The sequence below is a fragment of the Capsicum annuum genome, chromosome 7 (genome assembly GCF_002878395.1).
Source record: "Capsicum annuum cultivar UCD-10X-F1 chromosome 7, UCD10Xv1.1, whole genome shotgun sequence".
NCBI classification, from domain to species: Eukaryota; Viridiplantae; Streptophyta; class Magnoliopsida; order Solanales; family Solanaceae; genus Capsicum; species Capsicum annuum.
Genome location: NC_061117.1, coordinates 202,975,703 through 203,047,791, shown reverse-complemented (window position 1 = coordinate 203,047,791; position 72,089 = coordinate 202,975,703). Strand labels below are relative to the sequence as shown.

Here is a 72,089-nt window from a genome sequence, read left to right as displayed (position 1 = left end):
TAGTGATCCATAGAAACTTTCACAATAAGAATCGGGTCTGTAAAACAAATCTAAATTGCCGTATTTTCGAGTGTGTATTGTGAAATGGAAGAGAGCAGAAAAGCTCCCTCGATTTTCTGTCAAGGCTCGCGACAGCGGTCTCCTCACTGCTGTAGCGATCAATCGGCCGCCGTGGTGGTCGACGAGTATTAGTCAGGGACCGCTGTAGCAGGCCACTACTCGCTGCGTCGGGATCGTTGCAGTGGCTAGACTCTCACTGCAGCGATCAACGACAGTTAAATACTTGGACTTCGAGTTTTGACGTATTTTTTTTCCCTAAAAGAGTCAAATTTTGATCCAAGGCTTGAGAGTGATGATTTCCTTCATACTTGAGCAATTTCTAGCATTGAGGTAAGTCTAATTCAGCTTTAAAATAATACCCAATTACCCCTAAACTATATCCTACAAGGCTATGACACACCTCAACTTAAAGGAGTCCTATTGTCCCTGAACTAATTAAAAGTGTAATTTTAACACCCTTAGTACCTACGTGGTACATACATGACACAACATACTGTATTGTCTACGTAGGCACATGTGTGTGCCACATATGTTCCACATAGGCACTAAGAGTGTCAAAATTACACTTTTAATTAGTTCAGGCGTTATAAGACCCCTTTAAGTTGAGGTGTCTCGTAGCCTTTTTGAGTATAGTTCAGGGGATAATTGGATATTTTCTCCTCACCTTTCTAACATAGATTAGTTCCTTTTAATCCGTAGAATCATTAGAATAAGGATATATGACGAAAATCATGGAGTTATGCCCTACGTTGACGATTTTGGTGGGATTTGCTTATGAATAGTTCTAAAATCACTTGGTAATGATCTTAGGTTGTTAGATTGGACTTACTAGCCTAAAAATCTTTCCCGTTTACATGAATTATGGAAAACCTGAGAAATTTTATAGGTGAAACCATAAGTGATGTTTAGACTACGCATTGGGGTGAAATCAGTGGAGTTTGGTCCTCATTAATTACTATTTTTAGGTCAACAACGAATCAAAGCTGCAATGAAAGACAACTTCAGCAGATTAGTTGCATTTGGGATGGTGTTGAGTAGATTATGATTTTTATTGTAGTTGTAGACTTGATTTAGATTACATGTCTACTCATAATCGAATATTTGTGGATTGGTCTTCAAACATATTTACGATAAGTGATTTGATTGAGTCTTTTATGAGGTAAAATGTGACTTGAATTATTGGTGCACTATGATACATTTTTGGTGACATTAATTGCATACTAGTATTTGTACCCGTGCGATGCGCTGTCATTATTAAAAAGAAATCATTGGAAATTATATATAGCTTTCAAAGGAGCACTTATCCTTAATCCAAGAAAATAATAAATGTATTTTCATTCTGGTGACAGACAAAAGTCTCATTTAAGATTGACAATTCTAGAATAGGATAATATGATTGATATATAGTATGCTTTGAAAACTCTTTTATATAAAAGAGTTGTGAATAAAAGCAGGTCAAATAAATTTATCTTTGAAAGGATAATTAAAATGATATTTTGTGGAAGAAAGCATATTATCTTTCTTGTGCTAACTTTTTTCTTTATATTCAATCGACTAAACATATCAGTTACTGCGCTACATGTTAGCAGCTTTGTCAGTGAAATTACTTATTCTATAATCATGTTGAACTAAAATAGCTTAAATGTTTAAGCTATCTAGATTGAATTATATATAGTGTTTTTAAGTTAAAATATATTTTATGCACTTCTGTAGTACTTAAAGCACATATTTTTAAATCAAAACAACAAAAATATGCCATAAGTTATAAGCACATCCAAACAGACTCTTAATCTCCACCTAGTTTAAGGTAGGGAACAATTAGGGTGTGATCATATCGTATCTTCTGTAACCTTAGTGGAATCTCTTCCTTTGAAGTTAAAAGAGTTTTAGAACTCTGTGTTTAATAAAATTAATGCAGGTACATGTCATCCATCCGAAATTGTCTTTCTTTTATTTTTGTAGTTTCAAACAAATGTGATAGAGACCCGTGAAAATGAAAGTACAGAACTATTCTTTGCCTGCAAATATAAATTACAAAATCAAATTAAAAGACAATATAAGCTTGGTTGTTTGAAAAGATGCAGTGAAAAAAAAGTTGAAGCATTAGAGAAATATAGACTTTATACTAACTAACATAGACTTATACTAACACGATGACAAAGTAAATTATACTAACTAGAGAAAATTGAAGGACATGTGTCTTTTAAGTCTTGAATGAAGGATTGGTGACATTGACCAACAGATAGGGTCAAACATCATTAGAATACTTGATTAAGTTAATTGTGAACTTGATTAATATTTTCAAAACTTTCTAATCTTTTTAAAAATACAAATCAACCCAACTCACACCCCTCTTCAATCCAAATCAACCACTCTCTCCTCTCTCTCCAGCTTCTCTCAACTCTCTTCCAACCAACAGTTCTGCAAAATTTCTCCTTTCAACCTCTGGCAACAAATAGTCGGGCAAGTTCCTTTTCAACTTTCAACTATCAATCGACGTGAATACTTCTCCGGCGACAACAACTTCAAGTTTTTCGTCCTCCCATTTCTTTTTTTACAGGTAAAAAATTATGAAGAAACAGAGGAACTTGAGCCAACTACTCTTCTGGTATTGAAATATGGACTGAATAAAATTTTAATTTCTAGAATTTCTATATTTCTTCTTCTTGTTATCGTACAGTTGATTCAAATTTATTGGTGATTTTTGGTCACAGTTGATGTTCTTAGTGTGTGTGTATGTGTGTGTGTGATGTGTTGGTGTTGCTGGGTTGATTTGTTGTTTGTCTTGGTAGAAATGGTATTGCAACAGTTGAAACATCTAGTGTAATAGATGAAACATATGATGCAACAGATGAAAAATCTGATGCAACTATGAAAATCTGATGCAACAGGTGAACAATCTAACAGATCATTCATCTATTGCGACAGACGACTCTTCTGTTTGGAAGAAATCTAAAAAATATTGATCCAACAGATAACTGATTAGTGATCTATTTTTATTTTTTTCAACGTTTTACTCTTCATTTTGCAGCAGATTAGGATTGTTTTTATTCTTTCCAACGACTTAATCATCCGTTGCAACAGGTCGATTAGCTGTTGCAATAGATAACATACCTGGTGCAACAAATTAGTTATCTGTTGGAACTGTTATATTACTGTTATGCATTAATCAATTATAATCTATGTTATGTTCCTGTTAATTTAAGATAACATGGCTCCCAAAATAAAAGAAATCGAATCAAGTCCAAGTAAAGAAACAAATGCAGCAGCTCAGCTACATCCACCACTCTATGAGCTTGCTTTACAAGCGTTATCTCAATCAGGAGCAGAAGATAATGAACACGAGGAGGAGGAATCTTTCAAAAGAGATGATCCAAATGCTAATATCTCTTTCGCCGAAGAGTTGGTCAAAACCTTCAGCATTGATCGTTATCCTGTAAGAATGCAGTGCGATGGTGCGACAGATCTAACGGGTGATCTCGTGGTTAAGTCAGTCATGGGAAGATCTTTCGACGCCTTCAGAAAAATACTTCGAGAACAAAAATTAGATTCTTATTTTAGGGAAAGCTGCTTTGGGCAATATCTTGATTTGTCGGAGGACAACAATGCTCGTTTCTAGATGAAAATGGTATATGATCTTCTCAAGCGCAGGTTTATGTATGAAAACAAAGATAAGATGGATTAGGTGTGGATAAATTACTGTGGTATGCCTGTTTGTTTTGGTTGGGAGGAGTTTACCATAGTTACCAGACTAAAATGTTATCCTCCTTCTCCTTCTCAAGTTATACCTACTCTGACCCAAAAAAAAAAGCACCTCGCATACCCAAAAAAGGAAAAGGCAAGTCGAGTGATCATGATGAATTGGTGTCCATTGTTGGTCCAAGCTTCAAAAATAAAAATCTGATTGAAGCGTTGAAAGGTAAAGGACTTTCAAAGAAGCACAAGCAATCATTGTTCTTGGTTTGGTTTGTACATAATGTTCTTTGGGCGAGAGACGTTAACAATAACATAAGGATCGGTTTAATAAATCTCTCTGAGGATCTTGAGGCATTTAACAGCTATCCTTGGGGTTATGAAAGATTCAAAATAACTGTCGAATATTTGTTGACTCCGCTAACGCCAAAAATAGTCAACTTATATGGTTTTCCATGGGCCTTCATGGTAAATATTTCTTTTATCATGATATGATTCATCATTTTTTTATTCAATAATGCTTTTGATTTATTGGCGTTATGTTATAGGCTTGGGCATTTGAAGTCATTCCTTATTTGAGACAACAAGTGAACTACCAGGAAGAAGTTTCCTGTCCAAGAATTTTGAGATGGTTGTCGGCCAAAACCGATAAAATGCAAAATTTCTTGATCTTTTCAATCCCCACAAGGAAGCTGTAAGTCCAATTCTAATCAAGTTTTTGTTTTAATTAATGATTAAATGATTTCATCATCATTCTTAATATATGTACCAATTTATTTTAGATTGTCCATCCGTGGCTTGTTCCGACCAACCGAGAGTTGAAGATGCCATTTTTCTTACTTTACTGTCTATGCAAACTTTATCGGACCCTAAGGTCATTAATGGAATAAAAATGGAATTGTTTGGAGAAACAAACATCACAAGAAAAATGATTTTGGAGGGTGGGGCTAATGATGCTCCTCTTACAGTTTTTGAAACAAGAAGCCATTATGATTATGATTATAATGGTTGTACAGTTTTTTCTCCAGATTTGCCACATCTAGCGAATGTTCTTCATGCAAATGTCAAGATTGGAAGGCGAAACACGATAGAGTGATTAATGCTATCAATACACTAACTGCTTCTGTAAAGAAAATAACATCTAAGAGGGGTGTCATTCTATCAAAGAGGATTTCATATCCAGACACTCCACTAGAAGTCAAGTGGGCTAAGAGGAGAAGGAAAGAAACTTCCAAGGAATCATCAATCATAAAAAAAGCAAGATTACAACGCCTCTGTATTTGTCTTACACCGATGTTCAGTGTGCAAGGGCCACAGAAGAGCAGCATGAAATGAAGAAGGTGAATGTACATCATCTATTCCAAAAAACAAACAGGCATATATCTGTTTCAACAGATGATACATTTACTGAAGATTATCAAACAGATATATACATCTGTTGCAACTGTTGTCTAACCTGTTGCATCAGATTTGTTATCTATTTCAACAGATGAGTCTTATGTTGCAATAGATGGGTCATTTATTCAAAATTATCGTACTGCTCTGATTTACCTATTCGAATTTATCCCAACAGATAATCTATCTGATGCAACATAAGACTCATCTGTTGCAACAAATGGATCTGTTGTATATCTCTACTTAGCATTGACAATTCTGGCTTTCCAAGTGGATGTCACAGCTACTGTCGAAGCGCATAATATGACATTTGATAATCCATTAACTTCTTCCAAAGATGAAGAAAAAATGGAGCTTGTCAGTTTGGGAGAATGGAAGAATTACCCGTTTGAAGGGTTCAACATCTCAGACGAGATTCCAAAAAAACTAACACAGTTGATCAATGACTATTCAGAATGGATTGCCAATGGGCTGTTAAAGCATCATGTCGGTAGGTACATAAATCAATTTTATGGATATTGGTTTTTACAATTCTTGTTGTAAGAACCTGATATTAACACATAGAAATCATCATGTAGAAAATAAAATGACAGGCGCTACAAAGTGAATGAATCGAGTCTTGGTTTTGATATGTTTGACTTTGTTGTTGCACATTCCGGAATGAAGAATTGGTTCTATTTGATGTCACAACCCCAAACTTGCTGGAATGATGAGGTTTAAATGTCATACATATTACTATTAATTAATACTTTATTTAATTACATCTGCATATTGATTTTTTCATCACGTAATTCAAAATATTTGACAATATGTGTAGTACATCGATGTCATTTTTTACTACCTACGAAAGAAGGCCAAGTTGTAAACACAAGAACAATATAGATACACAACAGGTAATTATTTTTACAAAGTTTACATCAATAATGCCTATGATAGGTATTATCAACAACAACCGAAAGTTTCCCGAAACGAGGAATGCTTAATCAACATCACAAAGGTTTTAGCATTTTGGCCGGCTTACCTTGGCATTTGGTCAATGAAGTGTACATCCCAATCAATTGTGGTGATGAATTTCATTGGGTGTTGGCTGTCGTCGTTCTAAAATAGAGGTGCATCCGAGTTTATGACTCGTGTCGCGAAGGAGATGTTCTGGGCCGTCGTCTGAGATACAAAAGCTGGCCAAAATATTGCCTACGTACCTTGATATGAGTAGCTTTTTAGATCAAAAGGTTCGTACTGATTGGTCGACGATTGAAGCATACCAGGATAGGCTAATCCATTTGATGTACAATATGTTGACGGAATTGCTCAATAAACCATTGGTATCCTGTAAGTTTAAGTGTCATGATTTAGTTTTATTTCACAAATTTCACAATGCCTGTATAAACTGCAAGATATGGATTATCTATTTTTTATAACCCAGGGATTACGGTCCTTTTGTTGCTGCCTATGCCGAGTATTTGAGTGATGGATTACAAGTACCAAATGATGGAATTGATGCCGGATTACCCCACAAAAGATATGCTGCTCTTTTATGGAAATATGGAGAAGCAAAAGCTCAAAAGTCGTACGCAACCGACATTAAAGATCCACGACGACCAAAGCCGAATTTCATAGCATTGGATGAAGAACAACTTGTCCATATTGATTAGATCTTTATAGCTTGAGTCCGTCAATGTAATAACCTATCCTCCTTGGTTTAACTTGTTGATTTATTTGTAGAGTAGATCGTTTGTACCCATAATGATTTTTTTTACATTTCATTTATTTGTTGAGTTATTTCATGTAATTTTCGAAGGCTTCAATTTATTTTATTCTGTCTATGAATATAAGTAATTCTGAGTTTTGAACATATTAATTGAAATGGAGTACTAGATTCAAATATCGCAACAGATAATACATATGCTGCAACAGACGATATATCTTATCAGACAGATTTAGACATATGTTGCAACATGAAATGCAACACGTAGGTCATCTGCTAGAAATTATATAACAGGTCTTCCTACTGTTTTTATTTGCTCCAACAGATTACCGATCAGTTGCAACAGATCGTAAATCTGTTGTGACAGACAGACGGGGAACATCTGTATAACGCAACAGATGACCAACCTATTCCAACATATAATCAATCTATCACAACATGTACTATATCTGTTACGACAGATATAAAATATGTTGCATTATAAAAATTCAACTTTGCCAGACATAAAAATTATTGCCCCTACATGTATAGTGAATTAGCTTGAAATAAAAATTTGTTATCGTGTTCGTCTCTGTCTTTGTACATGTTCTTTTTTATACACGGGCTCCAATCATTTAGTTAGTACCCCATATGCCCAGACCTATTGCATCTTTCCCACAATGGTGTCGCACATACCAGTCATTTGTGTGCCGGTCAGCAAACACTCGATGTATGCAAGTGAGTACGGCCCACACGCTGCACCAGTTGTATTTTTTGGGAGCTGGATGTTCTTATTTCGGCCTTCAAAAACCCATGATTCCTTCACCAAGATTTCAGCCGGCAAATGATCCATCAGCTTACTCTGCGTCAACAACTTAGGTAACTACTTCAAGAGTGGCTGCATGTGGGTTGAAAACGTCTTCCCGCTGAACACAGGTAAGTTACAGTCATAAACCTTAATGTTTCCCTCATATAGTAGTATCTCAACAGTGAGAAAATAGGTGACATCCACGTTCATGACTGCAAGGATTCTCTTTTCCCTGGTCCAGCTCTTGTCGTACGAATATGACCTCTTTCCTCTAACATATTTAATCACTTCTTCATCCCATTAGAATGTAGAAATTAACTGATCAAATCCTGGGCCATCGGAATCAGCTATCTTACAGATTTTGGCGTACCTATCATTGAAATTATTGAAGAAGTTGAGGTCCATTATCCTATCGGCAGCATCATAAGTATCCGGGTACGCTAATTGCCTGCCCCTCATGAGGCATAGAATTTCATCAACATACCGTGGTATAAGAAGACAATTTTTAAATAGGTTAGTAATTGTAAAGAATAAAAACACAGTCGAAAGAATCCGATGCAGAGGGTTCTCTGAATCAGTTCACAGATTACCCAACCAACGCAACTTATGCAACAGATGTATATTATGTTGCAATAGAATAACAAGTTTTCCCAACAGATTACACATCTTCTGCGTAGATTCTTCTTCATGGAGTAGATTGGAAGGGCGGGTTAGCAAAAGTAAACTTACCTTGTCCTCGTACCACATGCACATATTTGTCATATTCGAGAAGTCTTTAGCAGCAAATGAATGCATAGTGTATTATTTTTGAACCTTCATCTTGATGAATTCTTCCAGTTCCTTCTTCTTCTCCTTGCCAAGCGCCGTGAATATGTCCACCTTCTTCGGCGGCCCCTGAACTTCAATAACTATTGGAGCAGGGGGAGTGGCAATTTTTGCTAATTTCAGAACAGAGAGAATTTGTCTAATTTTTCTTCTCTTCCTCCTAACCTCCACTGTAGAAGTGCATGGCTCTCTCACCTCATTGGATGGTATGACACCCCTTCTGGATTTCAACTCCTCGGCAGCTTCAACAATAGCCTCTAGCTTGTTGAGGAGTTTATCCTCTCTGTCCTTGCACACTTTGTATTTTCAATAAGAATATAAGGGTGAAGAGGGGTGAGAGGGACCATTGTAAGGGTAGGAAGAACCGGTGTAGGGGTGAGAGGGAGGACCTGTGCAAAGGGTGTTTTTAAACATATTTATTTTTTATTGATCACCAACATGATCATAATCACGACTGGCAGTAGAAGCAGCTGTAGGATGGCTGCCACCATCACAAACAACTCCACCAACAACACCCCCAGAAAAAGCACCCGGATCTGTTGCAGTTTGAGTTTGGTCGTGAGAGCTTCAACATTAGACTGACCTTGCCTAAATTCTCTTCTTATGGATGTTGCTCCATCCAATTCTTTCTTTATTAACTCCACCCTTGGATCTTATTTTGTATCAACAAGACCCAGAGTAAGAATAAAGTCATCCCCAGCTCATCAATGGTAGGCACGATCCAAGAATGCACAACCTATAAAAAACGATAGAGTAATTTAAATTATATAATAATAATTTTCAGTCATTTGGGTCACATGGGGCTCGGGTTATGTTAACATAACTAACTTATGCAACAGACGATCTAGCTACCACTACAGATGATCTGTATGTTGAAATAGATTGATAATATATTGCATCAAAATACCCATTTGTTGCATAATTTACAGTAGATGGGTAATCTGTTGAGTAGGGTTCAGAGAATAGAGCAACATATGGTTAATCTGTTGCAAAATATGGATCATCTATTGCAACAAATTACCCATCTGTTGTATCAGTTACAGTTGATGGGTAATCTGTTGCAACAGATGGAACATTATTTTCAATATCTTTCTTTGAGGCAAATTATTTTAGTTAAAAGAAAACGTACTGAATCATCTGGAGGGTTAAAGAGATTAGCCTCATTAATATTTTTTTTGCTGATCTCTACTGCAGCCAACCACTTAAGGATCCTTGGATGAGAAACCTTATCCGGATAATCCGTGAAATGCTTTTGGAGGGGAGGAATGGCTTCATATGCCCAAGCCTAAAAATTGTACACAGGAAGCAAGCAAAAAAAAAAAGTTACAAGTATATTCAATATAAATTAATGAATGAGTAAAAATAGTGATCAATTTTACCATGAAAGCCCAAGGAAAGCTGTTAATGTGGTCGTCTTTGGCTTTATCTCTTTCAGTAAATATTTGACAGTCAAGTAGTAGCTGTCGTAGCCCCAGGGATAATCGTTGAATTTTCCAAAATCATCAGCAAGCACCAAAAAATCACGTTCTATGACTTTCTTGACGTCTTTTGCCAATAAAACGAAATGGACAAACCAAACTAAACATAATTTCTCCCTGTAGTGCTTTGGTATGTCTTTATTAGTCTTTTTGGGAGGCATGTCTATAATAAAAGGAAAATTTGGATTATACAGAGAGTTTAACTTGAGCTAATGCTCACCCACATGATACGAACACTGAAAGAAGGGAAAACTTTTCCTAAAAATGCCTCATAGCCTCTTGTCCATAAGTATGGTACTCTACACACCCATGCGCAAGACTCTACTTAGCATGGCTTTCAGACTCCCTAGGGATCCTAGAACCTTAGGATCTGAAACTGAGTTTTTAATGCCCTGAGTCTACATACTGGATGTCACACGGTGCTTACAATCTCGTAGGACCACAAGTCAACCAATGACTGGAACCTGCTGTGAGCACTGAATAATAGTAATACTGAAAATATAATAGGAAGTTAGGCTAAAGATACCATAAGGTTTAGAAATTAAAAACAAATACTTAATACTGATAATAATATAGAAAAACTAAATGTCCGTCTGAAATGGTGTAGTCCAAAAGTCTCTAACTATCTGAATATGGAGTTGATGGGACAAGTCCCCGACTAACTCTGACAGCTAAACATACTGAACTAATGGAATGCTAAAATAAATAACTCTGTCCTCTAAATATAAGGACTCACCACTATAGGTCCAAAATGCCCAACAACCTATCTTTTTTTACCTTGCATTTGTTGGACCCTTTGTGGGGTGTTTTCTTGATGACAGGTTCTTCTGGACGATCGCATCTCAAGCCCATCACAATGGCAAACTCTTTCAATCCAAAACAAACCGACATACCACAGAAGTTGATCCAGACTTTATCCATCTTATTTTCTTCCTTCTTCGGACCTCTATCATCCCCCGCATACATGATCCTGCGCTTAAGAAGGCCATATACCATGATCATTGGGAAATAGAGAGTGCGAGGCCCAGACAGCTCAAGAAAGTGTGCAAAGCAGCTCTTCTTAAAAAGTCCATCTATGTTTTCCTTCTTCATAATACTCCTAAGTTCGTCAAAAGGTTTCCCCAACTAACATTTAAATACAAGATCACCAAATACTGCATTAAGGTTATTCATTGGTATCGCAACTTAAAACTTGTCAATACTAATGGTTTTGACAGAATCATGCTGGAATTTCGGTATTATTTCATGCCCCATTGGTGAGGAGGAGTTATCACTTTCCTCGGCTTCATTTTGCCCTGACTGAGATTGTTCTGGAAGTTCCTCCGAATCTATCTGTACTCTAGACTTTTTTGTTTGGTGATCGAAAGTTGATCCACTTTCTCCACTTTCAGTTTCTTTTCTTTTGGTAGACATCTTTAAACTACAAATAAAACAAAAAAAAAAATACATTGCATTTGATTTCTACATAATTTTTTAAAAAAAGGCGAGACAAATTTCAATAAATTATTCTTACCACATAACCAAAAATAACTCCAACGAACAACCCATCAGTTGGAACAGATGGGGAGCCTGAATTTATTTGAAGACCTATTTAATATCTCCCCACAGATATTCCACCTATTGTAACAGGTGGAGAAATTTCAATAAATTATTCTATGCCACATTACAAGAAAATAATCTAACGGATAACCCATCAGTTGGAATAGATGGGAAATCTGTTTGAAGACCTATTTAATATCTCCCAACAGATCTTTCACCCGTTGCAACAAATGGACCACCACTACCAAAACCAATGCTACCAAGACCACCACCAATGTCACCAATACCAACACCAAGACCACCGACACCACCGCCAAAAAACACAAATACCAACACCACTACCAACAGCCAACAACAACACCACAAACACCATCCAACAATACCATGATAGTCAACAAAACACTGAGAGAAAAACTAGGGTTTTCTCGGGTGCTTCCTATTTTTTTAGCATCAAAACTCAAAATTGTTTACCCATTCTCGAAGATAATACAACTAAAAGTCTTCTTTTTTATCATTAACTAAAAAGCCCTATTTTTTTAGAACAAAGAACAAATGTAGAACTCTTCTCAAACTCTATTACATGCGAAGATAGAGAAAACAATGGATACAAGTGGGAATGAAGTCAAAAAACAACAATAATATGTAGTCGTAAATGGGAAGAAAATTGACCTATTTTGAAGGGTTGAGCAATATGTTGAGTAGTTATTATTTGTATTATTGAGAGAGAGAGGACACCCCGAGAGAGAGAGAGAGAGAGAGAGAGAAGAGAGAGAACTTAAGATTTGAAATGAAAAGTTTTTCGTGCAAATGCATGATTTGTATGGGGTGATTTGTAATTTTGAAAAAGAATGATAAGTTTTGAAATTGCTAATTTGGTCTGAATTGATCTTAATTAATTTTAAAATTTTTAGAAGATATAGTTTTTAAAACATTGAGTTTATGAGAACTTATTTCAACTCAGAGTGATCGATCGATGACTCGGATCGGGATGAACGTAATACCAACGCCATGCAATTGCAAAGACTCGATTGGTTTTGTAGTTGACCCTACGGTTTCATTCATTCATCCCTCGTTCCACCTAAATAAACTTAGGTACTATCACTATCCTAACATTGATTTGATGAGAACTCATTTCAACTCAGTGTGATTGATCGACGACTCGAGTCGGGATGAACGCAATACTAGCGCCATGCAATTGCAAAGATTCGATTGGATTTGTAGCTGACCCTACGAGCTTATTCATTCATACCTAGTTTCACCTAAATCAACTTAGGTACTATCACTATCCTAACATTGAGTTGATGAGAATTCATTTTAAATCAGAGTGATCGATTGACGACTCTGGTCGGGATGAACGCAATACCAACGCCATGCAATTGCAAAGAATCGATTAGATTTATAGTTAACCCTACGAGCTCATTAATTCATCCCTAGTTCCACCTAAATCAATTCAGGTACTATCACTATCCTAACATTGAGTTAATGAGAACTCATTTCAACTCAGAGTGATCGATTGACGACTCGGGTCGGTATGAACGCAATACCAACACCATGCAATTGCAAAGACTCGATTGGATTTGTAGTTAACCCTGCAAGCTCATTCATTCATCCTTAGTTCCACCTAAATCAACTTAGGTACTATCACTATCCTAACATTGAGTTGATAAAAACTCATTTCAACTCAGAGTGATCGATCGACGACTCGGGTCGGGATGAACGTAATACCAACGCCATGCAATTGCAAAGAATCAATTGAATTTATAGTTGAACCTGCGAGCTCATTCATTCATCCCTAGTTCCACCTAAATCAATTATAATGAAATCTGTTGCAACAAACGACTAAGCTATTAAAAATTTTCAAATAGGTACATATATGTTGCAACAGATGACATATCTAATTTAATTATCAAATAGATAGTTGCATCTGTTATGACAGATGACTGAGCTATTGGAAATTTTCAAACATATATTTATATCTATTGTAACAGATGACATATCTGATTTTATTAATTATCAAATAAATATTTTCATCTGTTGTCACAGATGACTGAGCTGTTGGAATTTTTAAACAAATATTTATATCTGTTGTAACAGATGACTGAGCTGTTCGGATTTCTAAAAAGATATTTATATATGTTGCAACAGATGACATATCTATTTGAAAATCTTTTTTTCTCTTTTAATTTTAAAGCAAGAAGCTTCTAGTCTGAGTAGATAATATCAAGTAGTAGTACTTACTACTAAAGACGGTAAAAAATATTTCTTGGATATCTCAAAAGTGAGTTCATTGAGGAGTCTTGTCTTATCTTTTCAATGTCAGTAGTCTTAGTCTTCCTTGTGCCCATCAAATTATTAATGAATATTAATTAATAAATATTGAAAACCACCATGTCTACGTACACAATACATCTATAGAAATTATCTCATCCCTTCCTTCAGCTGCAGTTTATTTTATTCAACTCTCATTTTTTTCTCTCTCCTCTTTAGGGTCACAACCTTTTTTATCTCTTTTCTCTTCTCTTCTCATAAAGATCTTTTTGGATCTAAACCCATCCATATCTTTCCTCAACTTAAATTTCTATTTTGATCCCCTTTTTGATGTTAAGGTATGGTTCATTATTGCTCTTTTATTCTCGTCTTCTTCTTTGCAAGTTATTTACATCTATTTTTTTTATTTAATTACTATTTACCCATATTATATTTATTAAATTTTTTTTAAGGAACTTGTAAGTGTTGAATAAATAATTCGAGAATTTTTATTATAATATGAGAAAAAAGTCATCTATTGGGAGAAGTTTAAAAGCTTTGTTGGCAGTATCATTTCTTGTTTTGTATGTATTTTATTTGTTTCATTATTGTTGATGAAGTTATTGATGTTGTTGGTGGGGTTGGCGTTGTTGGAACTTGTGGTGTGGTGTTGTTGATGGTTTTGACACAAAGGATATTGCTTCTTTATTGTTGATGATATTGTTGGAACAAATATTGTTGTTTCTTTTTTGTTGATGTTTATGCTATTGTTGATGTTGCAACAGATGGAGAAACTGTTGGAACAAATAAAACCACCAGAAAGGCTGGTTTGATATATTCAATCAGACTCTACATCTGTTGCAACAGACTTCATATCTGTTGCAACAAACTCCATATCTGTTGCAATAGATGGATAATGTTCTTTTTGTGACATTATTTTTTTTCCTCTTCTTTGTAGATATAAGGAACTGATAGTTGATCAACTTTTGATGAACTATCGCAAGAGACTGAAGTAAAGATGGGATCGGAGGAATAAAATGCTTGCAGATGGAACCACTTTATATGTGGGAGGTATGTATTACTGATAATGTTATTGTGGAAACAAACATAGAGTGCACTAATTTTATGAATGATATTTTTACTGATTAGTCATAGATCGTTCAAACAAGATGTCTGTAATTTTACAGTTAAGTTTGGTAGGTCCAAACTGATAAGGCTGAGGGACCATGAATATGGTTCTGATAGCCTATTAAGATTTAATGTCGGTTGTTGCTCATATTTATTTGTCAAGCATTGTGAAGGGATCTAGTTTTTGTGTCATTATAAAGAGATTCAATAGCGATTGGACTAACTTTTAGGGTGCATTGGAGCCTTAGAGGGCCTTCAAAGCTTCGCACAACATCTAACAAGAATGGAAAACCAGTATGGTTGGGTTGCTCTCTCGGGGTGATGATTATATGCCAGAATGTGCGGTAGGAGAATGCTTTCGAAGGAAAATGGGTGGTTTATGAAAGACTATATCATCTGAGAGATAATTAAAGAAGAGACATAGGGTAGATACAACTTCTAACGAATCTTGCCGGTTGAATTATCTTAACAGATGCGAGATCTGAATCAAGTGAAAATATGAAAGTGTATTCGGTAATGTAATTTAATCTGTTATGTCTCTTAAAAAAATAATGCATCTGAACACTTTTCTAGGGAGCTGCATGGTCGGGATTATCATCTAGATAGAAAATAGGAGAAGACCAACAAAGAAGCCTCACGGGCATTGAGGGTTGAAATGATGTACAACAAGTCTAGAAAACTTATGCCAACAACAACTGCAGTTAAAATAAGGAATCTAAGTGAAGACGGCAATTCACATGCTTTCTTGTTTGTGTTTCCGATCAGGTCCACTGTCGTTGACCTGATCGGAACCACAAACGAGATTGAAAGGAAAATAGAGTATCATTGCTTCCTTAGCAATATGGTTATAATTGTTTGTATTTTCTTGCCTTGACATGCTTTCAATATTCCTTGGAGAAGATCAGATACTTGCTATAGTATTTGAATCTCGATAATTTTCAAGCTTGCCTCCAGCTTGTTGATTCTGTATTCAAGCTGGTCGTTGCCATCTTCGAAGTTGGTAAGGAGTTCCTTGTCTCTTGTGAGCTCGATCAGGAACACTACCTTCAAAGTTGTGGCATTCTAGAAGCCCTTCAGAACACTTTCTTCAGAAGTCTTAAAGGATACATGGAGGGTCTCTGTGTTTGTTTTAGGTCAAAATGTGTTGATGCACGTTGAAGATGTAGTCCCAACAGTTGAACAACACACTTTTATCAAGCGTTGCTCCATGCATATTGCTTAACCAATTTGATAAATTAGTAAGCATGGAGTTACATAGCGTGTGATCTAAATCGGCTCTACCAAGCCTATCAAACATTATGTAACTCTAAGCTCATTACTCTATAAAAAAATGACCTAGTTAGTGCACAAATCGAAAGCCTTTCTGCTGATCACTCTTCTCTAATATAGATAGCAAGATATCTGCTATGCAAAAGTCTACACCGTCGCTAGATATGTTTGCCTGGGAGCAATTCTTCTGAAGATATTTGTTGATGTCTTCTGAAGAATTGCTCCCAGGCAAGCATTTCTGGCGATGGTGTAGACTTTTGCATAACAGATATCTTGTCATCTATATTGGAGAAGAGTGATCAGCAAAAAGGCTGACAGATTGGGCTTTTTTTATTTTTGCACTAACTCGGGCATATTATTTTGATAGAGTAATGAGTTCTGAGTTACGTAACGTTTGATAGGCTTGGTAGAACCGATTTAAATCACATACTACATAACTCCATGCTTACTAATTTATCAAATTAGTTGAGCTAGATGCATGGAACAACGCTCGATAAAAGTGTGTTTATCAACTGTTGGGACCACATCTTTAACATGCATCAACACATTTTGACCTAAAACAAACACAACGACCCTCCATGTATCCTTTAAGGCTTCTGAAGAAAATGTTCTGAAGGGCTTCTAGAATGCCAAAACTTTGAAGGTAGTGTTCCTGATCGAGCTCACAAGAGACGAGGAACTTCTTACCAACTTCAAAGACGACAACTACCAACTTGAATACAGAATCAACAAGCTGGAGGCAAGCTTGAAAATTATCGGGATTCACATACTACAGCAAGCATCTGATCTTCTCCAAGGAATGTTGAAAGCATGCTAAGGTAAGAAAACACAATCAATTAATCCATATTTCTAAGGAAGTAATTATACTCTATTTGCCTTTCAATCTCATTTGTGGTTCCGATCAGGTCAACGACAGTGGACCTGATCAAAAACACAAACAAGAAGGCATGAGATAAAATTTAAAATTCAGAAATTGCCACTTTCGCTTAGTTTTCTTATTTTAACTGAAGTTGTTGTTGGCGTAAGTTTTCTAGACTTGCTGAACATCATTTCTACCCTCGATTCCCGTGAGGCTGCTTTATTGGTCTTCTCCTATTTTCTACCTAGGTGATAATCCCGACCACGCAGCTCCCTAGCAAAGTGTTCAGATACATTATTTTTCTTTAAGAGACACAACAAATGAAATTACTTTATCGGATACACTTTTATATTTGCACTTGATTCAGATTTGCATCTGTTAGGATAATTCCATCGGCCAGATTCATTAGAAGTTACTTTCTACCCTATGTCTCTTCTTCAATTATCTCTTAGATGATATAGTCTTCCATCAACCACCCATTTTCCCTTGAAAGCATTCTCCTACCGCACCTTCTGGCATATAATCATCACCCTGAGTGAGCAACCCAACCATATAAATTTTGGCTAGGGAAATAACTATATTGATTTTCCATTCTTTTTTGATGCAGTACGAGGCTTCGAGGACCCTCTAAGGTTCCAATGCACACTTAAAGTTAAGTCCAATCTCTATTGGTTCTTTGCAGTGACGACAAATATTGATCCCTTCTCAAAACTTGACACGCATAGACACGAGCACCAACCGTCAGTAATTCGTAACAGGGTATCTGCACCATCTTCATGAGGTCCTCAGCCTTATCAATTTCAAACCCATCAAACTTAACGGTACAATGCAGGATCTTGTTTGAATGATCAATTCCTAATCGGTTAAAAACTGCAATCACAAAAACATTGTACTTTGTGTGTGTTGTCCCGGTAACCTTATCAGTAATATATACTTAACTCCCACACATATGATAGTGGATCCATCTGTACGCACCTTATTCTTCTTAGCCCATCTATGAATTAAATTAAATAAACAAATGACTAGCTTGTTGCAACAGATGACACATCTGTTTATATTGTCAAACAATTGGAGACATCTGTTACGATAGTTGATCAACCTGTTGCAAAAATCAAATAGATATATACATCTATTGCAAAAGATTGCCAGTATGTTGTAAGTTATCTAATAGAAAGAATATATTTTGCAATAGATTACCCATCTGTTAGATTTATTTTAAAGCAATTTTCTTTTTTTTTCAAGATACAATAATTTATAAATAGGTCCCTCCTTACAAATATGGATGATCCAGATTCGTACAAGAATATTCATATCAAGTCCTTGCGTGAACTTTAAAGGAAACTTGATGAACTCGAGAGAGATTTCGCTGACTTCGGAGCAAGGCTGTCGGATGAAAAATGTCTGATTGACAATAATAATAGTAGTAATAGTAATAATAATTAGGTAATATTTTTTATTTTAACGATTATTTTCCTCCTTTTGTATATCAAATCTACCCAAGGGATTCATTTTATTTTGCTGTCGACTTTGAATTTTTAATTCTTATTTAGTATTTAATAATAATCATTCTATTTATTTCTTATTCTCAACATGTCGACGATTGGTGGTAGGGATTGAGCAACAATTTGTGTCAACTGTTAGAGGTTAATCTTCTACGACAGATCGATCGTATATTGCACCTGATGGTTATTAATAAAAAAGGATTATTGTTATTGAGAGGGTGAAAAGAAAAAGACATGACTTTCCGTTTCGATTATTCAATATGAAAAATATTTCGTAAATAAATAATAAGGAAATAAATGATAAACACAATTTATAACCACAATTTTAATAACTGATCGTGACTTTTCATCATTTTTTTGAATTTGTTTTTTAAATTATTTATTATATAATAAAATGGTTATTATTTTATTAAGGAATTCGAAAAGGTATTTTTTTATTTATAAAATAAAAAAGTAAGCAAATTTGGATTAATGGTATGATGATAGTTATTTTTTTTTAAAAAACTAGATTATATGTTGCAATAATTAAATTATCTTATGCAACAAGTTCACTATGGTTGCAACAGATGATATATCTATTGTCACAGATGATTTATCTGATGCAACCTATATCGAGTCACAACTCAATTAAAGTGGTTCTTGGAAAGAACTAATTAATAATAATAATCTAAAAAGTCATGACTTATCACAATATTTCTTAATTTAATTAATTCATTACTTTTCACATTAATAAAAAATGTAATTAATAAATAGAGGTGAATAGTTAGATTACATGTTGCAACAGATATGTTATCTGATGCAACATATTTTATATTTGTTGCAACAGATAATATATTTGTTGTCACAAATGTGTTATCTGATGCAACAGCTATAGAATCTGTTGCCACAACTCAATAAAAATGGTTCTTCAAAAGAACTAATTAATAACAATAATCTGAAAAGTTATGACTTATATCACAATATTTATTTTTTTAATTTAATCAAAAAAATAGTTAATGTATGGAGGTGAATAGTCGTGCCTTTTTGCCTCTCATTCAAATTCAATCCTCTATAAATAGGTCCTTCCTTACTCAATCGTTCATTCAAATTCACTCTATTTATTTATTGCATCTCGTCTTTCATATTACACTCTAGAAGATAATATTATGGCTGACCCAGTGTGGGACGTTGCTTTTCTGCAAGACACCGTGAATAAACTTTGAAATCAAGTTCATCATCTGCAATGGGAACTGGGAGGAGTTAGATCAAGAATGCTCTGCGAGATACGTAGGCTGAGGAGGGCCTTGCTACTTCTAGTTGAAGATTGACCGGCTGGTAATGATAATGCTGACAATAATAATAATAAGTAGACTATTATTTTTCTTTTAGTCTATTATATGTATTTTTATTTATTTTTGTTTAATAAATAAATTATGCTTGATCTTTGACGTTTTAATCCATATTTAATTTCATTCTATCTATTATTTTCTCAACAAATATGTCAACGATTTGACGTAAAAAAGAATAATTTAGAATCCAGTAGCAATAGCAAGATTTATCTGTTAGGTTTGTGGCAAGAGTTGATTGTTGTTCAAAACAGATTACTCATGTTGCAACATATAAGAAGTTGATACAACAGATAAATAGTCTTTTTCAATAAATGACTAGCTTGTTGCTTTGCTTGGCTCTGACATTTTAGTTCGTACTCCCTCTGTCTCAAATTACCCGTCCCAAATTGAGATGTCACATTGATTAAGAAAAATAATTAATAACATGTCTAGTTTACCATAACCCACTGATTAGTTGGTGGGACATTAGACGTGTTTGAAATAACCATTGTTTGCTATTCAATCAAAATTTCATAAGAGAATAAAGCTTTTAACGTCGGTCGACATATAGTCCCCCTGTAACACCCCGCATTTCGGGCTAGATAAAAACCATGATTTTGATGCGTTGATAGTACCGAAGCCATAAATCCTATGCCAATATGGCATGTTAATTAATTGCATAGTATGTGAATCTATTCAAGGTTGAATTTAGACCATAGAGGTCCTTCAACTCAAGGACGAGTTGTTGTAAAGTGTGTCAGCTTCCATCGACCATAACTCTCTATATATGTCAAATTAGAGATCTTACTATGTGTCAAATGATAGGTCTTCGAGTTAACTTTCCAACGATACCAATTTTGCTAAAATCCAACACACGAGCAAGAAGTTATGGCCTTTCAAAGTAGTAGGCGGCGCCATGTAAACATAGGCGGTAGCATAGGCACCGCCTATGTAAACATAGGAGATAGCATAGGCACTACCTATGTAAGGAATTCTGGTGACTTAAATACTCCGTTTTTGGAAAAAAATAGTCCTTTTCCACCCTTATTTATCCATAAACACGAAATTAAGTTCCTAAAGACCCCAAAATTTATCTTCATTCATCCAAATTATTCAAGAACTCTCTCTAGGGTTTCAAAATAAAAACCCAAATAGTTCAAGATTCAACCATGGGTTTTCAAAACAAATTGAAGATTTGGAATCTCCGCAACGTAGGCATCAAGAAGCACCTATCATATTCACATATAGAGGTATGTGGGTTATCCAAAAATCTCATGGGTGTAGTTTTTATGAACATGCATGCTTTTAAATTGGGGTTTTCAATCAAATTCTAATATCTTGCTTTCAATATGATTTTTAAGTCATTTTCTTTATGTCATGGGAATTGTTTGCCTATATACTTCAATGGTTGAAACCATGCATATGTGATTTGAGATTTTCCATGGAAGTTTGATAAATATGAATGATAAATTATTTTCAAATTCTCATGATAATGTTTTGATACTCCATATTATATTGTGATCAACAAAAGAGAGCATAAATTTGAAATAAATATTGTTACCACTTGTAAATGATGAAACACCTTGATTTTTATACGATTATGCATATGTGGATGTGATATTGATGACTTGCAAGTCGGGTATGACGATACCCTATGACATGTGATTGAACAAAATGAAATTTGAATGCATTGATTTTACATGAGAAAGGTGGATGCCCAAAGAAGGTGTTTGAGACACAAGGGCTCATCACTAGAATAACGTGTTTGCCAACACAGAATATTGGTACCAGGCTAAGTGATCTTGTGTACTTGACTTCATGTCATTCCCAAATTTGGACTATAGGTAGGAGCCCGAGCCAAGTGATCTTGGGCATTACCATTGGGTCGAGACACCATGCTGTGTGATCTTGTGTGTCTCTCCCTCACTTATACTCTAATCTCGGCGGCAACCGAGGTTTGACAGTTGGTATAAATTATGTAGGGTATTCCACCTAGCTCAGTTGCATTTCATTATTGTTGAGAAAAACTATTGCATTACACCCATGTGCTTTTAAATGATTTGATACGAAATTGCTTTATAATGGCTCTCAACTATATTTTATAAAAATATTATATTTTGCTTTGATATCTCTACGTGCCAGTACTTTTGTGCTGACCCCTTCCCCTCTCCAACCTCGAAGGTTCGGAGGCCCCGTTTAGGGGTCAAGAGAATCAGTAGATCATTCAGGCAGAGTTGTAGAGACAAGTGGTAAGCCTTCTATATTTCTGAAGGTCTTATGTCCTGCAGTCCTTTTATCTTATATTCAATTTTGGGGGTCTGCTGGGGGCCTTGTCCCAATTTTCAGATAGACATTATTTTAGTCATGTAGTAGAGATTTTGCAGACGGTTTTAGAGATGTTAATTTAGATTGTCGGACACTATTCCCCATTTTCATTTTCATATGATTCTTGACCATGTTTCCATTATATTGTGTTCCTTCAGCATTACTTTGATCATATGAATTAGGTGCATGATTACAGACAAATAGGGGTGTTTCGGGCCTCCATGGTTTGAAATGCTCATCACGGCCAGGCCCTGGTTTGGGTTGTGACAAACTTGGTATTAGAGCATGGTTCATAGTCCCAGGGTGTCTGCGAAATCGCGTCGGGTAGAGTCTTGTTTATGGGTGTGTAGCGCGCCACACTTATAAGCAGGAGGCTACTAGGCATTTAGGAATGTCTCTCTTTCTTCATGTTCTAGTTCGTGCAATAGGGTCAGAATGTTCCTCTTTCATACTCAAATTCATGCTATAGTGTCGCCCATACGAAAGTAATAGTCATCCCAATTCTTTCCTTACTCGGACATTCTCAGACATGTCTTATTATTGGGTCGATTCAAGTACAGAAGTTTAGAGTCTAAATGATATGGTTCGTTCTGATCGAATCATATAAGATTTCTACAAGGACTTGAGAAGAGTCCGTTAGTGCTTTAGAGTGTGTTGGTTCTAGTGTGAACCTTGATTTTGATAAAATCGTGCTTTTCAGCCTGCAGTATTAAGTGTGTTCAGTTCTTTTCAGAACTTATGTTGCTAGTGTCACTCTTCAGAGGTAATAAGGTGTAGTATAATGGTGGAACTGTATTTCCACCCAAATAGTAGTATAAGTTAAAGTGTTACTGTCATGACCTATTGGTAGCTAGTAGTGTATGTGGATTGTATCATAATCTGTGGGGGAAATATTTGACTCAGATTTTTATCTATACAAAGTAAGATGTGTATTCTCAATTATGGACTATTGTGTGACAAGTTTCTATCTCTTGAAAATATTTTATCATTATGTTGTTGAAACTAAAAAGTCTACTGAAGCCGTGCAGGGCTCTTTCGATTCACTAGCATAGTTGACTTGTCATTCATCTCATTTTCTTATTCAAAATACAAAATCAAAGTCTAGTAAAGCCGTGTGAGGCCCATTTTGATTCACTAGCAACTTGTTGTCCAACTTATTGTTCTTTCGTTGGTTTAATGTATGTATAGCTGAATCTGATTGCATGTGATTGAGCCGGTAAAGAGATGATTCGCCCTTGTATGTTATTAGTAGAAGGTAGAGAAGGAGTTATTAGTCAGGGTGATTTGTTGGTTGCTTGAATGTGAAAATGGCTATATTAGCGAGTAAGTTATGATTATAGACTCATGGTTGTTTAAGGAATTTGAAGGCAGTCTAAATGTATGCTTAAGTAAGTAAGTACGAGGTGAGGAATCCGCATAAGTAGAGAAGATTGTATGGGGTTATAATATCAGATTAAGGTTGATCATATCTATTATATGACTTTACCCCTTGACCTTCTTTTGTTGGTAGTTGTAAACTAGTGCTACTTGTGAGAAGGTATGTAGTATATTTTTGAGATATATGGGTAGAATGTCCTAATTTGATGGATTAGTATATTTATATTGTGTTGCATTCTTCATTGGTGGTAGATGATTGATACTAATCTATAGGCTTGAATTTAAATGGTGTGGTGGTAAATAGTGGTAAGAGTTTGATGATGCATGTTTTGTGGGATTAAATTAGTAGGCTTGAGGTGCTGAAATAGTACATGCTAATGGATTATGATAAGAAAAACCGTTAGGTCATGATTGATTATTGTGGTTATGAAGTTCTAGTGCACTAGTGTTTCGTGATGTTTATTTATAGTTTCCAAGTGAAAATTTTGTGTAAGGTTGGGTTGTAAATCATGCATAGCACTAGATATTAAGTTTGAATAGTTGATGTCCATGAATTTGGATGTGATGATTTCTTGATCAATGATGTTAGTTATATGAAAGTGATCTAATAGGCTTGAACAGTGTAAATTGATTCATAATGAAGTATAATGTTGTAGGTATGGTGTGTAAGTATGCCCAAGGCGATATGGAGTTGTGGCATTTCTCTAAGACTATTACATGTTGTGTGTGACTAGTGGTACCGTGGAGTTGCTAGTTAGAAAAACACTAGTTAGATGGTATATGGTGTTCTAGATAGCCAAGTTAAGGAGCCTTGATTGGTAGTGTTGAGCCTTTTGATGTGATCTCGATTGTCATGATAGAGAGATATAAGTTTGGAGTAGCAATATTGGTATGCTAGGACGGAAGTGGTATGGTTCATCCAAGGCTTGGTGATATCCATGTTAAGAGTTAGAATCTAAGTTTGAGTTTTGAAGGTTGAACCGATAGCAATAACTATGCAAGCATTATACTATGACTATTGGTGGTTATGGAAAGATAGAGTGTATCCCCCAGAAGGTAGTCATTCGGGTTAAGTGCAGTAAGTGCAGTTCAGTTAGAATCTGATAAAGGATCTCCCAAACTCTAGATGATGACTTAAAGCCAAGGGTGAGATGATAGAACGAATAACCAAGTAAGACTCTCAGATTTTATTAGTGATGCAGTATGATTTAGAACATCAGAAAGTGAGGGTGAATCTCAACCCATTCCTAACTCAGTATTTTTTTGGTTATCCGGATGTTTACTCATGCCTTACGATTCAGTTTCGTGATAATAGTTCATGATTTCGGTATATGATAGAGAGTCACGTACTCTTCCAGTTCCAAGATAATGAGTTCTAGTTCATTCAAGTAGTCAGAATCACATTCCTTATGTTATGAACTCTAGTTGAGGTCATGCAACTCATGACGCATGTACTCACTCTTTATAGTGTGCTCAGTCCCGTATAAAGATCTTTTCACGCTTGAGGGTCTTATGTTTTAACCTTTTAGTGACCCTTCCTATGCAATGATAGTGGTGATGATGTAAATTTTCTTGTTGATGGAAGATCATAGTATGCTTGTTTAGATAAGGCCATAAGTATGAAGTAAGATTTGGGGCCAAGTCTTTGATACATGTGATGATTAGTGGAAAAGTTTGTATGTGTATGTCTTAGGGTAGCGCGTGGGAGTTATATTGACAATAGTTTAGAAACTATGTGAAGTATGTATTTATGTGTGGTGGCCTTAAAGTTAACATATGGTTATAAATCAGGCTTGAATGACATTTTGGGATTGTAGTGGAAGGTCGTAATATGCATTAGGGACTTCATATTAAGAGTTCAGAGTAGTCATTGAAGTGGTAAGGCATGTTATACTTAGGATGTGATCTTTAAAGGAGATATAGAAGGTGGCATCATATGGTTTCGAATAATAGCGTGGTCTGGCACGTTGTATTTTTTTGTGACTTAGAGTTAGGCTTTATCACGACGAAGGGATTAAGTTATTTCCGACATTAGCAGAAAGATTTGTCAATGCTCATATGAGAATTTTAAGCTGAGTTGAATGGATATGAAATTTATAGGGAATAGTATAGTTAAGGGATATTCGGGAAGTGCTCTAAGCCTGAAAGTAAGAAGTTGTATTGCCAAAGGTCTGAAAATTCTATCCTAATTTAGGAGTTATATGTCTATATTCCAGACTGCATAGTAGTGTCAATGTTGTGATTTCCTCAGTTGGATGTCTTGTGTAATCCATACCCAAGATTTATGGCTCCCTATTACCGCTAGAATTTCTTTAGAGAATTGTGCTAAAGAGATACTCCAGTTAAGTATGAGGGTGTAGTATAATTCAGTCTGTATGGCCAATAAGTCAGTTTAGCAGTCAGATTCACATGACTTGTTTTCTCATCTTTGCACTTATTCATGCTACTCGAAATCTCAGACATGATACTATTCCAAGATAGAGTATACAAGTAGTTACGAGTATAGCCCAGTTCATGCATCATGCATTAAATTCAGATTCCAAATGTTCAGTTATGATTCAATTCGTAGGTGGCCTGTGCATCGCCTAAGTTTTCCGAGTATCTTAGTGAATTGAACATTCATAGAGGGACATAAGCTCCCAAGGGGGAGATACCCCATTCAGATGCATGCATAGATTCTTATTACAAGATCCGCACCAGTTGTCATTGCGTATTCAGTCATACGTTCATACGTCAGTTCAGTCAGACATGCATGTATTAGAAATGCATGTTCAATAGAAAAGGTTCAGGTTATCAGTGTATTTAGTCCTGCGTTCATAAGAATAACTCATTACCAAATCCATGCATCAGGTATGCATGTTCATTATGAGAATTCAGCTTATGAGTAGCTTCAATCGTGTATTCCATGCATCAGATTTGCATGTCCCGTATAAGAATTTAGAACATCAGTAGTCCCAGCCATATGGTCATGTTTTAGATTAGTGTATTCTTTATTAGAGGACATGTCGTGTCCGCGTTATTCCATACCTCTAAGCTTCAATATGTTCTTACCTATCATTCGAGGACGAATGATCCCAAGGGGGAGATAATGTAACACCCCGCATTTCGGGCTAGATAAAAACCATGATTTCGATGCGTTGATAATACCGAAGCCATAAATCCTATGCCAATATGGCATGTTAATTAATTGTGTATTATGTGAATCCATTCAAGGTTGAATTTAGACCAGAGAGGTCCTTCAACTCAAGGACGAGTTGAAACTATTTCGATCGACTAAGTTTTAGTGGACGTTGTACAGTATGTCAGCTTTCATCGACCATAACTCTCTATATATGTCAAATTAGAGAGCCTACTATGTTTCAAATGATAGGTCTTCGAGTTAGCTTTCCAACGATACTAATTTTGCTAAAATCCGACACCCCAGTAAGAAGTTATGGCCTTTCAAAGTAGTAGGTGGTGCCATGAAAACATAGGCGATAGCATAGGCACCGCCTATGTAAAACATAGACGATAGCATAGGAACCACCTATGTAAACATAGGCGATAGCATAGGCATCACCTATGTAAGGAATTCTGGTGACTTAAACATTCCGTTTTTTAGGCAAAATGGTCCTTTTCCACCCTTATTTAGCCATAAACACGAAACTCAGTTCCTAAAGACCCTAAAATACATCTTCATTCATCCAAATTGTTCAAGAACTCTCTCTAGGGTTTCAAAATAAAAACCCAAATAGTTCAATATTCAACCATGGGTTTCAAAACAAATTGAAGATTTGGAATCTCTGCAACGTAGGCTTCAAGAAGCACCTATCATATTCGCATATAGAGGTACGTGGGGTTATCCAAAAATCTCATGGGTGTAGTTTTTATGAACATTCATGCTTTTAAATGGAGGTTTTCAATCAAATTCTAATATCTTGCTTTCAATACGATTTCTAAGTCGTTTTCTTTATGTCATGGGAATTGTTTGCCTATATACTTCAATGGTTGAAACCATGCATATGTGGTTTGAGATTTTTCATGGAAGTTTGATAAATATGAATGATAAATTGTTTTCAAATTCCCATGACAATGTTTCGATACTCCATATTATATTGTGATCAACAAAATAGAGCATGAATTTGAAATAAATATTGTTCACCACTTGTAAATGATGAAGTACCTTGGTTTTTACATGATTATGCATATGTGGATGTGATATTGATGACTTGCAAGTCGGGTATGACGATACCCTACGACATGTGATTGAATAAGATGAAATTTGAATGCATTGATTTTATATGAGAAAGGTGGATGCCCGAAGAAGGCGTTTAAGACACAAGGGCTCATCACTAGAATAACGTGTTTGCCGACACGGAATATTGGTACCAGGCTAAGTGATCGTGTGTACTTGACTTCATGCCATTCTCAAATTGGGACTATATGTAGGAGCCCGAGCCAAGTGATCTTGGGCACTACCATTGGGTCGAGATACCATGCTGTGTGATTTTGTGTGTCTCTCCCTCACTTATACTCTAATCTTGGCGGCAACCGAGGTTTGACAGTTGGTGTAAATTATGTAGGGTATTCCACCTAGCTCAGTTGCATTTCATTATTATTGAGAAAAATTATTGCATTACACCCATGTGCTTTCAAATGATTTGATACGAAATTGCTTTATAATGGCTCTCAACTATATTTTATAAAAATATTATGTTTTGCTTTGATATCACTGCGTGCCAGTACTTTTATGCTGACCCCCTCCCCTATCCAACCTCTCAGGTTCAGAGGCCCATTCTAGGGGTCAAGAGAATCAGTAGATCACTCAGACAGAGTTGTAGAGACAAGTGGTGAGCCTTCTATGTTTCGGAAGGTCTTATGTCCTGCAATCCTTTTATCTTATATTCAATTTGGGGTCTGCTAGGGGCCTTGTCCTAGTTTTCAGATAGACATTGTTTCAGTCATGTAGTAGAGATTTCACAGACGGTTTTAGAGATGTTGATTTAGATTGTGGGACACTATTACCCATTTTCATTTTCATATGATTCTTGACCATGTTTCCTTTATATTGTGTTTCTTCCGCATTACTTTGATCATATGAATTAGGTGCATGATTACCCGACAGATAGGGGTGTTTCGGGCCTCCATGGTTTGAAATGCTCGTCACGGCCAGGCCCTGGTTCGGGTCGTGACACCCCCTATTAAATGATGTTTCCATTTTAATTTGAAGAAAAAGTTATTAATACAAAGGGTAAAACACGGATTTTTTTAATCTTTCTTGATTAATGAAAAAGACAAGTAAAATGAGAAATCGAATTAGGACATTTGGGATAGGTAATTGGATGTAAGAAATAATTTTGAATTCAGTAGCAATAGCAAGTGTTGAAAATATATTGGTTATCTGTTGAGTTTGTGGTAGGGGTTGATTTGTGTTGTTTCAAACAGATTAATCATACGTTGCAACAGATAATTAGTCCGGTACAACCGATAAACATTCTGATACATCAAATAATTAGTCTGGTACAACAGATAAACATCCTGATACAACAGATAATACACCTAATGCAATAGATAATACAATGATGCAACAGATAAATAGTCTGATGCAACAGATTACTCATCTGATGCATCAGATGTTTGATCTGTTTAAATTGTGGACACTTATTCTGGATTCATAATTGGGGTTCTATCCATTGTTGGAAAAATAGAAGTATACCTAGATGACAAATACGAATAAAAATCATAATTTTACTTACCAAAGTCACCTATGAAGTAATGCCAACGTGGAAAATGATGTAGTAAACAAAATTTGACCTAAGAAATTGGTCATATCACAGCAGTAGCGTTGTACCAACAACAACAACAACAACAAATGGTCGACAAGAAGAAGATGAAGATGATAATGAAGTAGAAGATGATGATAATGAAGCAGAAGATGATGAATAAAGCAGCAGAAACAGAAACAATTAACAACAAAAATTGCTAAGAGAGAGAAAACATCAATGGATGAGAAGAGAGAGAAAAACACCTTTTTTCCCTCTGTTTTCCATTATTTTAGGTATACATTGGGATCAAAGTGTAAATTTTAAAATTTGTGGATTATTTTCAAACTTCCCCAACTTTCTTAATCCATGATAAAGTAATTGTCACCTCCAACTAATAATTAAGACTTGTATCACCTACACCTCATTTTAAAACTCTTTTGTCACCTGTGGTCCAAACCCCCTACTAACTAAAAAAATGACCAAGAAAACTGATAATCATCGATACTAACATAGTGGTGAAGTAGATTATAAATGAGTTCCAATTTTGCACTATTAAGAGGAAGCTTTGATTTTTCACGACCTACTAATAAAGGATTCCTTCATATATTTTACAGTAATCCGAGGAATGATACAGAGACTGAAAAATAGTGAAATGTAAGAAATATGTACATTATAAAATTAAAAAGAAAAAATAGGATTACAAGGATTAACACGAATAATTTTATTGAAGCTTTTTAAAGATTTTTCAATGAGCTTATGGTGCATCCATTCTATCTTGTTTTTCTGCAGGCATTTTCTTCCTTCATATCCCATTGATTTTTCGTATCTCTTCCTTTTCTTGAATTCCACTTACCTACTTTCCAAAATGATTTTCCAAGGGAGATTGATGTAATGTAGTTCTTTAGTATTTTAGATGGACACTTGGTTGGAATCAAAAAGGATATTAAAGATTACTTGAGCTTTCTCAACTGAAGGTAATCCAAGCTAAGTTGACAATACTGCTGAGCAAGAATGTGCTGATACAAGTCTTGCTTGTGCGGTTAAAGGTGCCTTCCATGGCCAACTTGTTCATATGTTATTAACTTATACCTTTAAATTGGACTTTGACTGAGCAACATATGAAAAGTTTCTTGAAGAACTTACACTCGGCATGGTAATTCTGTTATCATCAGTTAGTTTGCTCCGATGTGAACTACTACTTCCTGCATAAGAAAAAAATGATACATAAAAGTTGAAATTTACTAAAAAATAATATACACTCTCATGAAGATCAAAGCCTCCACTGAAATCAATCTATACACGTATGCACGCTAAAATATCCATAACAAATAGAATTTTAAAAAATATAGTAAGCCAAGGACTCATGCGAACCCACTCGACAGAATATTAGTAATATGTATTCATGGCTGAATTTTATTTTTTTTATATATATCTAGTAGACGTCGAACCTCCTTTTGCTAGTTCATGTATAATGTTACTATGATTTTAAACTCATTTAGTGATAATTATGGCTCCCCCAATTATGGTCACCTGCAAATTGAGAGATTATATTACTTCTGAATTGAAACAAATCCGTTCACAGTAATACCGTATTATAATGTGAAGAATACGTACTTAAGAAGTAACACAATACAAAAGTTCTTCAAGCCATAGGCTGCAAACATGTGTAGGAACCCTGAATTCAACCTTCCACAAATGTTGCAGCAAACTTAAAAATATCCACGGGCATCAAATAGAGAATATACAACATACAATGATAAGTGAGAAAACTGTAGATCATTGTTTAAGCAATATGAACATGCATCACACTTATCCGATTCTTACTTTTTTGATACATTAATTAACTAATCTAATTTCAATTTTAGGCTGCCAATACACATTTGTAATATAAGTACTTACCTTTTCCAAACTAATATCTTTAATGGCCTCTATCATGGCAAAGACCAACTACATATTTAATGGCCACTATCCTGGCAAAGACTAACTGCATACTGCAAATGTGTCACAACTTTGCCATCCTTCACTTGTTTTGAAAAGGAAAACATAAGACAACACCTCTTTTGGATTGCCACACATTATTCAAACGCCCCTTCCTTTCAGTTGAACATCAGCAACACACATCGAACCAAGTGATAATAGAAGTTCATATACTTTATTTTTTAAAAAATAACGTTAATAGAGAGCAATTGCCACTTTTATCCGCAAAAATAAAAAGATAAACAATTTGTACCAGCAAGGTGGGCAAGAACTATTAAATATGTCCATTACCAAGAAATAATAATCACTCAATCACCCGTCCATCACATTCCAAACGAAAGAAAAAATATAAAGTTTAGATTGCCAAGAGAATTACCCTGACTTCAGGTATTAACAGTAATGATTCCTTCACAATGTGCCTCATAATTAACAATTAGTCCTATTGCTTTGCATCTTCTCATTTTCAAATTTCTTATGCACTAATTTTTCTTTACAATAGAGTTTAAATTTGACTGTTCTCAAACCATATCGATCAGAATATATAGAAAATTGTAGCATTATTGAGGTCTAAATCGCAACATTCATACATATTACCTTTATTGGCAATATTAAATGCTAGAGGTATTATCAAGTGAGAAAACATTTCAAACATGTGATTAGATTTGCACCAGACTTGTGATTTGTAACTGAAATTCAAGTTAATCATTTAATGTTGTCACATTCTCAGATGACCAAACAAAGTACAAATAAATTCAAGTTAAAAGTTTAAGTACATAAAACAGTTCTGCAGAAATCAAACAACCCATAAATCTTAGATGAAGAACATATATAATTTTATACAATCATGCCATATTTAATTACTCGCCTACCTAAAATATCCTAGAAACATGCTCCCCAGTAGCAAAAAGAGATAAATTAGAAGAGGAATAATGAATTTTTTTTTTCCAGGAAGAAGGGATGTGAAAATATGAACAAATATAACACAATTGTAAAGTGATTATACAACAATAGAGATCACAAACCGAAAATTGTGAACTTACCCAACCTTGTGATGTCAACATTTTTGCAGATGTACTGGGTTTTGCTGATATCTAGAAAGGAACCTCGATTTTCATACTCAAAATCTTATGTAAATCAATATAGACTCATCAACAACCCCCAAACGAAGTGAGAGACTTTTTGTAAGCCTATGAAAAATATGCTCTGAAAAGGGTAGTTTCTACAATTTGAATCGGTTACCAAAATATATAAGTAACATGCTTCTTGATTTCCAAAAGTTCAATTAAAAAAATGAAATTGAGACATCGTGAAGATTCGGAAAAAATTTGCAGACTGGATTCCAAAGACACAAAAAATAGCATGGAAAAAGACCAATTTAACCCATTTAGAAGAAAAATTTTATGGATGAGGAAGTTATGATTCTATATCTTCAATTTACTTCTTGAACTATTCCTTTAATGGAGGTTTCTTCTATTATTAGATTATTCAGATAGGGTTAGTTTTGCATGGTTAATTCAAATTATTAATTTAAAATTTAAATTTAATTTTAATTAAAAGTAATTATTTTGATCTTAATTACCCAATTATGTGAATTTTTCTAGGCCACCACATGGATTAAGGAGAGGGCTTTTTCCTCTTCTTTTAATTATATATAGATTATTGATGCATTTCCATACATTTGACAGACATTGGTGACATTTCATGATGATACCATGTTTGGAGGCTCGGGTACCGCGGTGGTACAGATTAATAATTAATTTGAAGGGTTACGTACTATACCAGTATGGTACATAAATTCTAGTGTGTCCCCTGCAAGTCATGACTATCAGACAAACATAAGTCCCCTTAGCATGTGTGTATAGATTGTGTTGAGGTTGTGATGTTCATGATGCCTTATTCATACACGAGATCAATGATTCATTCATATATCATGCATTTGTGATGTGGTGATTGGGATAGCATGCGACTACTCTAGTGTAGGCTTATGCATGAATCAATTCGGATCAAATTTATTTATTATCAAATTTAAATTTTAAATTTTAATTTGTTAAAATCTTTATCCTAACTCGATTCATTTTAGGTCTAATTCGATTCTTTTTTTTTTTTTTTAATTTCTATTAGATTTTATGAATCTATTTGTTCAAAATTAAAATTTCAACAAGCCACTATTTTAATTTCAATTTTAGAACAACATAATAATTAAAATACTCTAAATGTGGATCTGGGCTATTGTGAGTCTGCATTAGGTTTTAGGTTTGTAAGCAATTTCGATTTTCAAATCGATTCAAGTTACAAACATCTACAACCAAATTCAATTCAAAAAATCAAACTATTCTAAAATTAAATTCGTAAATTGATTCAAATTGTATGATTCAAATTGAATTATTCTAATTTCTTCGAATCGAACTGAATACTTGAATTGATTGATTTTTGCACCCCTATGCTTCTGATATTGTAATTGTATTGATGAATTAGTGTTGATTGCATTGATTGTATTTTAGAGTGGTTATATTATTACTAATATTGTACTTATGGTGCTAGGAAGGTTGAATAAGGTAAGATTGTGGTCTAGTTGCGTTATGATTGATATTACGTGCTTCAGTTGTGGAGATTGGTGGTTGAGTCAGTATTACTTGCTATGTGCTGAAGTATTATTTTTGCTATGTGCTGAAGTAGTATTATTTACTTATATTTGTTTATTTATGTGTATGTATGGATCTGAATTGAGTTGGCCGATTATACCTATCAGTTCATAATATTGTATCGATATTACTCTATACTCTTTTTTGTTAAGTGCAGATTGTATTTCAGAGACTACTACGAGACCTTACCTAGCATATGAGCAATCAATTCCGATTCAAGGGGTGAGCACTTGTCTTCACAATATCGTGGATCATTTTAGTAGATCATGTGCATTTGTTTCAGACAATGATACTCTCTTTTATTTCATTTGAAGTTGTCTTAATTTTGACAATTTTTTTCTTATTTAATGCAAAGTAGAGGTGGAATCTAATTTGCTGACAGCACAATGCACATAGGAATATGCCAAGTAGCAAATTATTTTGGCTGAAAAAGCTCAATATCTTCTGCACCCTTCGTCTCAAATTATCTGTCTCAAATTGAGATGACATATTAATTAAAAAAAATAATAAATAATATAACTAGTTTATCATAGTACTTCTATGGTTATATTTTAATTTGAAGAAAAAGTAACTAATGCAAAGAGTAAAACATGATTTTTTTTAAAATCTTTTTTTGATTAATTTGAAAAGATAAGTAAAATGAGAAATTAAATTAGAAAATTTGGGACGAGTAATTTGGGAAAGAGGGAGGGAGTATATAAAATACTGTGCTAAAGCGGCGATATGTTCTTATGGTAAAATAAGGCTTGATATATCTGATTTAACACCGTAAAATTGATCCCAAAATGGTATGCTATTCATTTTCTTTCCTTTTAGGTAGTTGTTATATCTATGGCTTGAATCACTCATATGTTAAATTTAGTAGGGATATTCAGGTTTGGCAAATCTAGGGATTTAAAGCCTTACTACTGTTACCTGTCGTTGCTTCCAAGGCTATGGATTTTCCAGCAACATCTTCGCCAGCATTTGTTTCTACAATTGCATGCAGCAGTCGAGCTTTTGCCTGCATTTCTCCTTCTTGAATCGCGGTTATGATGCCACCAGTCTGGGTATCCCACAACTTCAAAACATCGTTCTTTTGTATCACAATGAGTACTACACTAATAGGTGGATCTTGATTTGATCTGTTTTTGCTCACCACGGCTGATGCTTCAGATTTTTCAAGTTCTCCATTTAATATTGCATGCCGGACAGAGTCACCACGAACCATTGAGTAACATTCGCAGGATTCTTTCATAAGTTTTCACTACGAATCTGGTCAAATTCACCATCTAAATCAGCAAGAAAGATGTGCACCCTTTGTCGTTGAATAGACTTGCGGTAAGAGGTGAAATCTTTCTCATTTTCCATGATCACCTTATCACGATGATCCAACTCACTAAAAGTTACGATTAATTCTCCATAATAGGAAGAGAGAGATCTGCCATTTTGTTTGGCAGAAAAATCCTTTTAATTCAAAGTGAAGATTTGTAGTTCATCTGCTTCATCGTAGAAGGCTGTTGATAGAGCTTTCTAAATATCACGAGCAGTAGGTAGACGAATATATCACTTCATAATCTCAGGAGTCATAGAATCAAAAGCCACTTCTTCACCTTTTGCTCGTCTGTGTACCACTTCTCATATCTTCTATAAAAGTTTCTGTGCTAAGGACGCGATATGTTCTTGTGGTAAAAGAAGACTTGATATCTGATTTAACACCATAAAATTGATCCCAAAGAAGGTATACGAAAAATGGTATGCTATTCATTTCTTTCCTTTTAGGTAGTTGTTAAATCTACGGCTGGAATCACTCATATGTTAAATTTAGTAGGGAGTATTCAGGTTTGGCAAATCTTGGCATTTGCTTCCATTATACAATCTGTGTTTGATCTTTCATTTGTAAATGAAAATTATGATTTCCGGTTTCTTCCTTTTCAGGGTATAAAAGGCCCAAGTGTTCTGGTTTTAGATACTTAAATTTGTCTTGGTCCCTTTTGTTCTTAAAACTTGGTTTGGAACTATTGCAAGCTCTGTGGCTATATATGAGATATTGGTTTCTGCTCATGTGCTTTTAAATGTGGGCTCTTTTAAGGCAACAACTCATCGGTATGCGTAAATTTATGCAGATATGTGCTGTTTCCGATCTAAAAGCAAAGAAAACTGAATAAAATTGGTCAAAGGAAATTGGTATATATTTTATGCACTTGTCGTATCTGTGTGCAGGTTAAATTTTGGTAGGGACTGTTCAGAATAGCTAATCTGGATTTCTACTTAGTTTGCAAATCTCTATATGAAAATGTAGGTATGTAACTTTGTAAAGTGAGCTGTGTCGCCACTTAATAGTCCATGAGTTCTGTTGATATTTTTCAAGTTTAGTTACTAGAGACTTGATAAGTTTTTTTCTTTTTGGTTTATCATCTGTTTGTTTGCCTTAGTTCTATGCTTTGGATGTGTATGCACATGCATCTCTTTTTCCATTGAATATTTTTAAGAGACATCCTTTTAACATTTTGTGCAAGAGATATTCAATCAACATGATATTCAATGGAAAACCTTTTAACGTCTTGCACAAAAATAAGGAGGTTAAAAGGTCATCAGTTGAATAAACGTTTTAACATAAATGGAAAACGTCAATGGAATAAACGATAATGAATATCCTGTTACATCTCTTTTCATTGACATTTTCCATAGAAAAGAGATGTAACGTGATATTCATTGACGTTTTCCATTGATGACCGTTTTAACATTAAAAGGCATCCATTGAATAAACGTTTTGTGCAAGACGTCAACATCACGTCAATGACGTGGGTTGAGAACCATGAGGTCTTAGGTTCAAATCTAAGTAGAGAAAAAAAGTGAAGTGAGGTGATTTCTTCTTATTCCGTGGAATTAGTCGAGGTGCGCATAAGCTGGACCGGACAGCACGATTATTAAAAAAAAAAGATTTCCTTCACCCCATAGTTTTTAATTTGTCGCACCTAAAATGTGTTATGATGCTATACAGAAATGAATGTGTCTGCAAGACAGAAGCTGTGACTTTGACGAAGGCCGCATTAGTGGACTACCAGATGCCATCCTCATCCGTACTATGAAATGTGTGTGAGTGTCTCTCTCTACTTTAATCAAATAGGATGATTTTTCAGAATCTCCCTATGTTTTTTACTCACTATTTTGGTAATTCTAAGAAACCATCAAGTAGAAACATAAGACAACATGTTTTTTATTTCTTTTTTCCATCTCAAAAGACTTAAAACAGTATTCAAGGTGGAAACTTATGTTGGGTTCTAAGTGAATATGAGAATGGAAAATGGAGAGAATAAATGAAGGGAAAGTGGAGTGAATTTTTCACTTTAAGAAAGTTAAGTTTTCCCACATTGGTGGGAGAAAGGAACTTTCTTATGCTTATATTGAGAAGCATTCCTTCATGTAGATAGTAAGACAAGAACAAGAGATGTCTCATATAGTTGTTGTCGTTCACTTGGCTTCAAAATTGGAATTGGAAGATGAACAAGAGATTAAATTTATGGACAAAATTTGTGAAGTTTAAATCCAATAGGAAAGTTTTCTCCATTTGCGGGCGCAGAACATAGGTGGATGTCGTTTCTGAAACAGTGCATTATTTGGTGAACCATTGCTTCCTTTCTGAAGAAACACTTTTTTGCTATAAATACCTGAACTTTTCCTTAGGTAAAGTATGAACTTTGTGTTAAAAAACATCTTTTTCTTCTAAATTTGTCAAGTGATTGATCGATAGATTAATTTTTTGAACAAAATTTATTCGAAACTTGAAACTAAGTGAAATTCTAATCCAAAAATTCAATAGGAAAGTTTTCTCCATTTGCGGACGCACTTCGGACGCAGTGCGAATGCGGTCACAACGCACCTTGAAGGGATGCGACCCTTCGAGGCAAGAGATGTTGGGTTCAATTGGTGTGAATGGAAAATGAAAAGTTGCTTGGAAGGGACACAACTCTTCGAGTAAAAGACACACTATTTCGGAAAAAGGTATGACTGTATGGATGGTTTTGGCTGTTTGAAAAAGAGACGCTCTTTCGAATGGACAGACATGACTGTTTAGAAAGGATACACCTTTTCGGTAAACCATTGCCACCTTTCGGAAGGGGCGCTTAATGGCTATATAATCCTGCATTTTCCACAGGTGAAAACATTTGTTGTCTTCTAAAATACTCCGTGTGATCATCTAACAATTGAGTGAGTTCGAAGAGAATCCGATCGTTTGAGGTACCACTACAGTCAGATTGTTAAGCCATTTTATCTTGGGAGGAAAATTCCGCAACCTTGGGTACTTGAGGTGAATTATTTCCTTAAGGACACTCTGTGAATTCAGAGGATTTGGCTTTTTCTGCTTCATCTAATTTTTTTTTAAAATGCTGAAAATACACTTCTTTGAAAGGTCATTTTTGATCTTGTGTTGAAGGTGTTGGAAACTTCATAAGTGTTCTTGATTTATTCTTGAACTTGTGTTGAAGTTGTTTTGCCAAAATACAGATTTTTGTGTACTCGAAAACAACAATCTTAAGGAAATAACCTTGAAAAAATAATTTTTTTTGCTTGTTTGGTGAAATTTTCTTTTCACTAAAGTTTTTTTTTTCATAATCTGTATTTTTTGGTTTCTGGAGATTAAAGCTTTAAGCTTTCTACTCCGTTTGAACTTAACAAGTGATTTGAAGAAATAAAATCTTCATCACAAGTTAGAGGTCATTCAGTTGACGATTGGAAGTCATAAAAACTTCATCGTTAAACCAGAAACAAGGGGTGTTTAAAGTTGTTGCAATTTTATAGGTAGTATTTCAATATACTAATATTTACTGTCTTGTTGTGATAGAAAAATGTCTTCTGACAGTCAAGTAAATGATGCTGCAGTGACTGTGGCAGCAACTAATGTTGCCACAACGAGTCGTACGAGTGTTCCGCAGGCAATGGCACCAACGGAGAAATCCAAAAATTCATGGGTGTTGATTTCAAAAGGTGGCAACAGAAGATTCTTCTACCTTACAACTTTATGTCTTTAAAGATTCACATCTGAAGAAGCTCCAGAGGTGCCCGAGGCAACTTCGGACCAGGAGAAATTTGTCGTTATGGAGGCGTGAAAATACTTCGATTTCCTATGCATGAATTACATTCTAAATAGCCTCCAAGATGAACTATACAATGTGTATAGTGGAATGAATACGGAAAAAGAGTTGTGGGGGTAGCTACAAAGAAAATATAAGACTGAGGAAGCTGGAACCAAAAAGTTCTTCATTGCAAGATTCCTTGAGTTTAAAATGATTGACAGCAAGTCTATTGTAACTCAAGTCTAGGAACTGCAAGTTATCATCCACGATCTTCTTGCAGAAGGTATGAGTTTGATGAATACCTTTGTTGAACATATTAAAAATGTTCACATGAACTTAATTGTAGGTATGGTTATGAACGAGGCATTTCAAGTCGCGGAAATAATAGAGAAGTTACCACCTATGTGAAAGGACTTCAAGAACTACTTGAAACATAAGCGAAAGGAGATGACAGTCGAAGATCTTATAGTAAGACTGCGCATTGAAGAAGACAAAAAAGTCGCAAAAAAAATATCGAAAGAAAATTTTTCAATGAGCGGAGCAAATATTGTAGAAAACGACCACAACAACTCCAAAAAAGCAAAAGAAAGCTGGACATGAAAGCAATCAACCTAAGAAGAAATTCAAGGGAAAATGCTTTAACTGTGGCAATATTGGCAACAAGTCAACGGATTGTCGTGCCCCAAAGAAAGGAAAAAAGAAGGAGCAAGCAAATATGGCTAAATCCAAGAAAGATACAGACGATCTGTGTGCCATGTTGTCTGAATAAAACTTGGTGGGAAATCCTTTAGAATGATGGATGGATTTCGGTGCCATCCACCATGTTTATGCAAATAAGGAGTTGTTTACTACTTTTGCTCCGGCTCAAGGTGAAGAGAAGGTATATATGGCCAACTCCGCAACTGCAAAAGTTAAAGGAACTGGAAAAGTCTGTCTGAAAATGACGTCAGACAAAGTGTTGATTTTGAACAATGGACGGAGTTATGGAAGAACTTGATTTCTATATCACTTCTTGGCAAAAACGGATTCAAATATGTATTTATTTACGAAAAAATTGTAATTAGTAAAGGAGAAGTGTATGTAGGAAAAGACTACCTCACTATGGGCCTATTCTTTTTTTTTAAAAAATTGGGGGTAGGGAAAGGGGAATGGGGGAGTGATTACAATATGGGGAATCGAACCCTCACCAACAAGGTGGAAGTTTAGGTAACTAACCAACTAAGCTACTAAGATTCCCCTCACTAAGGGCCTATTCAAAATGAATGTAATGAATGTTGAAATTAATAAAAGTTCAGTTTCTTCTTACTTGCTTGGGTCTAATGATTTGTGGCATGAACGATTAGGACATGTCAATTGCAAAACATTTCAAAAACTGATTAACTTAGAAGTTTTGCAAAACTTTGAGTGCAATAAATCAAAATGTCAAACGTGTGTGGAGCAAAGTATGCTAAGCATCCGTATAAGTCCGTTGAAAGGAATTCAAATCCCTTAGACTTAATCCACACTGACATTTGTAATATGAAGTCAACACCATCTCATGGTGGAAAAAAGTATTTTATGACTTTTATTGATGATTGCATTAGATATTATTATGTCTATTTGCTAAATAGTAAGGATGAAGCAATAGATGCATTTAGGCAATACGAAACAGAAGTAGAAAATCAGTTAGAGAAAAAGATCAAACTATAAAAAATGATAGGGGCGAAGAATATGAATTCCCTTTGCAAAAATATGGGTACAGAATGAAATTTTCCATCAAACTACAGCCCCGTATTCACCCCAATCTAATGGAATTGCAAAAAGAAAAAATCAAACCTTGAAGAAAATGATGAATGCTTTACTTATAAGTTCAGGTTTACTACAAAACTTGTAGGGGAATCTATCCTTACAACTAACCGAATACTCAATAGAGTTACCCATAGTAAGACACAATCAATTCCATATGAAAAATGGAAATGAAGGAAGCCCAACTTAAAATATTTCAAAGTGTGGGGTATCTAGCGAAGATTCAAGTTCCTATGCCTAAAAGGGTAAAAATAGGACCTAAGATGGTGGACTGCGTGTTCATGGGATATGCTAAAAGTAGTAAAGCATGTCATTTTTTTCATAAATCCGAACATCCGGATATCAATGAAAATACGGTAATTAGATCAAATAATGTTGAATTCTTCGAACACATTTATCCGTATAAAATTAGACATGAACAGTCTAGTAGGGTGTCTAAATGACTTCGGGATGAACCAAGTGAGGATGTACATAATGATAAGAATCCAAGACGTAGTACACGTCAAAGAACATCAACTTCGTTTGGATCAAATTTTGTAACATTTCTCTTAGAAAATGATCCTCAAATGTTTAAAGAAGTGATGTTGTCATCAGACTCATCCTTTTGGAAAGAGGCAGTCAATAGTGAGATTGATTCAATCTTAAGCAACCATACGTGGGAATTGATTGATCTTCCTCCAGGAAATAAATCTTTAGATTCTAAATAGATCTTCAAACGGAAAATGAAGACGGATGATACTATTGATAAACACAAGACAAGAATTGTAGTAAAAGGCTTCAAACAGAAAGAAAATCTTGATTTCTTTGATGCATACTCGCTTGTAACAAGGATAACATCAATTCGGATGTTAATTGCCTTGACGTCGGTATATGGTCTTGAAATCCATCAAATGGACGTGAAAACAACATTCCTAAATAGAGAATTGGAGGAAGAAATTTACATGGAACAACCTGAGGGTTTTGTGGTCCCAAGAAAAGAAAATAAGGTGTGTAAACTTGTTAAGTCATTGTTTGTTTGAACGTGGATGATATGTTGATCATCAGTAGAGACATTTCTGACATAAATGCTACAAAACAAATGCCCAAGAGCAAGTTTGATTTGAAAGATCTTGGAGTTGCGGATGTGATTTTAGGAATAAAAATCTATAGAACTCCACAAGGGTTGACATTGTCACAATCTTATTACATAAAAAAGATACTTGACAAATTCAAGTATTTGGAATTTGGTATTGCCAAGACTCCATTGGCCGGGAGCTTTGCACTTCAAAAGAATGAAGGTGAAAGTGACTCACAATTGGAGTACGCAATAGTGTTGGGATGTTTAATGTATATAATGAATTTTACACGGCCAGACATAGCATGTGCTATTAGTAAGCTGAGTCGATGCACAAGTAATCCCAATAAAACTCATTAGATGACAATGAAATGAGTTTTGGGGTATCTTAAATACACTTAAGACTATGCTTTGAATTATAATAAATATCCCGCGGTACTTGAAGGATATAGTGATGCAAACTAATCACCGGATCGAATGAAGTAAAATCCACGAGTGGATATGTGTTTACAATAGGTGGAGGAACAGTCTCTTGGAAATCATCCAAATAGACATGTATTGCTCGCTCTACGATGAAATCAGAATTTATTGCATTAGATAAAGCCAGTGAAGAAGCAGAATGACTCCAAAATTTCTTAGAAGATATTTCTTATTGGCTCAAGCCATTGGCACCGGTATGCATACACTGTGATGATTAAACAGTAATAGGTAGGACAGGGAGCATGATGTACAATGGTAAATCTCGTCACATAAGACGGAGACATAATACTGTTAGGGGTCGTTTGGTTGGAAAATTGTTATCCCGGGATAACTTGTCCCACTGTGTATATAGGATAAGTTATCCCATCACTATGGTGTAAATGGTGGGATAAGTTATCCCACCATTGATTAATCCCTCCAACCAAACACTCATTTAATTGATCTTTATATTTTATCCCGGGATTACTTATACCTCAAACCAAATGACCCCTTAGAGAACTTCTCTCTAGTGGAATTATCACTCCTGACTATGTGAAGTCAAAGGATAATGTGTCGGATCCACTGACAAAAGGTCTAATAAGAGAAGGAGTTGAGAGGACATCCAAGGGAATGGGTTTACGGCCTAGGACAAGTCAGCATGGCGGTAGCTCTACCTAGCAAACTGGAGATCCCAAGAGTTAGGTTCAAGGAGATAAAAAAAAGTTGTGTCTGATAGGTTCAACATTGTCAATATACCCAACCCATTCTCATGGTGTAGACAATGTTTAGTAAATACGGATAAGACTTATGTTGTGAAGTCTTTTAATGATTATCTAAATTTGGCAGATTTGACCAAATAGTTTAATCTATAGGATTGGACGTTTAGAAATCACCTATGTGAGGGAGAAGTGGAAGTCGCTTCAAAGAGAATGTTAGTAAAGGCCGATTCTCTAAGCTCTTATGAGATTGGGATATGTTCATGGCTGAAACAAACAAAACTGTAAGAACCATAAACGGTAAAAAGATGGTTATGTGACATGTGTTGGTACATTAAAGTTCGACGGTTCAAAGATATCAAATCTACCGATTGACAGAGTGCATTCGATGCATGTTCACTACAAAAAGTTCAAAGGGAAACCCACTTACCCAGATGCAATTAGTCTTTGCTTGATGATCATATACTTGTCCGCAAAGTTTTACAAAGAGTAGTCATTCCCCATTCATGTGGGGATTGTTGGGTTCAATTGGTGTGAATGGAAAATGAAAATTTTCTTGGAAGGGACATAACTTTTCGAGTAAAAGACACACTATTTCGGGAAAAGGTATGACTGTATGGATGGTTTTGGCTGTTCGAAAAAGACACTCTTTCGAATGGCCAGACATGACTATTTAGAAAGGATACACCTTTCCAGTGAACCATTTTCACCTTTTAGAAGGGGCACTTAATGGCTATATAATCCTGTATTTTTTCACAGGTTTGGTACGAATTTTCTGCACTTGAAAACATTTCTTGTCTTCTAAAATACTCTGTGTGATCATCGAAATGTTGAGTGAGTTTGAAAAATCGTTTGAGGTACCACTATAGTCGGATTGTTAATCCATTTTATCCCGGGAAGAAAATTCCGCAACCTCGGATACTTGAGGGGAATTATTTCCTTACAAATACTCCATAAATTTGGAGGACTTGGCTTTTTCTACTTAATCTAATTTTCTTTAAAATACTAAAAACACACTTCTTTGAAAGGTCGTTTTTATCTTGTGTTGAAGGCGTTGGAAGCTTCAAAAGTGTTTTTGATTTATTTTTGAACTTGTGTTGAAGGTATTTTGCCAAAATACAGATTTTTGTGTACCCGAAAACAACAAAAGACACACTGGTTGGGGAAAAAATGTGATTTGCGTGCGCATCTGGCGACCTGCGGCTGCAGGTGCAGCAAAGAACATATTGGAATTTGCCAAACGCTACCTGCACATGCAGACGGGCGCAGACGCAACGCAGGTGGGTGTCGTTTCTGAAACAGTACATTGTTTGGTGAATCATTGCTTCCTTTTTGAAGCAACGCTTTTTTGCTATAAATACCTGCACTTTTCCTCAAGTAAAGTACAAATTTTGAGTTAAAAGCATCTTCTTCTTCTAAAAACTCTCGTGTAATCATCGAATCATTGAGTGAGTTCGAAATTCAAAAAATTTGAGGTACCACTATTTTTTGAAGTGAATCATTTTATCGTGGGAGGAAAGATTCCATTAACCTCGGGTACTTGAGGGAAATAAATTCCTTAAGGACACTCCGTAAATCCGGTGGACTTGATTCTATCAATTCTATCTTCATCTTACTTTCTTTTGAGTTTGGTTTTACTATTTTTTTTTTTTTCAGAAAGTAGTATAAACTTCATTTTGATAGTTCATTTGATCATTCATTTGACCTTGTGTTTGAAGTTGTTGGAACTTCATTGTAGTTCTTGAACTTAGTGTTGAAGTTTATATTGTTATATACAGATTTTTGTTCACGAAATAACAACTTAATTTTTTGAACTTGTATGTTTTTATATGTATTGTTTTGACAGTAATTATAGATGTCTTCTCATCTTGTGTTACCTAGCAATTTGTGATTTTTAGTCCAGTCAGTGTCCGTTATACTGGGGTTGGTACAACTTTTAACGGGATCACTTGTACTTATTTTAGAACACACTCACGTGGATTCATCCATATCAGTTTGATGCGGATGAATATTGGAATATGGTAGATGCTCCTATCCACTGCTAGACTCGTCACCTCAAGACGGTGGTGGTAATTGGTCATGTAATGAAGAAACTGGTGATTCAGTTTCTGGAGTATTTGCTCAGGCATGCCATGGTGTTAGAGGAAATGAAGATGGAGTCAGAAAAGCAGACATTGACCAGTGGCCCAATTTATTTCTTTTCTAATGCTCCTGAATACGAAGAGAGGTTAATGAATGCACCATTTGCCTCTACCTCTGCTGCAGTTTGCTTGTACTGAGGTGAACCCTTCCGACGTAATTGCCTAGATTCTTTTATTTTTAACAGTTTTTGTTTCCAGGAACTCTTTTGCAATAAACAGTTAGGTATACATAAGTTGAACTCATGATAATAATGTGCACAAGGGATTGTGGTGTGAAACAGTTTCCTGTATTCTGTATTAATTGTTGAAGGGCTTTCTTGTTGGATGTTATAAAATTTTTAACTTTTTTTGTTTGTTTGTGAAATTACATTTACATGAGGTCCTATAAGAGGAGATATGGAAATTGATGGGCTCTCTATCATATCTAATGATAGGAGAGTTGCGCAGGGGACATGAATCTTTGTTCCAAATCATATAATGTCAAGCACCAATGTCTTTAAATTCGGATTGAGCAGAGCCACTCTTCTTTGGTGATAGCAAAACCATAGCTTCAATTGCTCAAGCATTGGGCAACCGGATAGAATATAATCCATAGATTGATCCATTAGCATAACTTCATTAAGAGATAATGTTGTTAGAGACTTCAGCTCACTCTTTTTTTTTTTTTGTATTTATCTTACAGAATACCATCCAGAGTTCAACCAAATGAGGACTGCTTAGAGCACAATTAGGCAGATCATAATAAGCATGTGGTTGAAATGTATCATGTCTAGAAAAAGACAAGTCAAGGACCTTCAGATTCTTATTTAATGCGAATCGGATCCAGATGTAAATTTCATTAGCCATCTTTTCTCTCTCCTCAGGAAATCATACTGCGATTGTCTATTTTGCCGGATTCTCTTTGTCGAAATGAGTGAGATAAGTTAAAGTGAAACATAAGCTAGAACTTATGAATATTTAGGCTCTTATTAAGAAGAAGCACATGACAAACAAAATTCAAGAACTTCTCGTCATAATCAGGACAACTTGCTCGACCGCAATAGGCATAGTAGTGCCCTTAAAACATACATTGATCAAAATTGAGTGTGTGGATGAATGACTAGAGTTTATAAAATCTTCTAATAAAGATTGTTTTGAACCATCCTTTGATGGCAATAAGGAGAGAATATGGACAAGGATGACATTTGTGGACTACCAGACTATCCTCATCCATATTCTCTCCTTATTGCTATCAAAGGATGCTGCGGAAACAATCTCTATTAGAAGATTTCATGAACTTTGGTTGTTCATTCACACACTCAATTTTGATCAATGCATGTTTCGAGGGGACTAATATGCCTATTATGGTCGTGCTAGTTGTCCTGACTATGACGAAAGCTTCTTGAACTTTGTTTGTCATGTGCTTCTTCTTAATAAGAGCCTAACTATTCATAAATTCTCCCTTAAGTTTAACTTTAGCTTATCTCACTCATTTCGGTAAAGAACATTCGGCAAAATAGACATATCACAATATGATTTCCTGAGTGGTGAAAAAAGGATGGCTAATGAAATTTGTACCGGAATCGGTTTGCATTAAAAAAGAATTTGAAGTTCCTTGTCTTGTTTGTCTCTGCACATGCATTTCAATCACATGCTTATTATGATCTGCCTAATTGTATTCAAAGCAATTTTAATTTGGTTGAACTCCAGTTGACATATTTTAAGATATATACAAAAAAAGAGTGAACTGAAGTCTCTAGCAACATTATCTCTTAATAAGGTTATGCTAAAGGATCAATCGGTGGATTATATTCTATCTGGTTGCCCAATGCTTGAGTATTTGAAGTTATGGTTTTGCTATGGGCAAAGAAGACTGGTTCTGCTCAAGTTGAATTTAAAGACATTGGTACTTGGCTTTAGATGGTTTCCGAAACAAGGATGCATGTCTCTTGTCCAACTCTCCTATCGATAGATATGTCTGGAAATGTGGATGTGCTGGATATTGCAAATGTAGCATCTATTGCTGAAGTGTCTTCCAGTCGCAAATTAAAATTTGACTTAAGATTGTGCAATGATTACCAAGGGTTGAGAATAGTACTCCAAATGATTACTGGGGCCAAAAGTCTGAAGCTATGTTCCTGGTTTGCTCTGGTAAGCACTTCTTCTCTTTCTTCGCAACTTCTCCAGACATAGTCTGTAATTTTTGACTCTATGGAGAGATAACCTTTAGGGATATATATAGTAACTATAAACTAGACTAGAGGGGTTATCGAGTTTGGTTTTGTCTTTAACGTCTCAGGCTCAGGCATCTGTCAATATTTTTGTACATTGTACAATCAACTTTATTAAGGTTACTTACCTTGTGGTAGTCAGCCCATGTCCTTGTTCATTAAGCTCATACAAAAATCTCTATTCATTTAGTTTGTTTAACTTTTTGTTTTATTTTTATCTGCCTAGGTATTTTCTTTGTGGCAGTTGACAAATCTGCCATCTCCATCTTTCAGCTGCAAATCCCTTCATCTTCAATTGGATTTTGTGAAATGGCACCTGCCAGGAATACTGAACTTGCTGAGGCACTGTCCTTGCTTGGAGAATCTTATCGTCAAACTTACTTCTTACGCTGAATCTACATTCCAAGTATGGCAATTTAATTGTTTTGTTGCTCTTGTTGTTAACTGCATACTGTGCAATGTTTATTTGGAATCTATAATCATGGATACTAAAGATTTGGCAACATTTTGGCGTCAAACACTGATAGGACAGTACACTTACCAGAGTAGGTATGACTGGGATGTTTTGAACACTAACGGGGATATCATGTTTTCTAATTCTATTTTCTTTTCCAAAAGTTAAACAAACAGTATTTGAGTAGGAAACTTAATTTTCTTAACTTGTATGGTTTTATATGTATTGTTTGACAGTAACTATAGATGTGTTCTCATCTTGTGTTACACTAACAATTTATATTTTATAGTCCTATTCAGTGTCTGTTATAACTTATACATGGGTTGGTATAACTCTTAATGGGAGATTTGCTCTTGGTGCTTATTTTAGAACATACTCTCATCTATGGTAGATGCTCCTGTCCAGTGCTTGACTCATCATCTCAAAACGGTGGAGGTAGCTGGTCTCGTAATGGAGAAACAGGTAATTCAATTTCTGGAATATTTGCTTGGGCATTCCATTGTGTTAAAGAAAATGAAGATACTCGGAAAAAAGGAAATCTATGGCCCAAATGGTCCTAAGTATGATATGGCTCATGAATACGAGGAGAGGCTAATGACTGCACCAAAAGCCTCTGCCTCTGCTGAGCTGAATCCTTCAGACGTATTTCCGTAGATACTTTTAGTTGTAACAGTTTGTTTATGGAACTCTTTTGCAATAAACGGTTATTTGTTATCGGTGTAAATAAGTCAAACTCGTGATAATAATGTGCACAACGAATTGCACTATGGAAACAGTTTACTGAAAATAATGCAACCAACTCCACGATCACAACCACCACCATCACTATAAACCGCCACTATTCCATCAATCACTATAACACTAACTACCATCACCATTACAACATTCACCACCATTGTTACTAGCCACTAGCACAAACCATCATTCACCATTACAAACCAATTCCACCATCACTAGCAAAAATAAGTGTTCTTTTTAACCAAATAATAATTTTATCAAATTTATGTTTTTCTTAATATTTAACTAGCTTATTTGAATTGTATATTTAATATATGTTAAAAATAAACAAATTATGTATATTTAAATGTTGAAAAATAAAGAGTCTTAATTATTTAGTGTTCAAACCTAGAGAAAAACATGTTAAACATTAAAATTTACCTTTTTAACAATTAAATGTTATAAATATATTATTTTTATGTATTTTCTAAATATATTAATTTTATTTTAATAGAAATAAATCAACGTCCTAATTCATACGTGAGATCGCATTTAGTAAGTTAGATAAACTTATTTGTTTGATTTCATGGTTCAAACTATGAGTAGGCTCGAAATTGGATTTTTGGTATATGAGTTCTGAATTATAAGTCTTTTTGCTTATTTGGTTCTAGGCAGATCATTTATATATTATTAAATAATTTTAATATAAATAGAGAGTTTGAATTAATGGTATATTGGTATTAGGTTCTACTGAACCCATAAGGCCATAAGTTTAAGGTTGACTCCAGTCCTGTCGGTCATAGGTCATTGGTTTTTGAATAAGAATGTGTTGTTTTGGTATTTTTCTACGGAATGATTAATGTTAGAATTGTTATTCCACAAAATAATGTAGCATAAAATTAATATTACAATTATATATAAATAATCTCATAATTAACCATCCAAGAATAAAATAGTACCAAATATAAGTTTTTGAAAGAATGACGAGTTTCTAATCAAAGCATGAGCTATGGAAATTAGGATCTTGAGTCCTCAAATTTGAGAGAAAATACATTATTTCACTCCTGAATTTGTCGTCACAACTTTAGCACTTAAAATAAACTTTCATTTATTTACCCTTTAACATCTTTAAAGTGAATTAATATTAACCCTAATACTGACACGAATTTTTAAAAAAAAAAAGAAAAAAAATGCGTATTTTATTTAAAAATAGACATAGTCTCACTTTTATTTTAACCACCAGCCCGCCCAATAACCCATTTCTTTATCTTCTTCATACCTCCCTCCCATTTCTTCATCTTCTTCGTACCCCTACCCTATTTCTTTGTCGTCTTTGTAACCCTACTCGTCTTCTTCATACCGTCTCACCCCTCTTCTTCATTCCAAATTCTTTACTAAATTTATTTTGTTGATCTCCTTCATAATTTCAAATCCTTTACTTGATCTCCATTACTTCAATGCTTCTCAACTCCATATCACCGTTCTTGATTCTCCTATTGTTCAAAACCTCCGCAAATTGTAGCAATGTTGGTTTTCATAAACTAAAAATTAGGTTGGTATTTTTCTATCGAACAAGGTCATCCTCCTTTTTAATTTTCCTCAGTTCTCGCCTCTTGTATTTATCGAAAATTCACCAAATTTGATGAATTTAATTTCATATAATCGGGTAAATAGATTAGTAGATTCGTCTGTTGTTGAAGAGAAGTTTATGTTGTTGTTGATTGAGTTGATTCCCATTGAAGTATTTTGTTGAATAGGTGGGTTGGATTCAGATTTCGTTGAGGCATTCCATCGAATAGGTGGTGGGTCTGAATTTGTTGTTGAAGCATTTTGTCCATATTTGACTCCAATGGTGGATGATTGCAGATGAGGGAAATGGGATGTGGGGGTTGAACAAGAAACATGTTTGGGGGATGGGGGTTGTTGTAGATAGAGGGGAAGGGGGTGGGGGTTAAGAAGATTTCTTTTTAATTATATATATATATATATATATATATATATATATATATATATATTTATGAAATTATTTCTAAAAAATATCTTTTTATGTGGCTTCGACGTGGCATTGACGTGGCTAATGTGTGAGCGTGTGTAATACACTCTCCATTGTGAGAGTGATATTCAACCTTAAAGGTTGAAATTAATTCACTATAAAGTTGTTAAGGGGGGGAAATAATTAGAAGTTTAATTTAAGGGCTAAAGTAAGTTATGTGAACAAGTTCAAGGGTGGAATAATGTATTTTCTCTAAATTTTAACCTAAATAGATGTATTTTTTTGAATAATTTTAAGTTATGTTCTGATTAATGAGGATATGGCTGGAAGATAGTTGACATCTTTCCAGTTTAATACAACTTTTTGTTAAGAGTCATACCAAAACCTTGAGGGTTGCACCACAGAGTGAGGGATCAGGTCCCTCAAAGTCAATTACAAGCAAAATATAGTAAAATAACCAGGAATCAAAAGACAGTGCCGGAAGAGTAAAAACACAAGATTTTAATGTGGAAACCTCCCTTGCTCAAGGAAGGGAAAACCCATGGCTTGCCCTCACAAGATCTCCAAAATCCACTATAATCAAACTCTTGATTACAGTCTTTAATAAACCTAACTCTAGGTTCCTTTCGCTTGTAATAACTCTACTACAAGCTCATCTTGACAACTCTGCCAAGGACCCTCTACACTGATTAGCTCTAATCTGTATCAAACTTAGGCAACTCTACCTAAGCACTCTTTACTCAAAGAGAAAAGTTCATTACTCTTATAACACGAGTAATTTGCTTACAAATCAAAACTCACTCAAGAACAATTTGTATTTAATCACACATAAACAACTAAGAACTTAAGCAGTGTTGATTTGGGGTTTTTGCTGCCTCTCTTCACTCTTTGTATTTGCCAAAAATCATTTGATGAAGAAGCATTTTTTTTATAGATGAGTGATAATTAGGACTGAAATATCATTGGACCAGGTGTCCTATTTAGTACAAGCAACACCTGTAAGTTTTCTACACAAGAGGACAAAACTGTGCAGACACGCATACCAGCTGTACTGTACCATAAACATCTAGGGACCTGTTCCCTTGTAGTTAGCAGCTCATCATTAAAACTACATATAGCAATTCCCCCTTTTTGATGATGACAACCAACCATACAGCTTTGATCACATTCATCACATTTAATCAGTCTGATTACCACTCTGAAGATAAATATTCCCCTTATCATTATGCTTCCGCCATTATGCAACACATGGACCTGGTCCCTTATTGTCATTTGCAGCAAAAACTATGAGCATATGTTTGTTTCCCCTGTCACTGTGCCTTACCATATTTCCCCCTATCAACATGCACCACATGAACACACATACACACACCTGGTCCTAACACATAATTATTGAAAAGGTTTAACAGTAAATCAAGGGTAAAGATAAGTACAAGCTAATTAACTCATGACTACTGGGTCAACACTTATCATGAAGAATAGCTTTAAAATAAAGAAAACAGATAAGACACTCAAGCAGAAATTAATTCATTATCCAGTAAGATCAGTACCAATACAATGTACCAAAAAACATATAGAACAACTGCTTGCAAAGGCCACTATAGGAATAGGAACTAGAAACTGACTCAAGAGAATAACACAACAGGATTCAGAAGGGGGTTTAGGGAAGTTGGATTTAATTAACATTTCTAGTCTTGAATTTTCAGCAGCATGGGCATCCAACAACTATTTGGTGAGAATTTTTACTTCTGCATCCAATCCTTGTACCTCACCAGTTAACTCTGTAACTTTGGCCTTGAGTTTTTCATTTTCTACTGCAAGATTTTCGGCGTACCAGGTCCCCCGAGGACAACTTCTGATGTTGTAATTTCAGGTGCACTATTTCAGTGTCCTTTGCTGCTAACATGATCCTCAACTCCTTCATTTATTTGTTCAAAATTTCTTGAGCAGCCAACAGTTCTGATACTTGAGATACAATTCCCACTTCCCTTTTAATGCACTCATTCTCCACCTGGGGTATTAGACTGAACCTATTGTTTGACTGTTCCTGAGGTTCCCTTTATCCCAATTATTCCATAGTGATCAAACACCTTTTTTAGGAAGTACCCATAAGGCATACCATGTTTCCCTTCTTTCTCATAGATTACTTTCTTTGTGTGCTCTAACATAAAAGCAAGTAAGCTTATCAACTCAAACTTACTCAAACATTCTATTAGGAATAGGTTAATGCTAGAGGCAATGGTTTTTTTCTCTGATCTTAGTAACAAAACTTTGTTGATGAACTCAAATACTAGCCGAAACTCATAAATTAAAAACTTTTTCACAACACCTATTGAAGTTCCACTCACTTTTGAGGCTTCAATCATAAATTCAGTGGTAGGCTACTCCTTTACAATAGATTTTACTCCCATAATAGGTACATCTAAAATCTTTCCTCGAGCTTCTTCATCTAGATGGATAGACTTTCTTTGCACCTAGGTAGTTAAGCTTAGCCCATCTTCTGCGAAGTCCATGGTATAGTAAAACTCTTTAACTTTATTTTCAAACACCATGGGAGCTGATTCTTTAAGTAGGTGAAGCCAACCTTTGTGTTTCACATATTCTACCAATTCCACCATTCCTGATTTCTCATAAATCCTTGGATCATGCACTCTCCTAGTCAGCACTTTTTGGGTTTCTAAGACAATATTCCTTGTTTCTGTAGGGATAACCTTCTTTTTTTCCTCTTTTCTTCTTCTCTTTGATTCACTACTTAGTTCGTCCTTTTCATCAGTTTTTCTCTTTGTGGGACCAGTTTTCTTAGAGACTTTCTTTCTTTTGACAACAATAAGATTTTTTTTGCTTATAGCAGGACTGCCGAACTTTAGACCAGAGAATCCGATCCTCTCAGCAAAATGAACTTCTTGTATTTTCTTTTTAGTTGCAATAGCAATATTAGTGTCAGTATCCTCATCTTCCCCAACCTCCACTACTTCAACATTTGCCTTCTCTACTGTGATAGCTTTCTTTAGTCTTCTTCTTTTAGTGGTAGTAGACTTACTTTCATTCATGGCATCTATTATCAATTTTTGTTCAGATCCCCTATTAGAATAGGATCTAGTGCCTTGTACACCAGTGTCAATTATTTTTTTTTCTTTGGTTGTCCTTTAATTTATTAATTTTCTAACTCAAAGGTTGTTCATCCTCATCCTTTTCATCTTTCTCATTTGGAGTTAATACCACTTCTTCATTCCTTGTCTCTTCATTCTTTTCCCTTACAGATTGCTCCTCAATACTTACAAAGCCTTTTTTTGGGTCACAAGCAAGTAAAAGTAGATTCTCAGCTTCCAAGTTTATGCTTCTAAGAGGATTAAATTTCTTTACAAGAATTTTATCCTCACATAGTTGGGCAAAGATGGATTTTAATTTAGAACCACTAGAAGAGTCAAGTACTAGCATGTTTTTTGATTTTTCAGAACCTACCAATACTTTAAGATGAATGGGAATTTGTGGGACATTAGAGGACTTTGGTTCTTTTGAGGAGGGGGAATTTCTGGTTGAGAGAGCTCTTGTTCAATTGGAGAGTCGAGGCCTTGATTCAAATCTTCCAAGGCTAACTCAACAAGAACTTTAATGGATGCGGGATTGTCAACCTGAATTTTTTCACTTAGGGTTTTGGGAATTTCAAGAGTAAGAATGATGTATAAATTGCTTTGTGACTCTTGAGGATGATCAGAGGATAATTCTTTCATAGGGTTTGAAGAAGATGGAATTTCAATTATTTTAAACTTTTGAGAAGAGAAAGGGAAGGACCAATTTAGTTTAGGAAGAAAATAATGTTCTACATCAATTGAGAAGAGAATAAGAGGATTTGAATTTATAATTAAAGAGATGATCGTTTGACATTTAAGAGATACCTTTTTTGAATAGATGCATCTGATGACAGCGGTGTGACTCTTCACATTTGAACCAAATTGATAGCTTTTATTCATATGGGATTGGACATGTGGCATTTTTAAATAGAAATTTTATAAAAATTTGAAGGTGCATTATTTTGGTACTCACCTGAGAGATAGGACCAGGTCCCTCTATTTCTTGAGTGAATTTTCAGCTTGTGCTTGCTTCAACTGTTTTCTCTAAAGTTGTACTCATGGGTGTATACCTACAAAGGTATGCTACTGAGTTAGATTAACATGGACCTACTTTATCATCGATACTTATCTCCTTAACATAGAAAATTTTAGAAGAGGTACTAACTCACATATTAGGTCAAGTTGGCTTGATCAATCCATGTTCTGGATTCTGCATCCCCCTGTTATCTTAGAACTTATTCCCAAGTAAAATTTAAGGATCAGGTCCCCAATTTTACTTTACTCACCTTGCTAGAGCTTCCTTTTCTAAGATGAGTCTTTTAAGGACCAGGTCTCTTGAAAATAACTGTTTTAAAATATTACACCTCTACCTTGGAGTGTCTTGAGAGAGAAAGGACACAGTTAGATCTTCTAAAATTAAGCACTGAAAACTCACTTTAATGAACATTCCTGACTGCAATCCCTTTTCTCCAACCTGAAACTATGATTATTTGTTTGATTTGGGAACCCACTTGAGCTTGAGTTCCTAGTAAGAAGACAATGGTGTGATCCAAACCTTCCTGGCCCATCTAGGTAGATAATTCTTCTTTATCTTATTCAAATATTTGAACCCATTTGGTTGTGTATCTTCTGCCATATATATCTGAATTTGTTCATTCTAACACTTATCCGACTTTGACAATTCACCTTATTGTGCCCATCTTTTCCCCAATAATTACACATAGGTTTGGGAGACTTTTTTCTAGCATCATTGACAATCTTTCCTTGCCACTTATTGGGTTGGAATTCTCCTTAATATCTCGGTCCTTTGCCATTATTAACACCCTGACTAATCAGATAACTCTTCTTTCAAGCGGATTAGGCCCCTCTATAACTCTCCATTCCTATTAAATGTAGACATAAGGTGTTTTTGAGAATCCCTCATCCTTACTTTAAGATCAATTTGAACCCATGAATTTTCTTTTTTCTTTTTTCCATCTACCTCATTTACCTTCTTCATCAAACTCAGATTTTCATAATTTATTTTTGTGAACAACTCTTCAGTTTCAGATATTTGAAAATTTAAAGCAATCAACTCATGTTCTTGATTCTCTACTTTCTCCTATAATGCATTCTTCTCAGAAGTTAGTTCACATACAGAGTCTATCAATACACTAGCAAGCCTCTTTATTTTCTTAACAGATTAATTATCTAGATTCTCCTTAATATCATAAAGGGCTACCTCTTTTTCTTCTTCATCTTTTGTGTTTTCCATGAATGCAAACAGGGAATCATAAATTACTGGGTCATCTTCTACAGCTAGCATAAAAACATTCCAGACTTCTCATCTTCATCAGATTCATTGAAAGAATCTCCCCATGCTACCAGAGCTTGATTTACTGTATACTCGGTTGCAGTCTTCCTGCTTGATTTTCAGGGATCTGGTCCCTGTGTTTTTCTTTATCACTTCTAGTCTTGAGGTAATCCTGATAATTCATATTGTGCATTGGAAATTCCTTAATGAAATGTTCAGGACTTCAACATTTGTGACACAGCTCAATATTTCTTCCCTTGCTACTACTGTTTCTTCTTCTTTGGAACTGGCCACTCCTTTTCATTGTTCTAGCAATTTATATATGACAAATAGGCAACATCAGTCTCTTCTTCACTAGAATTTTGTTTTAAAGCCTTTATTTTTCTCTTCTCACTTCTTTTTCTCTAGCTCTTGTTGCTTCTTGAGATTATGAGTCTTTAGATTCCTATTAGTTCATCCATAGTGAAGGTCTTCAAGTTTCTATCTTTAGTTATAGTATTCACTTTTCTTTCCCAGGACTTAGTAAGAACATGAATAATCTTTCTCACTTTCTTATACATTAGAATCACCTTTCCTAAGCAATGAAGCTCATTTGTGATTAAAATGAATCATGTATGCATTTTTTAGATGGTTTCTTCTTCTTTCATGGTGAAGGTTTCATATTGAGTAGTCAGCATATATACTTTTGAATCCTTCACATTAGTGGCACCTTTATGTCCAGTAGTCAAGCAATCCTAGATTTCCTTAGTACTTTCACAGGCTGAGATCCTTTTGTATTCATCAGGTCCAATACCACACACTTGTAGTTTCTTTGACTTATAATTTTTCTCAACCTTTTCCTGTCTTCATCATTGAATTCCCTTATGTTTTTTTTTTATAAATATTTTTGTAATTTCTCCTTCTTTGACTTATCAAACGGGGACATGAGCACCATCAAGAATTATGTACATCAACTCACTGTCCTCAGCCATGATGAAGTCAAACATCTTGGTTTTCCACCACCCATAATACCACCCATTGTATCTTGATAGTTTAGTGGCAGATTGTCCTTCTTTAAGATTAGGTGGAGCATCCATGATATCCAAGACACTCTAGGTGTGAATCATTTAGAGTGACCTGACTCTTATACCAATTGTTGAAACCCTGAGGGTTGCACCACACAGTGAGGGACTAGGTCCCTCAAATTTAATCATAAGAAAAATACAATAAAGTAACTAGGAATCAAAAAATAGTGCATAAAGAGTAAAAAGTCAAAATTTTAATGTGGAAACCCCCTTGCTCAAAGAAGGAAAAAACCACGGCTTGCTCTCACAAGCTCTCTAAAATATTCTATAATCAGACTATTTATTACAGTCTTCAATAAACCTAACTCTAGTTTTTTTTTCACTTGTAATAACTCTACAAAGGAGCCTCTATATTGATTCGCTCTAATCAGTATCAAACTTAGGCAACTCTACTTAAGCACTCTTTACTCAAAGAGAAAAATTCATTACTCTTATAACAAGAGTAATTTGTTTACAAATTAGAACTCATTCAAGAACAATTTCTATTTAAGCACACATAAACAACTAAAAACTTGAGCAGTGTTGAAATCGGGTTTTTACTGCCTCTCTTCACTCTGTGTATTTGCCAAAAATGATTTGATGAAGAAGAATATTTTTTCTTTTATAGATGAGTGATAATTAGGGCTGAAATATCATTGAACCTGGTTTCCTATTCAGTACAAGCAATACCTATAAGTTTTATATACAAGAGGACAAAACTCTGCAGACACGCATGTCAGTTGTACTGTACCATGAACATGCAGGGACCTGCTCCCTTGCAGTTAGCTGCTTATCATTAAAACTATATATAACAAGTCAATACAAACCCAAGTATGCAATTGAATACAAAAAAGGATATAAACATACTTTAATGCTTAATTATCTAGTAGTTTATCATTCATAAGATCAGAGTTGTCATTATTTCCATATTGGTAATTTAGTACTCCTTTCCTTTTTTTACTTACCACTTTTTGTACTGGGTAAACTTGATGAAGCATAGATGAAATTTGTAATGGTCCATTTCATCGTTATGACATTATTTAGGGTGTAAGTGCTCGAATGAAGTTTTTCCTAAGATGAGAGCAAATGAAATCTCAGGCAAGGATGGTTTCTCATGAAATTTTAGTGTTGTGTGGTATAGAAATTCCTTGGGTATCGAGGGTTAGTGGTTAAAATATCTGAGCTTAGTATGTGATACAGTGATAGTCGTGGAGTATAGTGATCTATAAAAACTTTTGAAATGACAATCGATTCTATAAAATTCCAATTAGGGCGTTTGTCAGAATAGGATAGATTTGAATTGTCGTATTTTCAAGTGTGTATTGTGCAATAAAAGAGAGCTGAAAAGTTCCCTCGAGTTTCTATCAAGGATCCGGTAGTGATTCCTTCATTGTTGAATGGATACTGCTGGTTGTTTTGTTGCAGCGGGATCGTAATAGTGGCCAGGCTGACGCTGCAGCAGTCAACGATATTTAAATGGCTGGATTATGAGTTTTGACCTATTTTCTCCATAAAATATCCAAATTTGAACCTAAGGCTTGGTAACGGCAATTTCCTTCATACTTGAACAATTTCTAGCATTGAGGCAAGTCTAATTCACCCTTCTAATTTGATTAATTTCAGTTAATTTGTAGAATCGTTAGAACAGGGTTTATGGTGAAAATCATTGTTTTGTGTCCTAAGTTGATGAAATTGGTGTAATTTGACTCTGCGTGATCCTAAATCACTTCTTAAGGATCCTAATTTGTTAAATTTCACTTACCAGCGTAAAAAAATTATGTTTACATTAATTATAGGGAACGTGGGGAATTTAAGAGGAGAAAATTAGTAAAGTGATGTTTAGACCATGAATTGGGGTGAACTCAATGGGGTTTGATCCCTAATGTCTAAAATTGTAGAGTAAATTATTTATTACTCTTTAATTATTGTTTTATGCCAAGAACAAATCAAAGTTTCAATGAAAGGCAACTTTAGCGGATTAATTGCATTTGGGCTTATGTTAAGTAGGTTATGATTTTTATTGTAGTTAATGACTTTATGTAGACTGCATGCTTGCTCATAATTAAATATTTGTGGAATGGCCTTCGAGCATACTTGCGATAAGTGATTTGGTTGAGTCTTTTATGAGGTAAAGTATGTACTTGAATTATTCGTACACTATGATACATTTTTTGTGACATTGATGTTACAATGTTGATGCATTGTCATACATTTGAGAGACATTGATGATATTTTATGATTTTATCATGTTCAGAGGGTCGGATACTGCACCAATACGAATTGTTGATTATTGATATTCGAAGGGTTGGGTACTATTTGATACGGTACATGAACCTTAGTGTGTCCCCTGGAGGTCGTGATTATCGGGCAAACATAAGTCTCCTTAGCATGTATTTACAAATTGAGTTGAGGTTGTAATGCTCATGATGCTTTATTCATACATGAGATCATAGATGCATTCATACATTACGCATTTGTGATATGGTGATTGGGGTAGCATGAGACTTCTCTTGTGTAGACTTGTGCACGAATCAATTCGGATCAAATTTAGCTATTATCGAATTAAAATTTCAAATTTTGATTTGGTAAAATCCTTATCCTAACTCGATTCGTTCTAGTTCCAATTTGATTCATTTTTTAGTATTTTGATTTGATTTTACGGATCGATTCATTCGAATTTGAAATTTCAATAAGAAACTATTTTCATTTCAATTTTAGCGCAAACACAAAATTAAAATACTCTAAAAATTTTGATCTTGGGATTTGTAATAGATAGGTTGAATTATTTCCATACTTTTAAATTTTGATTAATTTTTGAGATATTAAATTGGTTCAACTAAGTTTGATTAATAAATTGTCTTAAAATAACTAAGCATTTGGGATTGTCTTAAAAGTTTGACATTTTTACAGATAGCACAACACACACATGAATATATTAGGATTTTTGCCTCAATTTTCTTACCAAATTTAAGTTTTATTTTTCTTAGAAGGAAAATAAAAGTAATACCATATTTACTTTTTTTGAAAGAAAAATATAATACTTTTTCATATTTGGCAAAACTTTTCCCTAGAGGAAAGGTTTTAGATCTCTATAAATAGAAGATTCATCTTCTCATACCATAACACAGTAGCATCCACAATATAGTCTTTAAAGAGTCTCGTTTAAGGAAAGATTTTCTCCCAATAGTTTTATATTTCTTTAATATTAATTTCTTGTGTAGGCCAGTTGGCCAAATTATATTCAATAATATGTTCTTTAGTACGTTTTTATTTGTCATCCGAATTATCAATGTCTTGGTTTGTAAATTTTAAGCTTCCGCATGACGCCCTCTCAATTTCGAACTCAACAAGTGGTATCAGAGCCTACGGTTCAAAGATCCAGTGGTTCGGTAAAATGAGGTTAAAGACAAGTCCAAGACGGTTCTAATCAATTTGCAATCAATTGGATGATAATAAAGATTTTTGTCCAACTACATGTGGAGAATAAGTTTCAACCATATTTTCAACATTCTTGTTGCTGCATTTTTAAAAATAAAAATAAAATATTAATTTTTTAACCTATTTTTAATCATGATATTTTGAACTTTATTTTTAATCATGGCAAGCAACAGTTATGAATCTTATATCAAGAACGAAGTTCATGCATGTGATGTGAAGAAAACGGATCAAGTAAAGAAAATCAAGTCCAAAATGTGAGATTTGTTAGGGGTTTTGCCTTGATTTTCTTACCAAATTTAATTTTTATTTTTCTTAGAAGAAAAATAAAAGTAATACCATAATTACTTTTATTTTTCCTGAAAGAAAAATATAAGACTTTTTCATATTTGGCAAACCTCTTTTTTAGAGGAAAGATTTTGGATCTCTATAAATAGAAGACCCATCTTCTCATACCATAACGCAGTAGCATCCACAATGTAGTCTTTAAAGAGTCTCGTTTAGGGGAAAATTTTCTCCCAATAGTTTTATATTTCTTTAATATTAGTTTCTTGTGTGTAGACCAGTTGGCCAAATTATATTCAATAATATGTTCTTTAGTACGTTTTTATTTGTCATCCGAATTATCAATGTCTTGATTTGCAAATTTTAAACTTCCGCATAACGCCCTCTCAATTTTGAGCCCAACAGAATATGCCAAGTGGCAAATTATTTCGGCACAAAAAGCTTGATATCTTCTATACAACTTTTTGTGCTAAAAGGAAAGAAAATGAATAGCATGCCATCTTTTCTATGCCTTCTTTGGGATCAGAAAGTTGCCAAAATAATTTGCCACTTGGCATACTCCTGTGTGTGTTGTGTTGTCCGTAAAAATGTAAAATTTTTAAGACAATTCCAAATACTTAGTTATTTTAAGACACTTTATTAAACAAACTTAACTGAACCAATTTAATATCTTGAAAACTAATTAAAATTTAAAATTCTGAAAATAATTCAACCTATTTATTAGAATTTCCAAGAATTCGAAAGTCATCATTTAAGAATTTCTAACTAAAAACAAAGTCTAAAATAATATCCAATATTAATGAAATAAAAGAGAGTATCTTTTTTCGAAACAAATGGACATGATCTACTAAGATGATCCACGATAGTTTGAAAATAAGTGTTAACCCTTGGATCAAAATAAGCTACTCATACGCTAAAGGTGAGGTTTTGTAGTAGTCACTGAAATACAACTTGCACTCATCAAAACAAGAGTAGAGAGTAGTATTAGTACAATATTGGCCAATGTAATTCAAACCCATACATACACATAAGCAAATATAAGTAAACTAATGATTCAATACATAGCAAGTAATCATGACTTAACACCAACCTCCACAACTGAAGCACGTAAGATCAACCATGCAACAACTAGACCACAATCTTATCGTATTCGACCTTTCCTACCACCATAAGTACAATACTAGTAATAATTTAACCACAACCACTCTAAAATACCGTAAATGTAATCAACACTTATTCATCAATATAATTAATAATCTCATGAGAGTAGGGGTATGACCAGATCAAATCAATTCGAGTATTCGAACCGATTCGAGGAAATTTAAATAATTCAATTTGAATCAATTTACAAATTCAAGTTTAAAGTATTTCGATCTCTTTTTTAGAATATTTTACAAAATTCATAACCAAATTCAATTCAAAAAATTTTAGAATATGGATGAGGATGGTCTGGTAGTCGTAAGATGTCATCCTCATCCATATTATCTCCTTATTGTCATCAAAATTCTTTAAAACAATCTTTACTGGAAGATAAACTCTGGGCATTCATCCACACACTCAATTTTAATCAATGTATGTTTTGAGGGAACTGTTGTATCTATTTTGGTCAAGTTAGATGTCTAGGATATGAAAAAAGGTTTTAGAACTTCGTTGTTCATATGTTTCTTCTTAGTAAGAACCTAACAATTCATAATTTCTGCCTTAAGTTTTACTTTAGTTTATCTCTCTCATTTTGGCAAAGAGCATCTCGCTGAATAGACATATTGTAGTATGATTTTCTTAGGAGTGAGAAAATGATGCCAAATAAAATTTATACCTGGATCTAGTTCGCATTAAATTAGTTGGAGATCCTTGAATTGTCTTACTCTAGACATAATACATTTCAGTCATATGCTTATTATGATCTGCCTAATTGTGTTTTAAGCAGTCCTCATTTGGTTGAACTCCGATTGACATTTTGTAAGATAAATACAAAAACAAAGAGTGAGCTGAAGTGTCTAACAACATTATCTCTTAATGAAGTTATGCTAATGAATCAATGATGGATTATAGGAGTGGTTTTGCTTAATTTTAATTTAAAGACATTGGTACTAGGTATAGATGGCATCAACAAGGATGCATGTCTCCTGTCCCTATTGTTAGATATGTATGGAAATATAGATGTGCTGGATATTGTAAATGTAGCATCTATTGCTGAAGTATCTTTCAGTCGTAAATTAAAATTTGACTTCAGAGTGTGCAATGATCACCAATGAATCAGAATAGTACTCCAAACAATTATCAAGGCCAAAAGTCTGAAACTTTGTTCGTGGTTTGCTCTGGTAAGCACTTTTTCTCTTTCTTCACGACTTCTCCAGGCATAGTTTGTAATTTCTAACTCTATGGAGAGATAACCTTTAGGGATATACACTAACTATAAACTCGACTAGAGGAATTATTGTGTTAGGTTTTGTCTTTAATGTCTCTGAGGTATCTGTCAATATTTCATGTACATTGTATAATCAGCTTTATAAAGGTTTTTGTTACTTACCTTGTGGTAGTCAGCCCAAGTCCTTGTTCATTAAGCTCAATACAAAAATCTCTATTTATTATTTTGTTTTAACTTTTTGCTTTATCTTTGTCTATCTAGGTATTTTGTTCTTGGCAGTTAACAAATCTACCATCTCCAACTTTTAATTTCAAATCCCTTCATCTTCAATTGGGTTTTGTAAAATGGTACCTGCCAGAAATACTGATCTTGCCAAGGTACTATCCTTGCATGGTGAATCCTATATCGTCAAACTTACTTATTACGATGAATATGCATCCAAGTATTGTAATTTAATTGTTTTGTTGCTCTTGTGGCTAATTGCATTCTTTGTAATGTTCATTTGGAACCTATTATAATGGACACTAAAGATTTGGCAACATTTTGGTATCAAACACTGATAGGACAGTACACTTATTAGAGTAGGTATGACTGGGATGTGTTGTACACTAACTGGGAATTGGGATATCATGTTTTTTAATTCTATTTTCTTTTCCAAAAGATAAACAAACTGTATTTAAGTTGAAAACTTAATTTCTGATCTTGTATGATTTTATATGTATTGTTTGACAGTAACCATGGATATGTTCACATCTTGTGTAACACTAACAATTTGTATTTTTTTAGTCATTTTCACTGTCTGTTAAACTTTGATGAACATGAGGTTTTGATGATTGACAAAACTCATGAGAGAACCTAATTCTTACTATATATGCTGCCACCAGAATTTATTCCATGTCTCAAAGTCAACTGTGTTAGAACCTGATCCTCATAACCTTGTTACGTGATAACTTCCTAAGGGGATGTTTCCTAGTTCTAATACGGGCGGTGATACATGACATGGAAACACTGAAGGACATATAGGGGATCTGTTCCTAATAATTGACAAACCTACCTAGGGAATAGATTAGGGACCACGTCCCTGGTCGTTGAATTTTTAGCACTCAACTGTACAGTTTTTTACTGTACTTTTTCTGTGAAAAAACTGGTGGCACAGCAGTAAAGGAGCAACATTTTTTTAATCTCGACCAATGAGAAATATTAAAGGTTTTTCCCTCCCATTTTCTTTATATATATAGATTATTATGTGGGAGAAAACCCTAGCTTTGCACAATCAAAAATTTCTCATCTTCTTGCAAAGCCACCACAAAGTTCCATCAAGAAAAATCTCCAACCACCAAGGGACCAGATTGCTACAACAAAACATATCTTAAAATTTAGGTTGTTAAGTCTCTTCATTTTGCTAAATTGTAAATCTAATCTTTTTATTTTGATAAATTGTAAATCTACTCCTATGCTATAAAGGATAGTAGATATTGATCTTGTGTATGTTTTAGGTTGTGGCGCATTAAATAGAGTTAATTAGTCACATCAACTATGTTTAGTTAAGTTTCGATTTTCATCATTTGTTTGATGTTTTATTGGATAGAGTTACCTAGGAGTGTCAACTAGAGGTAGTTGATAAAGAGGGCTAGAGTTAGCTAAGTTGTGGTCAACTAGAGTTAGTTGACAGTGGAGACTACAATAGAATTATTGTAGTGTTGCTTGTGTTAAAGCTATCACAAGGGTAGGGATTAAGATTTTATTTCCTAAGTCGCAAGAGGTTATAATATGAAAGTTGATCTTATTGTAGTGAAGTTGTTGAGAAATCCTACTGAAGTAGGTCATAATTTTAATCCCTTGAGCAAAGAGGTTTATACATAAAATTATTGTGTCTTTTACTCTCTTTTTCACATACTTCACTGTTCAGTTCTTGTTGGTTAAGTCTGTTTGGTATCAGATCCCAAGGTTGTAGGACAACTCATGTGAACTCATCAATTAGTATCAGAGCAGGTTCCTCCTAAAAGGTTAACACCTAGGAGAGGTCCTACTAAAATGCTTGCTCCACCAAATATCAAAGAAGGCCAATCAACTACCATAAGATTTCAAAAAGAAATTACAAGAAATAATGGTTTTCCAAGAAAAAAGAACATGACCAAGTTCTAAAATGACATTTAATGTTGTTATAAGTGTGGGGAGCTTGGTCATTTCATCAAAGACCGCCCACTCCATAAGCTTAACTATAAGGACTACATCAAGAATAATCTGCGGAAGGCAAGGAAGAAGGTCATGGCCCCTAATGAATTAAAAAGAAGTAAAGGAGAAGTAGTGGAGACTTCCATGATGGTGACAAAAGATAATTCCTTAGGCTTTGACTTTTTATTTTCTCTCATGTCCAAGTCAGATGACGAAGATGAAGATGATGAATAGGAAAGTTTTTTTGATATATAAAAAAGTCTTAAAAATTATTCTTTGAAGGAGCTAAGATCCTTAGCTAGTGTGTTGATTGATGCATTGTGTGATCTTACTAAAGAAAAATAGTCTCTGAATAACGATCTTATTGAATTTGAAAATAAAACATCAGTTTTGTTTGTCCAAATCGCTGAATTAGAAGAAAAAGTTAGTCTCTTATCCTTTGAGAATAACACCTTGAATGAAAAATTGAAGGTTGTATCTCAAAATGATCCTAAAGAAAGAGGAATAGGCAGTGACTTTCAGTTTGAACTTGAAGCTAATTTAAACAAGTCCAAATTGGATCTCACGGCCTCCCTAGAGAGGAATAAAGAACTAGAGAGGGATCTGGTTGGAATCAAAGCTGACCTTGAAAAATCACTTTGCTGAACAACCTTTTCAGAGACCTCTGCTCACCTTGAAAAAATAAGGTCAAACACCAAAATCTCGTCTAAGAAGTGTCAAAAATATGTTGAGAGACAAATGAACTCAAAGGGACTTAGCCGGATAAAGTATCTAGTGTTGGAAAGTATAAAAAAGATGCTAAGACAAAAGAAAACTTAAGAGAACCAGATCCCCAATCTAAAAAGATGAGGTTGCCAACTTGGACAAAAAGGAGTCTGATCTTTCCTCTGTCTTTCTTTTGGGAACTCAAGTTGAAATGGATTCCCAAACCTATCAAATAACCTGTTGAGAAGAGAAGTGAGAGAAATTATCCAATACATGTTCATCGATAATGGCTGTAAGAAGCACATAAATTGATCAATGAAATATTTTCTCTCACTCAAGGTATATCAAGAGGGAGAGTATCCCTTGAAAAAGAAAGAAAATAAAGTAATTTTGATAATGATGTTGATTTGAGGCTCAAGAACATAGGACATACCAACCCTTCTTTCTTATAAAAGCTAATTTAAAAGGACCTGGTACTTGAAGTTACCTAAGTTAAAGTTTGTAGACAACTAGACTTATGGCTCTTGTGAGAAGTTAAAGCCAACCAGGTCCCACATCAAACAAAAGAAATATTATTTTATCCTCAACTAAACATACACCAAGTCTACAACAATGGGAACATGTTGTTTGAGGTAATAATTTGGAAAGAATCATCTCCTTCATCTAAATCTCCCTTCAGTGGCTATGATCAGACTACAGGTATTCAAGTAAGAGTTTATTAACTATGTCTAACACAACTCTATACCATTGTAGGTATGAATGCATGGCAAGATAGGAGAAAATAAGATATGGAGATTATCTAGGCAGCTCAAAATATTCACACAAAAGTTCAGAAGAGGGACCAAGTACTCCTTCATAGGTTAGTACCACTAACTATACTCATAAAAGCTTTGAACTGTCGTGAAATGCCACATAGAGTTCCTGTTTCTTCTCCACACTTCTGTAGCATTGTCATGATATTTGAAACCTTATTTTCATATTCTTTTTTTGACATGACACGTTGATTCTTCTCTGTTTAAGGTATAATTCTAACTGTTCCTTCATTTTTTCACCTCTTTAAAAGGACAACTGAAATTTCCTCGAAACGATTGGTTTAATAATTCCTTCTGAACTCTCTTTCTAAACCTCTCTTCTTCCAAAAATAAATCCTTCAAGAACTTCAAGAATCTCACAAATTAAGGTATGTTAGATGTTCATTCATGGGTCCCTTTCACCCATGAAGTCCAAGAATCCTTTTTCAAAGTACAAAGATGATGTATTTATGATTTCCATGCCTGAATTAGATTGAATTCATGTTTATAATCGTAGTTGGGTTCCAAACCATAATCTAAATGAAAGTTTCATGAAATTAAATAGCATGTATAATAAATATGTGCTTATATTGATAGACCCTTAAATTTATAAGGTGATTAAAGCATCTATGATGTTGATTTGATTTTTAATCCATGATCATGATAAGATTCATGAAAATAGAATAGTATTTAAGGGGGAAATTATATGAATTGCATGTTGGATCCATGAAATTGCAAGTTTGGGCATTGTAGTTGCCATGTTTATATGTTACCCATGATTATGTGCATGAAGGTGTGCTCCCCAAGTGTTTGAAAGAATGTCCATGTGAATAAAGTGATGAAATCATGACAAGTTAGTATATGTACAAGCTTATGCCTCACAAGTGTTTGATAAAATACCTCTATAGATGAAATATGAACATGCATATATATTGTTATGTTTTCCAAGATCATGTGATGCTTTACTTTTCATACTATCGAGTCCTGGAGGTATTTAATACCCGATAATTTAGCTATTTATCTAGAGCTAGTGTCAGTTACAGAATAGTATCAATCATATCACGATCAGTAGTACTCTCAGTCCATTAAGAACTCAATAGAACTCAGTCAATTACAGAACTTAGGAAAACTTAGTAAGCTCAGTCTCAGTCCAATCCAGTTCAGTATACTAAGTTTAGTGTCTTTCAGTTGGGAGTAGGATTCAGCACCGAGCGAGAGAAGGAACGATGGCTTTCTTGTCAGACAGGCAGAGTCGTTAGCAGCAATCCCTATACTCTAGAACTGCATAGCCAGCATAGGATGAAGAGCCACCCGTCAGACTAGGGTTGACTACCTCCCAGGGGTCACCCGTCAGATTAGGCTTGGCTCCGCCCAGGTGTCACCCATTAATTAGGCTTGGCATCCTGGTTTTCCAGTGTTAGTACCTATGGCATGGTATTAGAACCTTTCCAACTGGGGTTATAGGTTGGACCCCAATTAGTTCAGAGAGGGGCATGTCGGTTAGATAATTACCTCCCATAGTTTCAGTTTTAGTTTCAGTCTTTAGTTCAGAACTCAACTCAGTTTTACAAAATCAGGACTGTTAGATACATTCAATTAGTATCAGTTAATCAATTATCATAATTTAATACTTAGCTTTAGAAAAGCTCAGTTACAGTTTATATATATATATATATATATGTGTGTGTGTGTGTGTGTGTATATATATATGTATATATAACACCTCAATTTTCTGAACTGAAATGCTACACGGTGCTCATGACCCCGAAGGACCACAAGCTAACCCATGACTGATATTTGTAACTGTGCACTGCATAATATAGTATGAAAATGTAAAAATATGTACTGAATGGCCATAAGGTTCAAATCTGAATAAACATCTGATAAGACAATGTCTGAAAATGGTATAACAATAACAAAACAAATCTAAAATAATTGTCTGACATGCTATAGTCTATAAAGCCTCTAAATTATCTGAATAAGGAGTTGATGGGATATATCCCCAACTAACTTCATCTAGCAACTGAACTAAAATAGTAAATGAAGTAATGATCATATCGTCCTCAAAGGAGAATGTTGTATCAAATGTTGTAAAAAATCCTACTCAGTAGTCCCTCTTTCCCGTTGTTTCTTCAGGTTTATCATTCTTATATTTTATATTTTTCCCAATTTTTTTTTATTTTTTATTTTTATTTTACCCCGTTCATCTCTTCCTCTTAATCTATGTTCTTAACAACTTACTTCTTTAACCACACCCCGAAACTTCATCTGGCAACTAACACTTGTACTTCGTCTATTCTGCAGACATGTTGGACTATCAAGGCCAGAATTTCTAGGAATTTACAGGTTGATCCATCGTTGTTATTAAGAAATTAAGAGATTAACCATATACTGAGGGTAATAAATTTAAACAAACATTTTTAATTTACATGATGATCATATCTAAAAGTTCTGAAAATATAAACATCTAAAACTTCTAAAACAAAACATATTTTTGGAGGGGAAAAATAAATAAGAACTTACATGAAGTAACTGGAATAGAGGTTTCCCTTTCGGAAATCCCCTAAAGACGTTGGAAAAACTGAAAGCTTTTTTATTCAACTGCCTTATATTACAAACTTTGATTTACACCCAGAGGAAAGGTTGGTTGGAAAAGGAGGATTTATACATAGGAAAGTGTGTTGAGAGGTTCAGGTTCTAAGGTTTTTTTCGATCTGCCTTCTTCTACTAAGTTACAAGTCTTATATAGACTGAAGTAAGAAAAAAGGAGTGGACTAGGATCAAACTACGTGGCCTTGACAATATGGCCGACAGGTAAGGATAAGATTCTTTAATAATGCAGGTCGGGTACACATTGGACCCCATCGTCACATGTATTATTATTTCTCTTTTCTTGACGCGTGCTTCAACATTTTTTCTTTCTTTTGGAAAGTAATGATAAAGGAAGCACTCACTCTGACATGGACTTAATTACAAGACTCAAAGTGGGCATACCCACATGGCACTCTTATCATAATTACAATTATAGTTTCACTCTTCTTTATTACTTGTCTTATCTGCTTATGTGTCCAAGTTATGCAGGGCTATGGTGTCAAAACTCATTCCAGAGTCATCATCTTTATAGGGATCCTGAGCATCTTGGAGTAGACTGTCTTCAAATATATTATCTTCTTCGTCTGATGATCTTGGAATATTAACGTCTGTATTATTCATGTCTGGAACTACTCTATCTGTACTTGTACTTGGCTTGTTCTTATTATCTATATGCTTATCTTGTTCTTGGCTACTAAAGAATTTTTCTAATGTCTGTTTTACAATAATTTCAATTTGTTTATTCTTTTTTTTTGTTGTTAATGTCTTTTTTAAAGTACTAGTCTTATGACGTTTTGATGAAGGTCCTTCTTCATCTTCACTTTTTGGCAAAGTGACAGCCCTTAACGGATTTGATTTATGTTTACCGATTACCGTTTGAGCTGGACTAGTTGTACCAACATTCGGTACAGTGGATTTCTGAGCATTCAGAGGGGAATGCACACCCTTCTCATCCATTTTTTGTGGAGATGGAGAACTCTGTATCTGAGTACTGGCATTAGTCTTTCTTGTATGAAATGTACTCAGTTTGTCTTATAAAGTCTGTATTTGCTCCATGAGTCTAGAATTTTCTGTGACAAGAGCCTCCTTTTGAAGATTTAATCTTTTGAAGGCTTCGGTCATAGAGTGGCAATGATCACAGAAAATTATTTTTCCTGAGTCTTTTTGGATATTGTACCGAGGAATCTGGTTAGGATTTTGTCTTAATGCTGGAGATAAGAAAAAAATTAGGTCCTAGGTGTCCTCTTGCATAATCAGAAGCTTCAAAAAAATCATTGAAACCTTTATAAAGAGAGCTTTTTATACCACTTATAGAGTCTAGCACCTCTATCCATGTCTGAAAAATTCCGTTTGTCTTACCATGTATAATTACATAATATTTGAATCTAGGCCTACTTTTATCTGATATTTATTAACATAAAGCATTCATGGCGGCTAAAAAATATTTATGGTCTGGTTTATGGTGTGCTATCCACAAATTGTCTATTAGGCATTTTTGGGGTCTATCTAAAATGTGTTCTAGTCTTAAGTTAAAAGAATAATTACTCGGTGGGAAAGCAATTAAATTAAAAGGACCAAAGTCTATTCTCTCCAGTGGTTGCATGGAGTTTTGGAGTTCGATAGAGTTTTGGGGTCGAAATCTAACGTTCCCTAGCATTGTTGGAAAATAAATGTCTTGAGACGAGGAAGAAGCTATTCCCTTGCCTTTGTCTGCTACATGTTGATTAGTTGGTCACATGCTGAAACAAATATTAGTCTTTTAAACAGATTTTGTTTTTAATTGTAACCTACTTAATTTATCTGCTAATTCATTTTATTTTCCTTTAATATATTCAAAAACAATATTTTTATATACCGATATAGTGTCCATAAAATTTAACCATCTTCTTCTACTACTGGCTTTATCATTTATCTTTTGACTAAATTTAACTATTGCCTCGCAATCTGTTCTTACTAAAACTTCTACTTTATTTAAGATATATAATTTAAAACTGTTTAAACCATATATTATAGCTAATACTTCTAAATCTATGCTAGGTATATTTTCTTTTTCTTCATATTTTCCACTCTGATATGCATAGATTTTTTTGTCATTTCTATCACTATATTTATTAGGTCTTGCTTTTAGTATGGCTCCCCAAGCTAATTTGCTCCCATCTGTTTGAACAATTAAGTAATCAGTTTCTAGTGGAATTTTTAAGTCTGGAATATGTTTTACTCTTTCTTTTATTTGTTGGACTAATTTAATGTCTTCATTATTAAAATGTTTTTGACCTTTACTTCCAGTTTTAGCATATAAAGGTCCGGCTATTTTTCCTAAGTCTTGAATTAAATTTCTTGCATAATTTACTAATCCTAAAAATTTTTGTAGATCTTTAGTATTTTCTAATTTATCTGGCATTTTCAATACCTTTTTGGCTATATGGGGTTGAAGTTTAATCCTCCCATTTCCTAAAGTTATTCCTAGAAAATTAATATGTGTTTTACATAGTTCCATTTTCTTTTTACTAATTATTATCCCATGTTTGACAAATAGTTTAAAAACCGTTTGTAAATGTCCTAAATGTTGTTGCATATCTCTACTAAATACTAAAATATCATCTACATATACTAATACAAAGTTTTTATAATCTCTAAAAATATCATCCATTTTTTTCTGAAAAATAGGTGGGGCTGTTTTTAGTCCGAATGGCATAACAAGCCACTCATAATGTCCTTCTGGACAGGTGAATGTTGTCCATTCTATACTATCTAGGTGCATTTTTACCTGCCAATACCCAGATTTACAATTGAACTTACTATATATCTTTTTACCTTGTATTCTATTAATTAACTCACTTTTATCTGGTAACTTATATGCGTCTGTTTTGGTGTTGTCATTTAGTT

At 34.6% G+C, this 72,089-nt stretch overlaps 1 pseudogene; it reads left to right on the top strand.

The window, feature by feature from the left end:
• Positions 1 to 34,653: 34,653 nt before the first annotated feature.
• On the top strand, positions 34,654 to 58,878 carry LOC107855021 (annotated as a pseudogene).
• The last annotated feature ends 13,211 nt before the right edge of the window (positions 58,879 to 72,089 follow it).